Source organism: Papaver somniferum, unplaced genomic scaffold (genome assembly GCF_003573695.1).
Source record: "Papaver somniferum cultivar HN1 unplaced genomic scaffold, ASM357369v1 unplaced-scaffold_137, whole genome shotgun sequence".
Lineage (NCBI taxonomy): Eukaryota > Viridiplantae > Streptophyta > Magnoliopsida > Ranunculales > Papaveraceae > Papaver > Papaver somniferum.
In genome coordinates, this window is record NW_020622934.1 from 300,054 (window position 1) to 372,142 (window position 72,089).

The following is a 72,089-nucleotide window of genomic DNA, read 5'->3' on the forward strand; positions in this document are numbered from 1 at the left end:
GGTTGAATCTAACAAAGCATTAACCTCATTAATCATATCGTCATCATCAAAATCAATCCCAAAGTGGGCTAGTAATTTCTCTAATGGATCTTCTAACAAAGTGTTTGGTAATGACTCCTCGACTAATGTTCCTATCATGTTCACCTCTTCTATGTTTGAATCATATAGTTCAGAGGGTAGCTTACTAATATTAAAAATGTTCAGCTCAATAATCATAATACCAAAAGACAAATTCATAATACCATTTCGACAATTAATGATCGCATTGGATGTAGCTAAAAACGGGCGACCTAAAATCACTGGTATTTGGTTCTCTGGGTCAGGGACAGGTTGGGTATCTAGGATAACAAAATCTACCGGATATATAAACTTGTCGACCTCAATAAGAACATCCTCGATCACACCACGAGGAATTTTAACGGACCTATCAGCTAACTGAAGTGTCATATAGGTAGGTTTCATCTCACCAAGTCCTAGCTTAAGGTACACATGGTATGGGAGTAAGTTCACACTGGCTCCTAAGTCAAGCAAATCTTTCTCGACGCGGTTTTTACATATTGTGCAAGAAATAGTAGTGGACCCTGGGTCTTTATACTTAGGAGTAGTGGTATTCTGAATAATAGAACTCACATGACTAGCTAGGAAGGCTTTCTTCTGGACACTAAGTTTTCGCTTTCGCGTACACATATCCTTAAGAAACTTGGCATAAGCGGGAATCTGCTTAATCGCATCTAACAATGGGAGGTTGATAGTAACCTGCTTAAAAACCTCCAATATATCATTAAAGTTGGACTCCCTCTTAGTTGGAACTAGCAGCTGGGGGAACGAGGCTCTGGGAACAAAGCCGGGCACAGCAGGACCCTCATTGGTCTCTTTGGAGACTCTATCAGTCTCCTCATTTTCTGGCTCAGAAGGGTGAACTACAACATGTTCACTATCAGGCATGGCAACCCTATTATCAACTTTCTTTACACTCCTAAGGGTTGTAATAGAATTTACATGATTATACGATTTCTCTCCTTTAGGGTTAGGATCAGTTTGACTAGGGAACCTTCCATCTTCTCTTTCACTAAGAAACTTAGCTATTTGGCCGACTTGAAGTTCTAAGTTAGCAAGAGACTGGGAATTATTCTTAAAATTCTGCCTGGTTTCTTCTTGAAAACCATAGTGGTTCTTTGATAACATCTCATGGTTCTTTGCTAACATAGTAAGGGTTTCTTCTAAGGTGGAGATTTTTCTCATTCTGAAACTGGGGTTGACCTGAAGAGTTCTTAGCATAACCAAAACCTGGGGAGGCTGAGAATTACTAGACTGTCCTTGATTCTGACCCTTAGACCAAGAAAAATTAGGATGGTTTCTCCAACCAGGGTTGTAAGTCTCTGAGTATGGGTCAAACTTTGACGGTTCTCAAACCTAGCATTGTTATAGAACATGGGCTTGCTCTTCACTAACCTGACCTTCCCAAAACGAGTTATTGGGTTCTACTCCACAACTAGACACTTGAGAGGCTCTAAACCTATCATCAGGTTCAACAAGAGACCTATGTTTAGGATGATTCAATTCCAAAGCTTCTAACCTTCTAGACAAAGCAGCAAACTTAGCATGACCCGAAGCTTGTATCTACCACATTGGTGCTACTTCTATTGACCAAGAGTCTTTTGGGGGGTTCAACACAAGACTCCCACTGTTGGGATTTTTCAGCGACAGCTCCTAAGAAGGTAAAAGCATCATCAACACTTTTACTAGTGAACTCACCAGCGCACATAGACTCAACCATGGCTTTGGTTGAATAGTCTAAACCATCATAAATAATCTCTACGAGTTTCATCTTATCAAATCCATGGTGAGGACACTGGGATAGGAGATCATTGAATCTCTCTAAAAACCTATAAAGAGACTCTCCCTCTTGTTGCACACTAGCACTAATTTTCTGCCTAACAGCGCAGTTTTATGCTTAGGGTAGAATTTCATATAGAAAGCAGCAATAAGTTCCTGCCATGTTTCAATGGATTCAGATGGTAGGTTGTTCAGCCAGGTCTTGGCTTTATCTCTAAGGAAAAGGGAAACATCTTAAGTTTCACGACTTCATCAGTAAGGTCTTTTATTCTAATTGTCCCACAAATTTCCTCAAAGTCCCTAATATGAAAATAAGGGTTCTCATCATCTTTCCCTAAGAATATAGGGATCATCTGAAGAATACTAGGTTTTATCTCGAAATTAGCCGTAGTGGATGGCAATTTAATGCACGAGGCTCGGGTGGACCTAGTTGGGAACATGTAATCTTTCAAAGTTGCCATCACTGGTATATCTGAAGTATTAGGGGTATTTTCCTCACGAAGAGACAGATTCTCAAAACTGAAGTTTCCAAAAACAGGGCTCTCAAAAGAAGAGTCTTCGAGTTCCCCGCTTCCACAAGAAGAACTACTAGATTTTTCACTAATCAATCGACCTAGATTATCTCTTTTCCAAGCCCGTTCTCTAATGACCTCGGGCATACATTAGAAAAACAAATAAAAGAATCCTAAAGGAAGTGAGGTTCTAAGCAAACACAAAGCAGACTGACTCCACCAAAGAAAACCTAAAGATTTCTAGCAAACAAAAATCATGATGCTCCACTTAGATTGTTCCTAGACCAGCTTCTATTTTTTCGAAAAGAAACTCGTTACAATCTGAGCAAACCTCTCTGAAATCAATCCGAGTTAAAATAATTTGAATAGAGACGAGGGAAGTTGCGCGGAGCTTTGATACCCAAGGCCTCACAGACGTTACAAGGCGTCGTATTCAACTCACAGAAACCATCATGAACTTCAAAGTATGCTCAAAAGAGTAACCAATATTTTTCGAACGACTTTCCTATTAAGCTCGTTACCCTATAGGTCTCGTTCTAGTCAAAATTTTAGGCTTAGGTTCGCGTTTGGTTTCGTTTTCCTAAGGCGGGCAAGAAGAGAACAGTGATGAAATTCGAACCCTTATCTTGTATGGCCAGTCTTTGCCTTTTACTATGAAATTAAAGCAGCCGTTTTCAATTCCTCAACATATATGCAAACGAAGGAATACAGTAAACCCGCTGACAGAGGATTCGCGGGTGTTTCGAAAAATTTACTTCCCGTACCAGACGGGGGATGAACCGCTGAAGTCGACTCGGGCCACGACTCCTATGTCATGTACGCACCCGAGGGGCCGAGGCGATATCGTAATCGCCGTCCTTCTCTGCAAACAGTTTATATTTAAACTACCCTTCCGTAGGGTTTTAAAAAAAATAAAGTCTCAAAGTCCACAATCCACAGTCCAAAAATATAGTGCAAAAGAAAAGGAAAGTCTAAAAAAATATAAATAAATAAAAAACTCTAAAGAATAAAAACAAAATAAATTGTCTCTCTCTCTTTTTTTTAGTTAATTTTTCTTCTTCTTTTCTTTCCTTTCTTTCGCTTTGCTTTTACTCCAAATCATTAAGTATTCACCAAAAGCTTTGGCAAATTTTTCTTTCGCTCCAAATTCCAAAATCTGTAAGGAAAGACAAAAACCCAAAAACGTAAAGAAGAACAAATAAAAACTTAAATAAAAAAAAATCTAAAAAATCTAGCCTAAAGACAAGTCCCCGGCAGCGGCGCCAAAAATTGATGTGATTTTCAATTTAGTTGTAGTAAATAGGTTCATTGAGACTTGTGAAAGCAAAAGATTCTAGATTTAATTTTAAGACTAAAAATATAGCAAACTTAAATAAAAGTGATATGAAAAATATGGAGAAGACTAGGGCTATGGATTCCACTATTTACCAATATCAAAGTGATTTATATTCTCTAATTATAATCATGCATTCACATTGATTCTTAATATTGCAATAGTTGATTTTTTAGAAATAACAATTGTAGATCGAAAGTATGGGACATCAAAACCCTAGGCTAGCATGCTCCATCAATTGAAATGAAAATTGTTTAACAAAAACCATTTTATCAATTTATTTATCAAGGCAAATAATCATATAATAATTGCATAAATTAGAGATTACCACTTTTCATTGGTGAAATAGCTTCCTCCTTCACCCCAGAGGATGGGTTTAGCTCATCATTGTGTAAACACACTCAAAATATTTGTTCATTGCTTCAAAATTATTTAAAAAGATGAAATGGAGAGAAAATGATGAAAATCGGGTGTTTGCAACGTTTTTAATTGTTGCAAAACACTGTTACAGAGAACGATAAAAGGAAACTATCGATGTTACTGTAGCTTCTAAGACCCACGCCTCTGTGTCGTTAACACTGTTGATAAATGATTGTCTTTGTTGGTCAGTTCTTCGTGTTCTTCAGCTATGCAGCAGCAGAAATGGTAGCTCTGAAACTCGATTTTTCTTTGCACTGTGGTGTTCTAAACTCTCCGTAGTCTCTCACTGCTATCCCAGCATCTATTTATCACCCAACAACATCGAAATCTCACGTAATAACTGCAATCGAACAGTAATGAATATCTTCTCGGGAATATTTTCTTTCCATTCTTCTCTTCTCACGTTGTCAACGAGTGATGAATCTTCCTTATTTAACTCGCACACGCTTCTGCAGCGGCCAAGCTCATTCCAAACACGAGAAGCACACGTAAAATCACGCTCTAATCCCGTAATTATCTCATCCGCACACGTACTCCCTGCTGTGTAGAAAATCCACGTATTCATCCCACGTTTTTCGAATCTGAAGGACTTACCAGTCCTGTGTGAGTGTAACAGGCTAGAATGAGTCGATTGGAGTCATTGAATCTCGCCACAGCTCCTCCAAATTGAAAACATCAAACTCCGCAGGTGAACAATATTCAAACCTGCACTTTCCCGCCAAAACCACGTTGAAGAAGGGTGTCCCCCTAAACAAACTGGGGGTGCGAATAGCAGGTGCCCAACTGAGGTGCCCCTTATCCGAATTGGGGGTCCGTTTAGCAAATATCCTTCGGGGTCTAAAAAGCACTTTTCGAGCAACTTTTTCCACAAAATTGTATTTCTCCAAAAACACCTATAAAAAACATAAAAACACCATAATTAATACGAAATTCAAGCACTAACAATACAGACATTGAGGACAATTTAGAAACAAAAACGTGTCTATCACCAACATGGTCACACGACCGGCTAGCCTCCCACGACAATTTTATATATTAAAATACATTTATTTTAATATTTACAAAATATTGATGAATTGAGCATACATACTCATTCCAACAAAAATCAAGAATTTCAGTCAAGATGAAACTCTTCTGAAAATTCACAACATTGCTCAAACTCACATCAGGAAATGCTAAAACTCTCAGTATGGAGACGCGGACACCACGACAACGTATGCATGCCTTCATGACCGACCCTGGTCATCCCTAGGGCTTGCACAAATTCAGTCCCACATGTTTTCATAATTCTGACCTAATTTACTCAATTGCTCGTATTGGGCCCAAACTTTCTTCAACCAACCTGGGGATTGCTCAAACGGCCAACAACTGGTCACGTGACCACCAAGAGCCGGTCCCATGCTCTCTTGGTCGGTCCCCCATATTTCATACTTAGGTTTTATCACCTAATGCTGAACCCAGCAATATTTCAGTAAATGATGAAACCGACATTTAATCATCATTCTTTCACCAACTCTCGAACTGAGAACCCTGGTGCATGCTCGTTCGAGCACTGGGCACAACATGGACGCCCATCATCCCATGTGGTCGGTCCCTATATCACTCATGACCTATTTTCAGCGATCCATCAACTATGATCTGATATTAGGGTTTCGAATAAAATGCTCTACGAATCATCATTCTGAGCAAGATTCAAGAACTAATGAATTTATATTGATTCAGCAACCAACGTCTGAATTAATCATATAATATTTGGTAATCTACCAATATTTTAATATTTTATTGGGTCACGTCACCAATAAATATTTCGTCGAATTGAGCATACTTGCTCAATTGCTCAAATATTGATCCAACTATCAATATTTAGTGAATTATCAGTAATTTTTCGAATTGAACATACTTGCTCGATTGCACGATAAATTATCAACATTCAGTATTTTGTCGAATTGAGCAATACTTGCTCAGTTGCTCGTCAAGTTCTCAATATTCAGTAATTCGTCGAATCGAGCGATACTTGCTATCGCTGGTCAATAATTCATCACTGAATCTACAATACTGACACCATTTCAGAAAATTACATGTTCGATCCATGAATCGCTAAGCATACACCACTTATGATCGATTCAACAAATCCTAGACTCACTGTCTAATTAGTCAACAACTGACTATTCAATACACGCCTGACACTCAGACTCCACGATTCGTGAGACATCAATCACGTCAAATTGGGGAATAACAACTAGGGATTTGGTCTGGCGGCCTACAGCACGTGGATTCATCCACAACGAGAAATGTGAGTAAGTCGTGTCAACTGTTGGAGGAGTTAGCAAAGTAGTGGGTAAATGATCAACCCAGTCTCTGCACGACCTGGAACTGGTTGTACCACGATCTCCCACTCTTTCACTCAAGAAACTGTCACACTTACAGGGATGAAGGTGTTCACAACTCTGATAATATAAATAAGTCTCTGAATCCATGATTGAAAAAACAACAGACAACGATTGATCACTAGCTATCAGCTGTCTACGCAGAATTCCTCGAGAAAAATATTCTCAAGAATTCATCAATCCATCAGAACTTATTCGAACTCATCAGTTCACCACAAATTGCTGAAACCTTCAACACACCCACAATCCTTGATCATCACTGATCCCACACAATTATCAGCTTTCCTCCTACATATCAACCCATATCCCTCTTTGCGACCGAATTGACTTTGGAATGGCCATTGACTTAGTTTAGGCCGGAGTCATACAGATTGATCTCTCGAATCTAAGCACTCCCTTTGCAGTGCATCTGTGTGAGGATTAACATTTCGCCCGGCTAAGGAGTCTCGACAGCACGCTCGTCTCTTCACTTCCCAAAAACCCGGCGACTCGTTTTCCCCCATCTACAGCTTACGTTGATAATATTTTCATACATAAGGAGCTAACTTACTTAGATCCATATTGCATTATCTTGTTCTAATTGCGTTTGATAACTCTATTGTTCGTGTATTTGATAAATTACTTGTTGATGCATTTGATAACTCTGTTGTTGATGCATTTGGTAACTTGTTGGTTAGACGTTCAAACTGCTTGGAGTTGAGATTCTTGTTCCGCTTTGATAGCTTCCTTCCTCGATCGTGTTTCCTTAACATACTCCAAAATATTTGCACTATGTTGATAGATCTTGTCTTCTTCCATCTTAATTGAAGAACTTCCCCCATCAGCTTCCCTGAATATACCTTGCTCGTGATCCTTCTTCAGCCTAGCTTCTTTTTTGCTTTATTAGTTCCGATAGGCCTCGCCTGATACTTGTAATTCCAACGAGTCTCTCCATTAGGTATTACTTCTACCCCATCTTCGACTGGTACAAATTTATGATGGTTGTCAAACATGGCACTATTTTGTGCGACAATAAGATGATAATTAAACCCAAGGACTTTCAGTCTCAATAATTCATAACAAGCATCAATTGAATAGTTGCCCAGTTTGATTCTGAAATTGCTCCCGAGCATCTCGTGTCTGAAATATTATGTTAAAAAAATAAGTCTCTCTTCTAATATATTTCTTTGGTATCTTCTTAACCTTTTACTAGTCAAGTTTTTATATTTTAGTTTAATTCAAAAAGAAGAATATGATCTTACCGCTGCATACATGGGTTGTGATGAAGTTGTTGGTACGCAATAAAAAACCGCTTTTCTGGAAACGTATTCATGAAATTTTTGTCGATTGGAATGACAATCCTAATGAAAGGGATCCCGGTGCCTTACAAAAAAGATGAAAGTAATCAAGAAAGATTGTAGAGAATTTGTGTCAATCTTAACGTTATGTATCGGAAAACTAAAAACGGTGCTTCACATGAAGATTTCGTAAGTTCTACCATAAGTCTTTTCCGTTTGGTGATATTAGTAACTCAATTGATTGGGACAAGATTGAGTTGAGAGCTAGGTTTTCTCAAATTTTGAAAAAATAACCATTGGATCCGATGGCCAAGAAAAAATAGTCGTTGAGAATGGTTAAGATGGGGTGTGAGTGAAGTGTAAATGAAAAAAGGTCAAACAAATAAATTTTACGGAACAAAAACTCAGTTTTTCGTATAAAATGTCACGACTACTGATTATCCATTTCAATTGAAAAACAGAAACTGAGTTTTCATAAAGTAAAAAAGCACACGAGTTCCAGTGTGATTTCTCTATGCTACAAAGTCTATCAGATGTGATTAACTTTGAAATGTAGCTAAGGGATATCGCTAGATTCGCTACATTTAAGTTATGTGGAAGACCATAGTAGTTAGATTTCTCTACAATTAAGCTATAGCGAAGGGAAATCTTTCACCATAGTGCTTGGCCGAAGAATTATGCAAACTTGAACTAGGTCATAAATTTAGGGACGGGGGGAGTAATTAATATGTAAAAACGTGACTGTGTCCTAGTAATTTTGGATTTTGTCGGTCCCAGTGTATGTGTCCCGTGTCCGTGTCGGTGCTTCCTAGCTTCTGAATAAATTTTGAATTCAGTTTTTCTTTTAAAAAGCGAAAACCAGATTCAAATCATATCCGCATAGTAAAGCAAAAATGTGTATGACTCTAAAAGTCATAAATGCAAATATAACTTTTGTAGTCAGAATATAACTTTGGAAGTCATAAACGAAAATATGACTTGAAAAGGTCAGTGATAATGAAACTGTGAGAATCTGATATATGCAGATATAATAACAAGATACATATACCCGTGGAGACCCTGCACAATGTTTGTATTGGTCATTCATCAAGTGTGCATTGACCATCATAGCTCCATTTACTACGGTAAAGAATCTCAAACTAATATCTTACTTAATAGCATAATGTGACATTTCTAGATCTAAAATCTGAATTTGAAATTAGAATACTCAGGCACCTAGAGGGAAAAAATACCTAACAGTGGTCATATATTATTTCTCTAAATGGGTAGAAGCTAAAGTCTTGATAACAATCAAAGAAAAAGATGTCAGAAAATTTATCTGGGAATATGTAGTAACCCATAATTTGGAATGCCCATCACGCAAGTAAACGAAAATGACCCATAGTTAAAGTCTAATCGACTAGCAGAGTTCTGTAGAAAAATGAATATACATCAAAAATATGCTTCTTAAACTCAAAAACTCTGAATCATATTTAGATCTTTTAAAAGATCCTTCATCTTACTCGAAGTATAAAAAAAAATTGATAAGTCAAAACATTGTTTTTGTGAAAAATAATATCTACAAAAAAATACAAGAAAAGAGGTCAGAAAAACCCTCCAAAACTTGTAAACTATTTAAATCTATAATAAGTTACATAAGAAAATTCAATTTAACCATCATAGCTCAAGCCTTCTCCTTACTCAAAGTTTAAAGCTCCAAGAGCACAAGTGTGGATTAAACAATTGTTAATCACTAAAATAATAGGTTTAGCACGCCATACTTCAATAAAAAAATGACGGACAGAAATATCAAACAAGACTCTGCTACCCAACATAAATAAAAAGCTAGATTTTTCTAAAGGAATGTGGGTGAACATATTGCATAAGGTGTTATGAGTCTATAGAACAACCAAAATGTTCTCAACCCTTGTGTCTCAATCTTCTATAGCTTTTTGGAAGTTGTTTTACCTACAGAATGAAAATTTTCATTTAAAAAAAAAGGTTAAAACCCAATGGCGACATTAAATTTTTATAAACCTCAAAGAGGTCAGGTCGCTGGTATCATCACCCAACAGATTTACCAGTGGACCACATTGATATCTGTTCTACGGGATCATTTTACCAACCGCCAGAATATTGTCAACCACTTCAGGCGCAAATGATGAAGCTATCCTTAAAGCTATAGAAGAAGTTAATCTGAAAGAACAAATAACATTCATATAACCAGAAAATCATCAGAGATGCATCAGGAAAAACCAGAGAAATCTCAATCTAATTAGAGAAGTTTTACCTAGCAACTCTGAGTTAGCTGGTAAAACTCGTTGCGTCATGGCAAGGAACCTACGTCATATCTAAGGGTTCATATTAAAAAACCGATTAATGTCTGATATTATTATGTTGAGCATATTCCAATATCTCTAACGGAAGAAAATGTATCGGATTTTGGTTGCCTCACCGAGAGTGAACAAAATATAGAACCTCCCAGTTCAGCAAGCAAAACCTCTTGAAATTGGAACTCTAGCATTGCAAGTAACGACTTACGAATTACTTTTACTGTTAATTCAGTTCTTAGCAGCGTTTTAAGACCCGGACCGGACCGGCCGGTTGGACCCGAGAACCGGTGAACCAATAAAAAACGGTCTGGTTCAAACTAATCCACTAACATGTTAAAAAAACCAGTTAACCCGCTGACCCAGCTGGGTTTTTGACGTGCTTTTCCGTGAAAGAGTTTTTCCTTCCGAAGCATCCATTGAAAATTTTAGACAACTATTCAATCAGTTCCACTGAATCTATGATTTTATATGTTGTGATCTGTTTTAACGGATATGATTACAGCAATTAAAAGATGAATTTTGCTTTAAAGAACCAGATCTATAATCATCAATCATCAGATCTATAATGGCCATTCATGGAAATAAAAAAATAAAATAAAATAAAAAACTTCTCGTAGAAAAAAGATGAATCCATAAAATAATAATCATACTATTTTTTTTATTTTTTTATTTTTTTGAAAGAAGGAACATTTTTATTAACAGAGGATCTCTATGGGGTACAAGGTCCCTAGGAGTGCAAAATTATGTTTCCTTGAATTCCGTATTCCCAAGCCTCCTTGCTTTATTGGTAGATTAAGTTTCTCTTTTCCAATCATGTGAAGTTTCCTCGTATTTTTGTCGTGGATCAAAAGAAGTTTCTCGCAATCTTGTAAATCCTTTGATGCACATATGCTGGCAGCAGTTGGGTTTGCATTACATGGTTGACAGTTGGTAGGAGACTCGACTTGGTAAGTTGCCAACGTCATGCCTGATTGAGATACTTTGCCATCTATCCTTTGACCTTTCTCTACAGTCTTTGCAGTAGCTGAGCAAAAACGGTAGAAGAATTTATTCCCTGTTTGAATTCAACCCCTAAATATTTAGGCCGGTTATGGGTAGTTGGAATGTCAAAGGTGCTAGTGAGTTAATCTTTTGTGGTTTGGTTTGTATTTGGATGGTGTATGATGATCGATTTGTGTCTACTGATTTCTTGGCCTGCTGATGTTGAATAAGTGTGAAGAATTTGCTTCAGGTTGTCACATGTGTTCTGATCAGCTGAGCAGGTAATGAGTAAGTCGTCATCATACATGAGGTGCAGAATTGGTGGTGTCTTTGAAGAGATGTTTAACCCTTTAAGCTTTCCGTCATTCTCCAAAATAGCCAGATTGGTTGAGAGTATCTCAGCACACATTATGAAAATATAAGGTGACCTTGGTCACCTTGTCGTATCCCCCCTGCATGGCTTTATGTGTCCCTGCGGAGATCCATTGACATTGATAGAATACGTAACCGATGTTATACATAGCATCAGATACTCAATAAACTTTTTCGGGAACCCTAGAGAAGTGAGGGTTTGTCTAATGAATCCCCAGTCTAGACTGTCATAAGCCTTTTTGATGTCTAGCTTCAAAGCTATTTTTGGTTTTTTGTGGGTTTTGAGGATCTAATGTGATGAAAGATCTCAGTCGCAATAGTTATATTGTCATGAATGGCTCCATTGGGGATAAATGCACTTTGGTATGGACTTATCATGAATTGCAGAATCGGGCGAATTCTATCCACCAGAATTTTTGAAATGATTTTGTACACCACATTACAGAGCCCAATGGGTCTAAAGTCATTAGGGTTTGATGGGTTTTCCGTTTTAGGAATGAGCGTAATATTGGTATGATTGAACTGGCTTGCTAGTTCTACCTTATCAAAGAAATTCACCACTAGACTAGTGATTTGAGTATTAGTGGTATCCCAATAAACCTTAAAAAACTTACTTGTGTACCCATCAGGTCCCAGAGCTTTTCCGATCCGATGCTTAACAAAGTTGCACGTATTTCATCCACTGTGGGTTGTTACATTAACTCCATGCAATGGAAGTTTGAGATTCTTGGTGTAATGTGAGCGAACAATTGCATGTCCATGTCCATGTCAGTTGGATTGGCTATGTACTGGTGCTCACAGTGTTGTATCAGCATCAAAGCAATTTGTCTTCGGTTATATATCCATATATTGTTGGTATCTTGGAGCTGGTGGATATAGTTTATTCTTGTGTTGATCGTTTCTTTTGTATGGAAGAACCTTGTGTTGAGGTCACCATTCTGAAGCCATTCAACTCTAGCTCTTTGCTTCCAATAGGTGTCGTGACAGTGCAGTAACATGAGGTGATAATTTCTTGTTTCTTTTTCATGTTGAAGCCAAAACAGCAGTTCGTTTCCCATAGTTGTAGCACATTTCTCTTGTGCCAGTTGTATCTGGAATTCCACTTCTTTGAGTAATTTTGGCAGATGGCCAAAAGTCTGTTTATGTCAATGCTGCAAAGCTTTCGTTGTTTCCGTCATTCTAATGAGAAGGTTGTTCGCCACCTCCGGTGACTGATGTTGCTGCCAAGTTGTGATGACAATTTCTTTCATTTGAGGATGTAGGAACCATAGATGCTCTATGCGGAAAACCTTAGCATCTCTTCTTGTCATGGCTCATTCCATCAGCAGTATTGGAGCATGGTACGATCCAATTCTTGAAAGATGTCTGAGGAGAACATTGGGATTGTTGTCCAACCAAGATTGAGTCACAAGCCCTCTATATAGTCTTTCCATGATAAACCCTTCATCATTTTGGTTGTTTGACCATGTGCAGTCATCTCCCTGGAACCCCAAGTCAATGAGGCCATTGTTATTGATGAAGTGGTTGAAAAATCTGACCTGACTAGTCGTCACTGGTCTGCCTCCTTTCTTTTCATGTTGAGCTACAATATTACTGAAGTCACCCATGAGCAGCCATGGGACTGTAGGAGTTGTGATGAAGTCATCAAACGATTGCCAAAAGACTTTCCTTGGTGCTGGTTGTGGAGGTCCATAAATTCCAGTGAACATCCATGGTTGAGTAGTATGCAAAGATGCAGGCCTAATGTAAGCATGAATAAAATTTTGATTTGCTACTAAGATTGAGACATTAAGGTGGGATGTCCACATCAAGTAGAGGCCACCTTTATGTCCCACACTAGGTACATTACAGGAGACATCAAAACCTAGAGAAGTTTCCAAAAAATACATATGTGAAGAAGTAGCGACAGTTTCAGACAAAAAAAGTAAATTTGGTCTAAACCACAATACCTTGACAGTTCCAAGCTAAGTAACTCATTGTTTGCACGGGTGTTGGTTCAATCCAACACCTCGCAAAAAGGGGTGAGTCTCTTCCTGTTAATTTCCTTGATCCAAAGACAGCTTCCAAGCTGGTCGAGCCGGTGCTTTGGAGGGGTTGCGTCATTCCTCTGTAGGAACCGAGGTAGTGGCATGGTCCTTTGAAGCAGGCAAACCAACAATCATTGTGTGGTCTTGTGGTATTCTGGTGTAGCTTCTAGTGCTTCTCGGCTTCCTGGTCCTTGTGGTTGGTACTTCAAACGCCAGTGCTCTTGGTTTTGGGACCTGTTGTGTTTCCAACTGTGTCAATGACAGATACTTTCTTGCTTTGGGTGGTGGAGGTTACGCCGCGAAGTCCGACGTATTTGGCAGCATAAGATGTTCCGGCAGTTTCGTCGGAGTTTTGATTGTCCTTCTCTTGTAGGTGGAGATTGGCTTCATGATGTCATAATATTTGTCCAGCGTTTCATTGGTGGTAACGATCACCTCCGGCTTGCCATTAACATTATGGACAAAAAGGGTCACCTTTGCATCCTTTTTCTGTAACACATTCAACAAAGTTTTAGTCTATTCCGGTGTGAAAAGCTAGCATTATGTTGATGCCCGGCTTGGATTTTGGTTGTTGTGATGTTGATGGGTTCGGATTTGGGTTGTGGTCCATGGATCATGGATCGCTTGTCTTGGCTTCCTTAGTATGGGCCTTATCTTTACCTTTGTCATCATCCTTTTGATGGGCCTGAGAGTCAGAGTAGTTATGTTGGTTCTCCACCTGTGCAGTGTGTTGGCTAGGGTTTTGAGCTGGCATTGATGACTTGTCTACTGGTGGGACCCTCTTATCTGCTTCCTTTCCTACATTCCCTGTATCCGAAAAATTAAAGGCATGTGCTTTTGCATGGGCACATTTTTTAACGTCCTGGTTTTGCGGCTGGGATGGCTGGTTTGCTGCAGTATCTTTGTCAGGTTTCTGTCGGCTCGAAACCGGGTTCCAAGCTAAACCTCTCCGAGTCATTTCAGCCGAAAGATGAGTCGGGAACTGTGTTGAGGAGGACGATTTTGTTGGATCGTTAACCCTAACAGTGTGATGTTCTGGTTGTGGAGCATGCAACTCTGGAATGTTCTCAATTGACTGTTGTTGTGGTTGTTTATGTTCTTGGATGACTTCTTTACCTTTTACAAGACGAGTTGTTGAAGATTCCGCGACATCCATGTGTGTGTTCAATGTCCTGACTTGGTGCATGTATCATGTCTTTGGAGTTTTTGGCGCAGGAGCCCTCATCTTAGTATCGAGCATTCCATAGGGGAAGTATGGAAATTGTTTGGTGCTTCGATATTGATCAATCCCAAGAAAGTTTGTGCATTCTTTGAAAACATGCCCTGGGAATCCACAGAGAAAACATAAAACATGAATATTCTCATAAGCGAACTGAACCCCCACACCTTTTCCTATGTTGAGCATCACTCCTGGTGTGAATGGTTTTGATAGATCTATCATAACATAAACTCTTGGAGGCGAGCTAGCAAGGTCGATCTGAAGCACAGTCCCTGTTTTTCATTCTTCTATGAGGTCATAGATGGTTTTTGCCTCCGCAAAGAGTCTAGGTAGGTTAAGGACCTGAAGCCAAAACGGAGCAAATCTGAAACAATCTCTGGTGTGTTGAAGAAAAAAATTCAAGTCTTCAAACATAACAACATGTTGTCCTGCAACCCAGGGTTGATTAGCCAAGATAAACTCTTTATCAGTCTGATGTTCTAGAGACATTTGGATGATATTCAGAGAATACCTCGTTTCGATGTGATGGATCTGGATTGGGAAGAGTCTACCAGATAACGCTCTTTTCAGCTGAGCAAAGTCATTATGTCCTCTTATCACTTTAACCGCCAAACTGTGTTCATTATGAGATTTCATGAGAATCTGCATTCTTTACGCCAGTTGGAAGATTGGGGTTTGAGCTTCTTTTTTCTTTTGGAGAAAAGTTGATTTATTGATATTTTACGGAATACCTTTTGGGGTTATAGACTCGTATTCTTTTCTCTTCTTATGATGTTGTATTGAAGGCTTTTCAGAAGGTTTTGAGTGGGAGAATCCTTCTTTGTAAAAGTGTTGTTGCTACTCGAGACGGATGCGGAGGAGAAGGAATAAAAGGTTTCGTGTGAATCTTCAGTGATAGAAGGGTTTTTTATTTCCTTCATTGGGGAATCAGAAGGAGTATCTGCAGATAGAGTACCGCATGGGATTTGATGGTGTTTACGAAGTAACTTTTCAAAGGAGGTGTGTAAAGTTTGTTGAGGCTGTGAGTTTGTCGAGGATCTTCGTATTGTATTGGTGGTGGGAGGAAGTGCTTGAGATTCCATTGGTGAAGACGACAGTGGGGACAGAAGCGTGAGAAAAAAATTCCAGAAATTCAGACATAAAGTTGCCTGGAGAAGAATTTAAGCCCCAATTGTAATTCCCAAATCTTACAGAATCTTGTAAGAATCTACTAAGTGATTGGTTCAATTGGATGGTTAAGTTTTTTATTTCCTTCATTGGGGAATCAGAAGGAGTATCTGCAGATAGAGTACCGCATGGGATTTGATGGTGTTTACGAAGTAACTTTTCAAAGGAGGTGTGTAAAGTTGGTTGAGGCTGTGAGTTTGTCGAGGATCTTCGTATTGTATTGGTGGTGGGAGGAAGTGCTTGAGATTCCATTGGTGAAGACGACAGTGGGGACAGAAGCGTGAGAAAAAAATTCCAGAAATTCAGACATAAAGTTTCCTGGAGAAGAATTTAAGCCCCAATTGTAATTCCCAAATCTTACAGAATCTTGTAAGAATCTACTAAGTGATTGGTTCAATTGGATGGTTAAGTTCTTCGATTCAGAAAAGCATGAACTGTGTTGATATGCGATTTTGATATCTTGACTCTAGTCAATGCCCACGGCCATTTTCGTATATTAGTTTACTTTACATAATAATCATACCTAAGACAATAGGAAACTGTTTGAGAAATTCAGAAAAGGAAAAAAAGAATTTTATAGGTGATCTTCTCATGTGCTGGCAATGGAGAGAGAGTCGACCCAAAAAAAAAAAACTTGACCCAGTAGTTTTACTGGTTCGATGTCCGGTCCAGTTATTAAAACATTGGTTCTTAGTTACATCTCCTACTAGCCTATTTTTGTTTCTCCACTTTTTGACAGTTTTGTCATGAAGCAAGCAGCCTAGCACAAGATGGAGCAACTTTAGCTGAGAGTAAAAGCTTTCACCCATACCAAAGGCACATTGCATACAAGACGTACATACATCATCATCAATAGTCTAAGAAAAGATGGTGTGTATGTATGTGGGATAAAGAGCGGCCGAGATTGTCCGGAAATTTGGATGACATAGATTATGCCTGGGCCCCTAACATTGTTACTGCCGGTTAACCCCTAAACCTAACCTTAATTAACTTTGCCCGATCTCGGCTTTCGACTCTATAATTAATGCGTCCTCCTCATCTTTTGTGATACCTACAGTAAGGTTTTCCGATATAGTTTTGGGTAAATCTGCAGCGAAAAATTAGTTGAACAAATAAGATTAATTTTGTTGGTGTTGTGATTGAACTCGAGTTTATAAGGATGTGGAAAGATGGGTACGAATCAGTGGTATTTCAAGATTACTTTGATCCGAGAAAACAATAGTGAAGAATATTTAGTAATTGGATTTATGAAAGAATGGGGAAGATTAAGAAATCTTAATAGAAGGATATAAAGCGACAGAGTGAAAATATGTTCTATTATCCTTATCGGTAGATTGTTCAAGGCATTGTATGATATGAATGTATTTAGACTATTGATAATTAGCGTGAAACTTGAACATATGGCATGTTCCGTTGCTTGAAATGGGCCGGTGATATAGGATTCCTTTTATGGTGCAATGGTGAGTTGGTGACGGTTTAATAAAGCATCTCCGTCTGAAAAACGCGCAACAGTGAAAGACAAATATGTATGTGTTTGCATTCACCAAGCCTTCTCCTTTTTATGTTTTATGTTTTGAAAGCTAAGATTCATGTTTATAGTGCACGCCATAGGAGAATGTACATGACCTCTCTTATCGGTTTTGAGAAAAATAAACACAAAATTGGTCGAAAAGACCAAAACAAACAATTCCTGGGTGAAATATATTTCTAGCTTTTGATACTGTTTACATAGCCAAAAATCAGAAATATACTGTTCAATTAGACAATTTGGATATTTCACCTAGAATATTTTTTATTAATTAACCTGAACAGACAAATATGTCCCTATCTTCTTCAAATATTTACTGGGTTAGTAAAGGTTGGAAAAAAAAACAGAGTACTCTATAATCTCAGCAAAAAACAGAGTAATCTCCTTCAACATGTACGAGATTTTCAGGGTAATTAATAAAAAATATTCTACACAACAACTACCACAACAAAACCTACTCATAGCTTTATCATTTTACACAACAACTACCACAACATAACCTACTCAGAGCTTCTAGGTACGCATAATTACAACCATTTCAGTTGACTATCGAGTCCAAATGATGTCATCACCAGTCCACCTACTTCCACTATAAACACTGCTTCATGAATAACAGCAACACCAGCTTCTACTTGAACTCGATCTCAGCAAAAAAGAAAATATGAAGTAACATAAAACAAAGTAATCTTAGCAATATAAAACAGAGTAACATAAAAGAGGGCAATCTCATAAAACTGGGTAATCTCATAAAACATAGTAGTCTCATAAAACATAGTAATCTCAGCAAAAAACAGAGTAATCTCATAAAACAGGGTATGTGTATACGCCACACAACAATTGGAAAAAAACAGAATAATCTGCAATCTCAGCAAAAACAGAGTAATCTCCTTCATAATCTAAAAAGTGAAACAGTTACAGACAGGAAAATCAAGATTTTTCTCATACAAAATCTAGATATTTATTCTAACAAGAAACATATATTTATGCACATGTGAAAAGAATGACAACAATACCTGTAAAAGTGCTCTCAAAGACAAACTACACCTATCATTTGTATACTTACATATGTGTTTGGTCAAGGGTGGCATTTGATGTAGAATACCACAATCAGTACAACCCTTACTTTATTGAATCTACATTCTTGATCTTTTTAGCTTTCTTTCCTGTAATTTGGCATCTAAGTTATAAGAATGTGAAGAATATGCAGATAAGTGATTAACGCAACAATCAGAAGTACCGTTTTATTGAAAGAAAATCAATTCAGAGTAAAGAGTACACACACAATTAAACTGTAAGCTTTAACTTTTATTAAAACCATCACAAAAACACAAACCCAACATGTGGAAGACGTAAATCAACATCAAGGTTTTATCATTTCACCTTAAAGAACTGAATTCCAGTTTCAGAGAATACCATAAGAACAAATATAAAGTTGATGATGCATACACTTCCAAAGTCGTTGCAGTTTTAAAAAAAAATCATCCAAACCAGGAGCAACAACTTGAAGCAGAAAATATCAAAAGCATAGAAAAAATAGAACTCTTACCCTGAGGCTAAAGTGAGACTGAAAAAGTCATAGGCTGAGTTCCAACTTTTGCAATGCATATCGAGCTAGTGGAGTAGTCGAGTTGGACTAAAAAAAACAAACGTATTAGAAACTAAACCAGAAACACACTTCATGATTAAAATAATAACGATAAGGTAACCATCTTTTACAGCCTTAGTAATATCTTCTCCTCTTCTATTGAAAGTAATATCTTAAAAACGTTATATTACATTCTACAACTAGATGAAATTGGTTTCATCCTGAGTATGTTGACGAAATTAAGTTATATAAATGAGTAAACTATATTAAACTGGTTTCATCTTGAGTATTTTGACGAAAATACAATTATATATCAGTCTATAACTAGATGAAACTAGTTTCATCCTAGTATAACATGGATGAAAATAATTTCAGGTCAATCCAAAACATGATGATATTGGTTTCATCCTAGTATAACATGGATAAAAACAATTTCAGGTCAATCCAGAACTACAACTAGATGATATTCGTTTCATCCTGAGTATTTTGACGAAATTAAGTTATATGAATGAGTAAACTATATGAAACCAGAACTACAACTAGATGAAATTGGTTTCATCCTGAGTATTTTGACGAAATTAAGTTATATCAATGAGTGATATATATGAAACTAGTTTCATCCTGAGTATTTTGACGAAAATACAATTATATCACAGACTATAACTAGATGAAACCAGTTTCATCCTAGTATAACATGGATGAAAATAATTTCAGGTCAATCCAAAACAGGATGATACTGGTTTCATCCTAGTATAACATGGATGAAAGCAATTTCAGGTCAATCCAAAACTACAACTAGATGAAATTGGTTTCATCCTGAGTATTTTGACGAAATTAAGTTATATCAATGAGTGATATCTATGAAACTAGTTTCATTCTGAGTATTTTGATGAAAATACAATTATATCACAGACTATAACTAGATGAAACCAGTTTCATCCTAGTATAACATGGATGAAAATAATTTCAGGTCAATCCAAAACAGGATGATACTGGTTTCATCCTAGTATAACATGGATAAAAGCAATTTCAGGTTAATCCAGAACAGATGAAACCAATTTCATGTTACTATCAAACATTGATGAAATCAATTTCAAAACAAACTAATTCGCTAATTTCATCATCACCATCATTTTTGAATGAACTTAATCATGGACACAGCCACCACCATTACTGAATCAAGTTTTATTTCACAAGGATGGTATGAAAAGAACGCCTAGACTTGCTTCATTGTGGATCAAAAAGGTGAAAAGGGAACTAACCAGGATGTTATGATTGTTAGGAAGAATTTCTCTTAACATGTATGGGAAAACAGAAGATAAAACAGAAAATCGAGAGAATTCAGGTAGTTACCAGTGAAATTGATGGAATAGAAAACCATAACTTTGGTTTGAATGAATTTGAGAACTCTCCATTCAATTAGGGTTGGCAGTGTTTTGTGGTGGTGGTGATATCAATGTTGACGATGATGTTGATGTTTGTGATGGTGAAGGAAGGTGGTGGTGTTGGTTGTAGTTGTTGTAGATGATGATGGTGGTGGTTGTAGTTATTGTCGATGGTGGTGGTGGTATATGTGGTTATAGTTGATGATGGTGGTGGTGGAGAAAGAGAAGATCGAGAACAGTAGAAGAAAGTTATGGAAATGGTGGAGATCATGGAGAGGGAGATCGATATTATCTAGAGAGGGAGAAGAAATGTAATGATAATTTAGTTTGTTCCCATTAAAAAGATGCTCTGTCCATATGACCCAGGCCGAATTTCTACCCGTCCATTTGACCCAGAAAAAGTGCCATTTTGGCTATATAGTCCATTTTCTGAAAAATAAAATATGTTTTGTTGCTGGACTGATTACCTAACCATCTTCTTACGATCTCTTAAAACCAAATTCAAGTTGTGGCGAATGTAAATGACCTCTCTTATCGGTTTTGAGAAAAATAAAATATGTTTTGTTGCTGCCTACCCATCCTCTTACGATCTCTTAAAACCAAATTCAAGTTTCAACACTTACCTATGTGCACATAATCGGCATTTAGATATTAGTTATGTGTTCTGAGAAGCTTTCTAAATGCGATAAATAGAAAAGGTTCATCATAGCAAGAAAGTTTATTAACCAAATATATACCATTCTTAATATTATTGGGATGTTAATTATAGGTAGTGGAGAAAGTATTGAGGATCACAATGTCATTACATTAGATTGTACCATCTTGTCCTTAATAAGATGAAGCTAAAAGTCCGTGGTTACTCCACTGCTTTTGGGTTAATCGAATATCTAATCAAGCTTAAAGGGAAGAAGAACATACGACTGATCTACACAAGTCCCTACATCTAGTGATCATCGCAATGGAGGTATTGGCCATTTTTGGCTAATTTTCTTCTGTTTGCTTTACAATGCCAATCTGTAAATGTAGTAACATATGAGTGGCTCTTTCCGTGGTCCTTGCTAGAAAAATTTGGAAAAATAGTAGAAAACAAAACCCTGTTATGTTAAGGCTTCGTATACCAAGTTTATTTCTTTTACACCATATATGTTGCATGCATGCTGATCTATTATTTTCTGCCAGCCATTGCTTTTTTGGTATCAAGTTCGTATGTATGGTATTTGGGGGTGTTTTTTGCTGATTTCATATGGGTGTTAGTTGTTAAGTTGGATTTGTTATACAACTTTTAGTATGGAGATGCATTGATTTGTTTGATGATCTCAAAATGCAAAATTAGGTTGTACCAAGATATACTCTCCAAGTAAGAATCAGTTGAACCATTAACATTTATTTTAAGAAAGTTTCAGATCATTCCCTATTAATTTTGGTCATTTCTCTTGCAGTATTTCATGTCATGGCCAGAAGTAATAACTACGGAAGCAGGTGCGTGCTAAGTAGCTAACGTTTTCAATTGCCGATAGAATCCAGATAAAACTCGAAAGTGTTAATTGTTGTCATTTAAACTCGAAAATTAGGTTACAACTTTTAGTAATGTTGATATTTTGGAAATTTTAGTGTAAATATTATTCCTCATGACATGTAACTAAATACTTTTGGGCTGAAATGATAATATTTCAAGACAATACCTCTCGCGGCTAATATGATTGTGTGGATCAAATTTTTCAATGATTAAACATGCTGCAAGTAAATAACAAATATAACACAAATCAATCAAAAAAGATTCTAATTGTATTTGGATTCTTCCAGTAATCATGATATTTGTTCTACCTTTAATTCTTGGTTTGCTCAAAAAAATAGAGAGGTTTAAGACTTTAAATTATAGTTGGATTGTGTAATTAATGCCTACGGATGCTATCTAGCAAGAGCTTTACTTAACACTATGAGTGTTATTTGTTAAAGAGGTTCGGGGGAAGTAGAAAACAAAAAAATAAATGGATTAGATAATACACCCTTTGTTTTTGGAAAATAGACATTTTTACTTTTTCAATTTAATATATTTTATGTTACAAATATATATGTCATGTTCCTTATTTCGGAAAATAGTTCTCTTGAATCTACAAAGACATAGATTTAGCCTAAACGGATGACCAGAATTGGTCTCTCAAATAACCATGGTCCTTCCGAATTAATTAGTCCAAATGACGAAAATTTTCTTGGTTTCAGAAGGATTGATATAGCTACCAACAGACAAAAGAAGTGTGGAATATATAGTTCGTTCAAGAATGACGGGCCACTTGAAAATAGTCAAGTAGGTAATTTTATATGTTCAGTATGATTAGGTTCAATTGCAAATAAATTCAGGTAGGTAAATATCTTTTAATTTGGATCCAAATTTACAGGATCAACTTCTTCTTATAAGTTTATTAGGGCACATTTTTTTCAATACTATCTTCGAACATTTGGATTTTTTATTGTGACCGAAAACAAATCGTACCACAAAAATCAATCAAAGAGGTTGAATTCAAACTACGGCGATAACGTTATCATCGGTGTTTTTGATGGTGGTATCTGGCCGGAGCATCAAAGTTTCAATGACTTGGGTTTACCTTCTGTACCAACACGATGGAAAGGAAATTGCGAGACGGGGCCTGACTTCCCATCCTGTAACCGGAAGTTAATCAGTGCTCAAGCTTTCTACAAAGGAATCGAAGCAAAGATCGGTCACCGAGTTGATGTGACGGTAAACATTCAAGATCACCGAGGGATATTAGCGGCCCGGACGGCTGTGGACCATAGGTGTGACGCAAAAAGAAAAGGAAAAAACCAAAGATAGGCCCCGGTGATACCTAGTCATGATTTAAAGGGTAATGTAAGATGAATAAAAATAAAACAACATCAACAATATAACGGGGGGAAATCATGAACAACCAAAACATTTCTTTACAGTGCTCAAACAAGGTTCCAAGAATCCTGAAGGCAATGGAGATTGATCTGGCTGAGTTTTGTAACGCGGAAGCTGCTTGAAGAAGGCTTTCACAGCTCCTGTTACTCCATCCTCGGCTTGCATTGCTTCTGCCAACTCAACTGCACGCTCCTTCACCTATCATTTTGGAAATAAGTGCATTAAAAACTAGAATGAATCTAATTTTACCTAATTCCCAACTTGCTGGTTATCTCTAAGAAAAAGGGAGTTCTTTTTGACAGACCAGCACCTTGGGGTCAAGCATGAAGTTAATTGCATTGATTAACTTCTGCAGTGAAAATTGATCAACTGGAAGGGGAGCTGGACCTACTCCTCTTGCATGAACTCTCTCACCCCAGAAAGGTTGATCTCCAAAGAAGGGTACAATGGTAGTCGGGCACTGTGCATCAGCAACGAAAACACCATTTATCAGTAAACCGTAAGCAGATCCTTGCTTCATGTGTAAGGAGAAACTGGAGAAAAAATTACCGCAGCTTTAAGGCCAGCAGCTGTTGTTCCAGCACCCCCATGATGAACCTGAGAACGATACTGGCTCTAAGTTATAAGATCAAAGCACTAAAGAGTATAATCCTATTTAGTTTGTGTTCAAAATTCAAAGTATCAGAATTTTCAAATATCATATATCATTCAGAAGGCACAAGCTTAAGAGAAGAATACATATTCAAATACATGTACTAACGGATCTCTTTCTGTTTTGAGTTTAAATAATACGTAGTAGGTTGTTTTGCGTAACTCTGAAAGTTAAATTCCCAAAATAAATAAATAAATAAATAGATAAAAAAAACAATGGTTGTTCTTAACTTCTCCAGCAATCTAGAAAGTTTTACATGCAGCATTACAATGAAAACACCCACAGACAGGAGTCTAGGATTAAAACCCAAGAAATAAACAATGGGAGACACAAATACAGATGCCTAGATAGTTCATGATGCTCATCCAAATTTCAACATTTAGGTTGCGGTAAAGAAATCCTTGACAGAGTCTTACCACAGCCATGCATCGTAAAAACAACCAGTCATGAGGGCAGTTATCCAGTAGATATACGAAGTCCTTGGGTTCCGCCACTGAAACAAAAAAATCGCAGGTTTGGACCAGAAACATGTGTGAAGAGGCATAACAAGGATTCAATTGAAAGAAGAGGTGGTAGGTTGAAATATGAGACATAGCACTTACTGTTCCCAAGACCACCCCACCCTTTGTTAATGATGCCTCTGTTACCAGTGGTTTCCAGTGCCTCCACAATGATCTGAGTCATTTTCTCTGGTTCTTGCACAGGCTGGTATTGATGACATACAGATTAAGAACGCTCGAGATCCACAAAGAGACAATAAGCAAGAAACTGAGAAGAATAAAGTAAAACAATAACGATACTCCTCAAGTCAACTTGAATCATTAAGTATCGCCAACAACCTTTTTCAGAAGGATGCACAAACCAAAAACAGATCAGGAAACTCACGAGGCTGCCAAATCCGATGTAGATAGGCTTTTTACCAGCTTCAAGCCAATCCTGAAGTGGCTTTGGAGGCACATAATTTGATGCAAGGTCGAGGAAGCAGAAACCAACAACATCAACTCTAGGTCCCCAATCTGCAAATAATACATTAAACTCAGTACAACAGATAAGGCTTTCAACTGTGAGACCCTTTTGGCAAGAGATGCTACAGCAACCGCAACACAGATGAAAGTTCAAACACAAGTGACCTTTTGGCTTTGGAACAAGGTGAGGACTCCAAATATATCCATAAGGCACATCACATGCCAACCCTTGAGCACCACTCAAGTATGTCACAGGACGTAACTTTAGTTTCTTCTTCCTAAAATCATTTATCATATCTCGGATTCCCAGCCAAATCATTGAATCCACAATTTGGTATGATAGCTGCCAATGTTTTAGGTATCAGCACTGAAGTGAACATAATAAGTAAAAGTAAAATATTAATGTGACCATACTAAAGCTAATATACGCAAGTAGTGGAAAAGTGGGCTTACTCTATATCCTGCCTGTTGCTTTACACGGGATAGCGGATGTGGAAATTCACTAGTTGGCCTGCACAACAAGATTAAAGCATAACTGAGAGATGCAACACAAACAGATACCAATTCAGCAGGTAATGCACAAATTACTTCTATCAATTTTTAACAAACTAGAATCTGTTCCGACAACTGAATTTGTAGAAGTGACACCATCTGGAAGATGAGGGTGCTTGTCTTTGATAGATATGTACCATTCTGGGGAAGATGCTTATAGTTATCAAAACGCAAGAACAAGTACTATGAACACAGTCTCTCCATCAGTAAGAAAGACTTACGTCCACGGCATTGTGAAAAATATGTGAACCGGCACATTTAGAGCTTCTGCCACGTGCGTATGCCCTGAGAAATATATGAACAGTGTTGAAAGATGCACTAGATGTTAATCCATAATTAACATCACATAAGATAATGGTGTTCGAACCTCACCATATGCAGGTGGATTGGCAATTATAGCCTCAGCTTTGAAAGGAATACCAGAATCGACATCAGGATCTCTGCATGCTGGCAGTAATGAGAATATAATTTCCTTTATTTGCTTCCGTTGGATGGGTATTTCAGATGGACCAGATGGTAAGAAGCCTTTGTTCTTGACCATATCTGGAAGGTAAAAAGGAAAAAAGAACACACAAGAAACCATTGAAAATTCATGAAAAAGTACCAACCTATACATTAATTAACAAAAAAAATATTGTTCAGATAATCCTTTAACATATGGTATCACATACATCAAAATAACCTATACACAATTGTGCTATTGCAATCTCAGGATGAGAAAGGAAAAATAAACGGTACTGTCAAACTCTTCAAGTAAGAAATCATAATAATATCAAGGCTCGAGATGGGAAAGATTAATAGTGCTCAAGAATTTAAAAATCGAGATTCAAAGACACACAATGAAAACAAGATCATCAAACACAATGATATTGATAGACTGTTTAGTTACTAATAGTATGCATGAAGATACGTACATTCAGCAAGAACTTTTGGATCCCCGCCTAAAGGAAAAAATTCGAGCCCAGCTGTTAGAACAAATTCCTTGAAGTTTGCATGAGTTGCTAGTCTAACTCGATGCCCGTAGTCCTGCAAGTGCATATCCATGTCAACTACGGATATTGTGAAAACAGATTCAGCTACTAATGCTCTTTGAATCACAGTTTAGATTTAAGAAAAAAGAAGTACTTGAACCTAGTAAAGAAATTCAGAGTTAACTTAGGCTTGGATAGGAAACTGAACATTCCACTGGAAAGTACGAGGACTTACTCCCCAAGTCATTTTTTATTTTTGAAGAATACCTATGTTAGTAGTTTTATACCCTAATATGTTAACTTTTCAATAAGATATCTAGATCTGCAAAATGCAACGACATCAAGAAATACAATGCAGAGCAAGATCATAACAAGGAGAATAGAAGCCCAACCTGTAGGCGTTTTCCAATGGCAATAAATGGCTGTACATCTCCTCGTGTACCAACAATAAGCATTACTATTTGTAGTGGTGGTATATATTGAAGGTCTGAGTCAACTGGTTCTTCCTCAACAACTTCACTGTAAACATCATCTGTTCCAAAATCAAAACCTCCAGGTTTCACATCCACGGGGACTTCAAATTCTATAGTTCCGTCATCTTTCACAGTCGCTATTCGGTTCAACATTTTGAGCTGCAGAGTCTTAACATATTCAACATTAATGAAATCAAGCAAACAAAAATAGGACAAAGAACAAACTATGCAAAAGTAGGTATCTTCGTTATCTTAGACTGCTGCACTTGTAGTCAGTGAAAAATGTAAGTACCTCTTGCGGTGTTGCAAAATAATAACTAACACACAGAAAGGAACTACAGCAATGTCCAACAGAGACTTTAGTTCATTCAGTTTTCTGCTTGTTCAACTAGAACCCTTCACCTCTTTCAAAAAAAAATTAAAAAAATGGAACCCCTCACCTATACTGCTTTGCTGGATAGTAAACCTATCTAATTCAGCTTTTGGTATGATACATTAAAACCCACTATATTTTAACAAAACCATATATAAGATTATGAAGTACAATAACACAATAAATGGAGTCACACCTTCTTGCGTGGAGAAATCTTGGCATCGAATATTTGTGCTGCTTGTTCACCAAATTTATTACTCAGTCTGCGCTTCTCTGATTTTGATCTTTCCAACTTGAGTTTATCCAAAGTCAAGTCTATTTTGTCAGAATTTGATGTTTCCCCAGGCAAAGTGCTCGATCTAGACAAGCCTTTGTCAGCAGCCCCTGAAAAAAGTAGATTCAGAAATAAATATCCATGAATCTAAGGTTACCACGAGGTAACCTCCACCATGCTAATGCATCTAAAATCACCCACACACTCAGTAACTCAAATGTAAGCAACCATGCCTAGTAAAATCCAATTGAAAGAAATTTCCAGCAACGCTTTTCAATGTCTGATGAACCAGTGGCACTGGTATACCCAGTTCTCTTTGGCCACACCCTCCAGGAACCAGGGTATCCACATCATTTGACCATGTATATATAGGCCATGCACAGATTCCTGCTAATTTCAAGGTCATTCACTTCAAAAATCGCTTTGTTCAGGAGTGCCTAACGCCCCTTATTCCATCAAAGGGTACTCTCTACCTGGCAACATCAGGGCGTAGCCTTGGCTTTCCTGCAGGCAGGGTGCTACTGCTTACCAATCCAATTTCCGCATACATATGGTATGTACTACTGCACCTCTTAATAATCCTTCTAAAAAAACCTTCAACTTTAAACTGTAATCTAGTCTGTCGCTACAATCTCCCAGGAAGTGTTTAACTGCCATCACATTCTTTCTTTCCCTTCCCACTAGTCCCACAAAAATAAGCATTTTCAAACAATTGCTAAACTCCTTCTTATGTTTATTCTCTTTGTAATGGTAATTGCAGTACGTTTGTTCAGGGACCAATGCAATTACGTTTGTTCATTATCTATGTTTAAACTGATAGTGCATGCCAGACAGTAATACCCTATTTATGAATATCTATTAAAAATTAACTACTAAAAAAAGGAAAAACTGAAACAAACTAACCTGAAGAAGTACCAAATTCACTCGAGTTCTTCGAAACATACATCTTATTTTCACCTTTACACCCTAACAATTCACCAACAATTTCACTTCCTTCGAATGCAACATCGTCAACACTTTTATGATCACCATCAACATTTGAAGAGGAAATTTCGAGAGAAGAATTAGATGAAAAAGACTGAATTCTAAGATTCACCGCCACTACTGATTCCGGAGAAGAGCTCTCTGCTTCTCTTTGTTTCCCTTTATTATTATATAAATCAGAACTTTCTTCTTTATTCTTCTCAATCTCCATCACAAACAGTTCCGAGAAGTATCAAATTCTATACCACCAACTTCCGAAAACCCAAAATTGAAACCCTAATTATAATTACAGTGTTTAAAGCACTAAACAACAAGAAGAATCCGTCTCCAAAACAAAACAAAACAAAAGAAGAAGAAGAATCGATTTGTGTCATTTTCCTTTAGCTTGAGAGAGGAAGAGACCTAAAAATATGCGTCTCTCTTTTACTTACTTTAGGGTTAAAGGACAAAATGCCCTAAAATCGCCCCCCAGGTTTGAAAATGCCCCGGACGTTAGGCAAGAAATCAAAATGCCCCAAAACCATATCAAAATGCCTCATTCTGTTATGTTTTCCGCTTCAGAGCGTTAAGTGGTCAAATGCGTAAGCATGTGGCCCGCACGTGGAAATCGCTTGACATTTATACCCTTCTGTTCACCAAGATGAAAATCTAGGGTCCTATTTTCGTCATTTACTGAGATTGCGACACGTGTCGATTACGAAAATGGACGACGATAGATTTTGGGTTTTACATTTACCGATTTTTTTTAAAATGACCACGGTATCCTATTAGCTAGGATCGTGACACGTGGAACATCCTAGCTAATCAACGGCTAGATTTTCCGACCGTTGTGAGATTCCGACCGTTGTAATAACAGTCATTTTTTTTGTCTCCCCTGACTTATAAATTGTGAAGATGATCCAACCAAAAATCAGTAAAAAAAAAAAAAATTCTTCATAATGGCTGCTACATCAAGCCGGGAATGTGAGATGTGCAACGAAAGAAATCATCAATCAATTGATTGTCATTGGATCTACACAAGGTGTAAATTAGTTCCTTGTAATGGTATTCGTAAACTTTTAAAGGTCAAAGATGGTGCTAATTCAGGGAAGAAATTCTTCTCTTGCTCTAATCCCATGTGTTCATACTTCGAATGGTTTGATGATGCAATTAAATCCATTGCACCTCAGTATAATGGAGGTTGTAAAGCTTGTGTTGGTGATCACAAATTTTCTGATTGTCCTTGGTCACAGACTAGATGTATCAACCCCAAATGCAATTCAACAAAGGTGGGGATTTTAAACATAGCTCAAACATCATGGAATTATGGTATTGGCTACCTAAAATGCCTAGAATGTGAAGATTTCCAATGGGTTTCTGATGCAATCTTTATGAAGAAACAAAAGCAATTAGATAATATTGAAGATCAAATTTGTGCACAACTAAAGATAAAGTGCACAATTAGAAGATAAAGCACAACCAAAACTCATGTCAGAAAAGGTTAATGTAATGTTATCATATTGGAAGTATTCCTCAATGTAATGAGCTGAATTAAGAAATAAAATCATGATTGTGTCCATACTTTTTAAACCCATAGATTCATAAATAAAAGTCTGCTAAAACTTTCAACATAAACTAACTAGTAGTATGTCTGCCATTAAAAGACATAGGTTTATAAATGCTAAAAGACATAAAAAGACATAAAATAGGAACCCTGCATTTATATTGTTGATACTTGGAGTTAGGCTTTCTAACCCTTTTTGATGATGGTTCAGTAATGTTGATTGTTTGGCTAGAAATGTTAACAGTACCATTAAAAATCTGGTTAAAATAGGCACTAGAAGGTGTAGAAGAAGATGGTACCTTCTTTTTAGATCCAACATCAACTGCAGTGGAGGAGGATGGTGCAGTTGTCTTACACTTTTTCTGGGAACCAGCTGTAGAAGAAGATGGTGTAGTAGCAGCTGCCTTGCCCTTTGAAAATGGTGGTACATCAGCAGTAGCAGTCTTTGATGCAGATGTTGTTGCAGTAGTTGGTGCAGACAAGGCCTTACTCATCTTCTTTGTTGGTGCAGCAGTAATACAAAACTCATCTCCATTAACAGAACATTTCATTCTAATTCCTTTCTTCTTTGGATTAGAACCAACTGGAGGACCTTGACAGGTAAGGATGTTATGATCAAGACCTTTACATACACTGCACTTTGTTACTCTTTTGGGCTGCTTGTTCTTCTCATACCAAGACTTCTTTCTCTTGACACAAGGTCTTCCATTATCTCTCAATCTGTGTGGATGTATAATGTTGATACCAGTCTGCAAACAAAATAGAAGTTAGGGTTAGTAAACTTTAAATGCACAGATCTAGAGAATAAAAAAAATCCATAATAATAATACACTAAAGTAAAAGTAAAAAATTAGATAATATTATTCAATGAAAAGATTCTTAAAAATCAGTAAAAAATTTCGAAATCAGACAATGGAAAAAGTAAAGACTTTTGAAAAAGTTAAGGGCTAAAAGTTAAAGTAGGCTGTCCTTTTGATTATCAAACCTTATTCTGATACTCATCAATGTCTCCTAAAGGTGTTATTGACCATTGGTAGGCTGTCCTATAGTAATCTACAGTGTAGTACTTACTGCAATACCTGCACAAATAATTGATAAAATCAGTCATCATTCATTTATTGCATAACCACATTCAACTATGTAGGTGTAGTAGATTTACTCACTTGGACCAATTAGGATTCAATTTAAACAATGCAACTACACCATGCAAGCAAGGGAACTGCCTCAATTGCCACTGTCTACATGTACATTTTTTTTCTTCTACTTTTACGACAAAAACTTTGCCAGTAGCTTTGTTGGTCACCTCATACACTTTGTGCTCCACAGAAGGATCACATTCATAGTTACCTCTAAGATCACACATCACCTTAATGAGATCTTTCCCAGCAGGAACAAGGTCACCAGCTTGCCAAGTTGCAGCAAGCTTTCTTCTATTTGAAAACAACACCATCACCAAGTGTGTGTACATATCAACCAACTGAGTGAGAGGCTTGCCTCTGAATTTCAGGGCCATGTTGTTAAAACTTTCTGAAAAGTTGGAGTAGATGTGCTCACAAGCAACATCATGAGGAAACCATGACCTTGCCCAAGACTTCGGTTCTGCATCAATCAGGTATTTGTATGCATCTGGAGATATCTCTGCTATTTCTTGCATGGCCTCCTATAAATAGGTGTCTAAGTTAAATAATCTGATGTAATAAGGCTTGACTAAAAAAATGAACATTCAATATAATCAAACATTTCTTACCTCCCAATGATGATATTTGTATGCCTTTGCAGCCTGCCAAAGAAGCTGTACAAGTCTTGGATTTCTGAATCTTTGGTCAAGAAATTCTTGTATAAGTGCCTGAAAAAAAATAGATAATAAACAAGGACAAATGTTAATAAATTTCACTGTTAAAAAAATTTGTTATCTTTAAAAATTATTAAACAAAATTACCAGTCAAAACCAAATGTACCTTAGGCAGTATCTATGATTTGACAAAGGATACAATCTTTTTACTGATTCAAGAATTCCCTTCATTCTATCAGAAATAAAGGTCAGTCCAGCCATATCTGGTATCCTTTTTCTCAATTCTTTTAACATCATAAACCAATTTTCTTCAGTTTCACCCATACAAATCATCATACATAAAGGAAATACCCCATTCTGAGCATCTATACCTGTTGCTGAAAGCATCACACCACCAAATTTTGCATTGCATTTTCTGCTGTAGTCTTCATTGGGATTTTTACAAGTGTGTTCTATGTTGCATTCTCTGACTGTGACTGTCATATCATCTTTCTCTGGTACCTTTCTTGCATTCACCATCCAAGCACAGTTTTGGGCATCCCTGTAAGCACAGTAAGAACAGTGTCTGATTTTATGTCCTTTCTTCACCTTAAAATCCCTATGTTTCAACACTCCATATTCTCTTAAATGATCCTTATAAGATTTCATACTTCCAAAAGCCATACCAGTACTTATTTCACCAGGTGTGACCTCAGGAGTATCTTCATTTATTATTTCTAGACGTTGTGGTTCATTTAAATGCTGACCAAAATCTTCTTCCCACTTAGTTTCTTCCTCTTGAGTGACTTTTTGGCTGGGAATATCTTCATCTGAAGATGCATTCACTGGTGCACTCTGCTCTTCATAAAAGCCACCTACATTGAAATCTTCATTACAATCATCAGGGTCATTACCAACATCTATACCCCTAGCACACATAGAAACCCAATCTTCATAATTCATCTGTTCTTGTGTTTCTTCTTCACTATCATCTCCACTCTCATACTCACTTTCCTCTTCCTCATCATAGTCCTTAAAGAGAAAGTCAGGCTTGTCATCAGGATGACACTCATCTTGATGTACATTAGGCAAATTCACCTGGTCATCTTCATACCCCTGTACATGGTTGGCTGCAACAGATGACTGTGTAGGAATACTTTGAGATTCATGAACATGGTTGTCAGCAACAGATGCTTCTGTCAATTCCACTTGCTCTTCATGCTCAAAATCAAGTCTTGTTGGTCTCATATCTTTAAGCCCACTAACAATAGCAGTCTTATTAAGTCTTTGACTCCTCCTAACCTCTACCCTTTTTCTAACAGTTTTCTTCCTCACTGGGATGATATAATTAGTCACACCACTTACCCCACTAACACTGGAAGCATCATAAACATAACCATATTATCTCACTGAAGGAGTAGGAATAATTGGAGTGAACCACAGTCTGACCAAATTATCTTTATTTACTTTACCTTTGTTCCAAAATGAAATAAACATTTCTTCTGATTCACACTTATCACATGCATTCCCTTCTTCATCATTAAATAAAAACAGTTCAAGTGTAAAATTCATACCTTGTTCATTCACCAACCTAGTCTTTACCATAGCTATAAAAGCATCTCCATTGGTACCATCTTTACAACCAAGAATATGCAAGTCTCTAAACCGACCACCTATATCAGTTAACCAGAAATTCCTATCCTTGCTACCCATTCTGTAACAGATCCCCAATAAAAAAACAATAATTATTACAGTAGTGAAACAAATTTTACAGTAATGATCCAAAAATTATTACCAAAAACAGAAATGTTTACAGTAATCATACTAATGTTTACACTAATTTCATTTTCCCTGAATCAAATTACAACACAATTTTCATTTGTATTGGCTACACAAACAAACCCTAATTTGTACTTTCTGAAATCTACCCACTAGGTTTGCATATCCACAATTTATCAACAACCCTTTCACCCTGCAGCCATCACCAACTCATTTTAAATCTCAAATCGTCACAAACCCTAACTTCAGATTATAACAACATCATCTCAAACCAATTTCATAATCACATTACCTGAATCGAAAAATCAAAAAACATAATCACATATCCTAAATCGCAAACCAATTTCACAAACCCTAACCCCAAATCGTAAAGCATATACCAAATCAAACAAATCAAATGTAGAAAGATACTCGTCACATGGTTAATCACAAACCCTAAAACATCAAATTTCTGAACAAAAAACTTACCTGTTCGTCACCGGGAAGAGAAAACCTGCCTCTTATCTACTCCGTCTCATTTATCTTATCGATCTGCAGTTCCCTTTGTCCTTCCGGTATATCAATCTCTCAATCTCTCGATCTCTCTCGCCTGTAACCCTATCGCTCTCTGAACTATCTGTGAAAATTTTCGATTCCTTTCTGTGGATGAAAATCGACACAGATGAAGATAATACCTATAACACACGTACGAAACACATGTTTCCTACAGGTGTCGGTCCTTGACCACGTGTCCTTGAAATAGATGCCCACGTGTTAAGAGAACCATATCAGTACGTGTCGGGTATTTTTTCTTGCGAAGGGCAAAAATGAAAAAATCACACTATAGTTGACTGGTCAAAGGTAGTGAAAATGCCCCAATTTTGACCAAAATTTGAAAACTAACGGAATGGGGCATTTTGATTTCTTACCTAACGTCCGGGGCATTTTCAAACCTGGGGGGTCGATTTTGGGGCATTTTGTCCTTTAACCCTTTACTTTACTACTCTTTTACTTTTTACTAAAGTAGAGTACACTCGCTATCATATGCCCATTTTGTGGCTTTCGTTTTCCATGAGACATGACCGGCAGGGCTGCACAAACGACTATACGGTAGGGGAAAAAATGGTTAGTCCAAAAACGCCTCTAAAAGAACGGTTTAGTCCACCGGATCCGACTAGGTAGTTTAGGATTAATTTGAAAATGTATAAAGAGTTTCTTCACCTTCGTACGCTTTTCATAATACATACGTGGGGCGAATGAAAAATTGTATGTAACTGACGCAATGAATGTAGGAGTGCCACGTTCACCACTTCCACAAATATAATAATGGAAAAACATTTTCCTTTTCCTTAACGAGAGAAAAAGAAAAACTGTGAAAAAAAAAATCAAAAACAGAAGAAACATACCCTAAAATCTCTAACTTAACTGTGAAAACACAAAAACAAAACCTAAAATCTTCATAATCAAACATTTAGATGATTGCAGTACCAGTAACATCATTTTGAGTGGAAAACGATAGTTATAAAGAGAAAAGCAGAAGAAATAGGGGAAGATTCAACATCAACTGAAGAAGAAACTTTATCAGTTGCAGTAGAAGAAATTCGAAAATCAACAGGGCCAAGGACAAGATCAAAATCAGCAGTAAAAGATTCAACATCAATTTCAGTACCAGAAACTTCAAAAACATCACCACCTAAGAATAAATCAAAGAAAATGAATCCTTCAAAGACAACAACAGCTTCAACATCTGTTAAAAGAGCAAAAGGTAACAATTCATGTTCAGTTTTGTCTGTTTTTAAGCAATTTTTATGATTAAGAGATTTATTGTTGGTGCGTACAGATTTGTACACCAACTTGTTGTTGTAATGATTCATGTTCGGTTTTGTCTTTTTTTAAGCAATTTTTTTTTCCAGATTTGTTGTTGGTGTGTACAGACTAGTACACCAACATGTTGTTGTAGTGATTCATGTCCAGTTTTGTCTGTTTTTTAGCAATTTTTTTCAGATTTGTTGTTGGTGTGTAGTGTACATACTAGTACACCAACATGCTGTTGCAGTGATTCATGTACAGTTTTGTCCGTTTTTTAAGTTTTTTTCAGATTTGTTATTGGTGTGTACATGCTAGTACACCAACATGTTGTTGCAATGATTCATGTCATGTTCTGTCTGTTTTTTAGCAATTTGTTTTTCAGATTTGTTGTTGGTGTGTACAGATTCGTACACCAATATGATGCTCCAATGATTCATGTCCTGTTATATGAGTTTGTGAGTGGTTTTTATGATATTTGTTGTTGGTTCGTACATATATGTAACACAAAGGATAACATGTTGTTGTTTTATCAGATTCATGGCCTATTGTTGTGTGTTAATAGCAAGACCTGCCAGATTTTCATTAAGTCATTTCATTTCATTTGGTAATTCTATTTTTTTACTTAGTGTACATACTCTCAGTACTAAGTCATTCAGTTTAGAGGACCACTTAAGCATTATCTCTTAAAGAATGCATATGAGCAAGTAACATATTCATTTTCAGTTGGAAATGTTTCGTTTATCTCTTAAAGAATGCAGATGAGTAATGATCTATTTAGAGGACCACTTAAGCATGTTGTTGACCACTTAAGCATGTTGTTGCAGTGATTCTATTGCAGTGATTCATGGCATGTTGTGTGTGTTTTAAAGATGTTTATGTAGGAGTGTACATGTTTTTACACCATCATGGTGTTACAGTGATATATGGCATGTTGTATGAGAATTAATGTTGTTCTTGTTATATTTCTGTAGCAGTGTACTGGTTTGTACGCCATCATTTTTGTATGAGTATTATGTGTTATGCTTCTCTTTTCTTATTCCCATTTGTTTATTTCCGTAGATACAAACAAACCTTATAGATCGGGTTTTCATGCAATCAATGATTTTGTGAACAAGCACCTTGAGAAGGATGAAGAAGTAAGAAAGAAGAATCCTGATAAAGTTTGGTTCACTGACTTTCAGTTAGAGAAACAAAAGGATATCGCTTTTTGGCCTATGGTAGATGTATTTGTTCACAAGAAAGCTGAAAAGAAAGGGGAGAAAAGGTCAGAAAAGAAAGGGGATAAAAAGAGAGATGTGTGGTTCAAGAATCCAGACTCAATCTTGAAGATTGTGAACAAGTTCCGCCAAGATAATTCAGGGGAGAATGTTTTCGTTTTCAATTCTGCCAAGAAAAAAAGATGATGGAAATAAAGAGTGTGCCAGAAGATTTATTTTTAATTTTTGGACTAGATATGGTGGCATCAGAACCTAGTGAAGGAGAAACTACCAAAACTATAGCTGAGATGACATTTGTTGCACTGATAACCCGAATAACTCTGAAGGAACCAACTAAGTTGGGGAAACTAAATGTGGAGAATGAAATCTTGCGTATAATGAAGGAAAGACCAATGTTGGAAAAAGAGATTGAAAGAAATGCTGAGGATTTGGTAGTGTTGTTTGGGATGCACCTGTGCATCACTGGGTTTTTTTACCCAAGCAAATGGAAGCATGCTTACCAAGAGCAATTTTGCTCACTACTTTAAGTCATTGGATAGAATGAAAAAAACTAACTGGCCCGTTCATATACATAAATATCTAATGGATAGCATTAGGAAACATATCCACTCACCACTTAAAATTAATGGTTGTATGGTAGACCTGTTGGTGAGTTTACATGTGTATAATGTTTTACATTTGTGTTAAGTTGTACTAATTTAAATGCTTTGGTTTATTGTATTTGTTGGGTCTTATCACATTTCTAACTCTTTACTTGTTTGTTAATGCAGTATTGGTTTGTTGAACATAACAAAAGCATGACACCAAGCAGTAAACAAGGTTTCCCAAGGTTTCTAAGGTGGGTAATAAGTGACATCAGTACAACAATCGAGAAAGACCTTAATGAAGCTATGGAAAAGGTAACTCGATAACTTTCTGATAGTGATTTCTTCCTACATGTGTACATTAATATACAACTTGATAAGGTGTAAAAAATGGTGATAAATTTTGAATTTTGTCATGTGTACAACAATATACACCTGTAACACAGGTGTAAAAAGATGTACACTTGTGATCCATATTGATACTTTGGCATGTTTTCAGATGCAACCAGGATGGGTAAAAGCTTTTAGTGATGAAGAGCAACAGGTTTTGGATGAGTACAAAAGAATAGGCAAGAAAATAACACCGATATACTAAAGGAAAAGCTTCACATAGCACTAATGCAAAGAGATGAAGTATATGAAGAGCTTTCTGACTTGCAGGTTAAACATGAAAAGCTTGTTACTTTCATTGAAGAAAAAAGCCTAAAAATTCATGCAGCTGATCTGAAGAATTTTCCAAATGATAAGGATCTTGTGGATTTATGTGTGGAAACCTTGCAAGAAATCATTTCATTTACAAAAGCATTAAAACTTGAGGATGAACGTGAACCTTGGGAGGAGGATGAGGAAGGTGAGAGAAAGGTGGAAAATTTGGTGATGTGGATGATAGTGATGATGATGATGAGAAGGAAGGTGACAAAGGTGAGAAAGGTAGCAAAGGTGGTGATGTGGATGATAGTGATGATGAGGAGGAGAAGGGTGGTGGTAAAGGTGGTTATGTGCCGGATGAAGACGATGACAAAGATGGTAGCAAAGGTGGTGATGAGGAGGATGGAACTTAATCCGAAAAGAATGAAGTTCCGTCTGAAACTCCTGAAAAGCCGAGGTATGACATCACTTTTATTAAACATGGAAGTCATTTCTTTTTATATTGTTTGTTATGTGTGGACATAGTTGTACACCAGTGTGTTATACCTTTTCTCAAAACTTGCATCTTTTAGCACTCCTTTATCAAAGACCAATGAGGAAAATGAAGAAAAGGATATGGAGGATGGAAGCGAATATGACAAAGGAGCTGAGTCTGAAACTGCTAACAAGCCGAGGTATGATGATCTCAGCTCGCATTTCTTTTTCATTTTCTGCATATGTACATACTTGTACACTACTGCTATATTTCATAATTGTATTTTTCAGTACTCCTCTGTCAAATAAAAATGAATAAGAGGATGGCAAGGATGGAACAAGCCGAGGAGCTGAGTCTGAAACTGCTAACAAGCCGGGGTATGAAGAAAATGATCTTAGCTCGCATTTCTTTTCATTTTTTATATATGTGTACCAAGATGTACACCTTAGTGATTTCTTCTGTGTATGTGTATAATAGTTTACAACTTTTATAACCTAACAAAATTGCATCTTTTCAGCAGTTCTCTGCCAAAGACAAATGAAATCCCCGAAGATCAACAAGACCAAATGAACCTTGATAACCAGGATGTGATGTATACCACTCAAATTGTTGAAATTGATGAAGCTATGATAATCGTAGTTGAAGCCATATCTCAGCTGGACCCTAAAGGTATGTTGCAGGTTGAAGAAGATTTTATTTTACTCACACAGGGAGAAGATCCAGAAAAGGATCCTTATACAACAATTGATGACCTTCTAGATAACTTGTCTGAAACTATATTTATAAATCTTGAAAAAGGTTGTTACAAAACGGCACCAACTGAAGTGAAGGAAAGGATAGCAACCTTGATCCGCAACGACTATCCAAGCTTTTTATTATTGAGCCAAGAAGATCCAAAAGAAGAGTCGTCGCAAAAATCATTATCCAATGAAGATGTACGAGAAAGGATCATTGCTGAAGCAGTACAGTTCATCTAATAACATGAAAGTGAATTTTTTAGCACTCAAGAAGTAGAAGAACAGAATATACGAGTGAGGACAAGAGCATGGAAGATGAGGGAATCAGAGATGTTGAGGACACAAGCGTCTGTCAAGTTGTCCAAGACACCACAAAAGAGAGCTGCAAAGAAAAAGCTAGATCCTGAGTTCACTGCCGAGGGTAAAACTAGACCAGCTAGGATAAAATCGGATCCAAAAGACAAGGGGTTCAAAGCTGGACAAGAACCAGTCTATCCTGCGCCACTAAAAAGAAAAGCATATGAGTATCATCCTTCTATTTATTGTCATATGTTCGTCAATCCCAACTATACCAAGACATGAATCCAGGAGAGGAAAAAAAAATGATACATAAGCTCTTTGACTATGCAAGCCTGTGGTAAGTTCACAAAACACTGCCTCGCACTCTCCACATTTTTGAATCTTATAAAAAAATGTTATGTGCACCACTATGTACACCATGTTAACATTTCATTTATGAATCTACAATATTGTAGCTTGGGAACTAACAAGACTGGAAGATTTTGGAAGTGAGGGAAGATATCCTGATTGTGGGACGAGTACTACGTGAACTGATGTTCAACAAATATCTGGATCAAGAGGTACTGCAGTTCTGCATCCATCGACGTAAAAGAGGAATTGTCAGAGATAGCATTCGTAATCCAGATGATAAAAAGTACTTGAGATGTGAAATAATAGGTCATGTTGCTCCGTAAGTTTCTCAAAAACAAATCAAAATGTCATCTATAATTCAGTTTACTTAGATACTTTAATGTTGTGTACATAGTTTTACACCTAATTAACATAGCATGTTCTATGTGTTGGTAGATTTCTTTAGGTGTGCATATAGACGTACACCGGTACGATATATGATTGATACATTGTTTGTTAAGTGTTGTCACAGATGATTGATTGTTAGATTTATTTAGGTTTGTACACAATTGTACGCATATATCATACGTCATGGATATACGGTCTGTTTTCAGGCCCATAATGTTTGATTTGTTGGTTTTCTGTAGGAGTGTACGTGCTAGTACACCAATAATATATCGCATACATATATGTTCTGATTTAACCTAATTCATTTTATTTTCCAACAAATTATTGATTGCAGTACTATGTGAAGCATAATATCATCAACGCGGTACAAGACCTTATGGTTAAATTCGTAAGGGAGATTCCTGAAAATATAGAAGTTCTAGTAGTCCCCGTGAATCACTTTACAAAGAAAAAGATAGTAGGAAATCACTGGACGTTGTTGAATTTGATTTCGAAGCTGTTGAATAGAAGTGGTATAACTCCCTACACTCAGAAAATAAGGAGGACTATAAAAAAGAAGCACAACGAATGGCAGATGTGATACAATTGGAACTCAACAAGAAGAGAGCGTTAAAGGGTGATGCACCTATAGATTCGCACGATATAAACGTCATTCCATGCCATGCACAAGGAATCAACCCGTACTGCCTCCTATACACTTATTACTTTATGAAATAAAGTCTGAAGAAAAGAAAGAGTATCGAAAGAGATCAACAGAAGGTCGAAGACATTTGTCAAAAAATGAGATCAAAATTGGTGGTCAAGATGCTGAAAGAAATCGGATTTTATGAAAAAATGTGGGATATAGCAAAGGATGAGAAGCACAAGGAGTGGCGTGAGAGTAAAGGAAAGCAACCATTGAAAAGGAAGAGGAGTTTTTAGTCTTTAATCTTCATACAAGATGACTTTCTGAATTGCTTCTAAACATTTTTAATCTTCATACAACTTTTTAAATTTCAGTTTTCAACTTTCTGTTTAAGACTTATCACTATTATAAAGACCCGGAATTAATCTTTTCATTAGTTTCAATATTGATGTTTGAAAATAGACTTGTGACAGTACTAAGGTGCATATTACAGGTTAGGAAATATTAAGGTATACATGATTGTGCACAATTACTGACAGAGTAGAAAATATAAATAATGGTACATGAAGGTGTACAATGGTACACATGTACTGGCAGATTTTTCTATTATCCAGGCCAGCAAAACTGAAAACATAGAATTGAAACACTACACGTAGAATAGAATATGCATTAGCAAAAGTAATAACCTATAATCTTTCCAAACAAAATAACCTAGTATCATCCATTGTACAACAAAATAAACCTAATTAATGGCATTAGAACTGAAAACATAGAATCTTTCTAAACAATATAACCTAGTATCATCCATTGTGCAACAAGGTGTACATAATGGTACAATGTAAAAAGACAGGTAAGAAAACTGAAGTGCACAGGAAGGTGTACATAATGGTACACATTTCCTGACACTAATTGTCCACACCTAGAAAAATGAAAAGACATTACCAAAAGTAAAAACCAAAAACATAGAATCTTTTGAACAAATCAAACATAGTAAAAAGCATCAAGGAAGGGGGCAGGTAGCTCTGTTGTGGTGACCAAGGGTGAATCACTTTATGCACATCATAGGCCTCTTTGTCTTCTCTCAAGCATTCTTTATATGCTGTGTTCTTCGTCTACCAGGTGGAGGAACAGTAATATGAACAATAACCATATCACTAGGATAATAAGCCTACGGCTTGTAAAAATTGGGGATGGGCAAGATGATCTCATGGTATGCCAAGTTGTAACACTCAGCGGTGAAGTATGGATCAAAAAATGAATAGATGTCCTCCCTCGTAGCTTGAATGGCAGTACAAGCATGTGCACAAGGAAAACCATTAACTCGCCACCTGTGACACGTACAAGTTTTATGGAATAGATCTACAGAATGAGACCTTGGAGAATGTACTTCACACAATCTTTCCATGGATTCAATAACACTCCAAGTACGACCAATTTCGATGTTTTCCTTTAGTAAAGCCTCATATATGGGAGTGAGCCTAGTGTTGAAAGTTTTTAGACCTTCTACCCTTCTCGTAGAATTCTTCTTCATAATCTTCAAATTAAAATAATAAAAACACAAAACATAAATCAAAAAATGATATAGAAGAACTACAGATAAAACATGTGTACAACAATGTACACATTAAGGAAATCCATGTGTACAAAAATGTACACATAGTTGCAGAATCATAGATAAAACATGTGTACAAGCATGTACACATCAAGCAAATCCATGTGTAGAACAATGTATACAGATAAACATGGGTACAAGGGAATATGTACACATAAAAAAATGAATAAAACAATAAACATCAAACTCACCGTGTCGCATTGAGAAGAGCAAAAGAAGGCAATTTTTTGAGATCAACAATCCAGTTGTTAAATGACTCGGAAAGAGTTGAAGAGTGAGTATTATATCTGCATACAGGGAAGAATGCATTTGCCTATTTCTCCTTTGGAATAGTCATGATATAATTAGAAACATGTCCACGTCCAATTGCATGCATTCCCCGCAAAGCTTCTTCAAATTTAGCTGTTGTGTAAGAGTAAGCAGCTTTGTAAAACAAATCAATAACGGCTTTGGAATTCCCATCACCTGATATGATAGGAAGATTGCACTTGATGTGATAAAAATAATAGCTGTGATATATGAATCAGGAAATACTTTTGGAATTCCCTGCAAAAGTCCTTCTCCACGATCACTAAGGAAAACAATCGGACGACCATCGACCACTTGTTTAAGATTGTCCAGAAACCAAAACCAATTTTCTTTGTTTTCAGCAGAAACAAAAGCAAAAGCATATGGGTAACAACCACTGTTTCCATTGACACATGTTGCAGCCATCAAAGCACCCCTGAATCTACTAGTAAGAAAAGTAGCGTCCAAGTAAATCATGGGCCTAAGATACCTATAGCTATGCTTGCAAGCACCGAAACAAATGAAAATCCTCTGACATCTTCCGGTTGCATGATCAACTTCAAACTTCACATAGCTATAAGTATTAGTTCCTCAATGACTTTGACATACCAAGCTAAATCGTTATACGACTTCTCGTCATCACCAAACTGTTGTTTAAATATGTCTTCTTCCCTCTACGTGCATGGTGATACTTAATATTGGACACATAAGTCTTCTTAAAAAGTGACACGATTTGGGTTTTTTTTAAATTAGGATCCCCCTGTATAATGTTAGCGATCTCAAAACCAACACCACATATGCAAAAAGAAGACACAGACCAAGCCTACAACAAGTAATGTGCACCACAATGTACACCTAAAACAACTCTACATGTATAAGGTGCACATAAAAAGCCTAAAAATAAGTAGCATGGATCATAAAAAAAATAGTTATTTGTACTATTACTAATATGAACACCACTAACCTGTGAAGAACATTAGCATCTTTCAGCAAGAACCGAGAAATGTCACCATTCGCAGGCCCAAAGTGAATCCTCCTACAATAACCATCTTCTTGGAACTTTGCAGTAAAACGAGTCTTATCATTTTTAAGAATATTAATCTTGTAACCATTAGACATCTTGTACTTATCAACAACAAGTCTAACAGCTTCAGAATCACCCATAAATTCTCTACCAATCTTGTCAAAAATATATAACCATTCATCGGAAATCAGAGGCTTGGCCTTGTCTGCATCATGATTTACCACCATTACAATCTTAGAACTTTCAGTTACACAAAAATTTGCAGTACTAGAACTAGTGCTACAACCAGACTTAGAACGAGAAGTATGCTTCGGAATCACGTCAACAGTCAAATAGAAATCTTCATTGTTAATAACAATAACAAGAGAAATTAAACCTTGCAGTTGTATATCACCTTGTACAGAAACTATTGGATCATTATCCATATAGTTCAAACATATACTCCCCGGAGACAAATACCTCCACTGCTTACATGCAAAATGCTTCAATTCATCTATGATGGTCGAAGTATTAACACGAAAAGCAGTAGAATGCTCACCATGATTCAAAATAGCATGAATAACCTTCTCAGACATATTTGATACTCCTACATATTACAAAAGATATAATAATAAACATTTTAAGCTTCAAATTACAATTTCATATTTGAATAACCTAAAAGGTAAACGGTGAACAGGAAAGCACACATCTAATCGAAGCCAAACATCAAATGATAGTAAACCTAAATCAAATAATCCATCGATTAATCGAATATATAAGCTTCAAAAACTTACTAGAACACATAGTTGAATAAATCAGAATCCTACGATCAAATATCAGTTCGATTTCATATCATGCAACATAAAACAAAAATCATCATCAAACAACAGTACAAAAAATCGTTTCACGAGAATCAAAAGCTACGATATAACAAAAATCAAATCAAGATCATACAAAAAATAAGATGTAACATATCGTATTCATATCATAAACTCAGAAAAACTAAAAATTTAGAAACAAATTTGAACGATGAACCAAAAGAAAACTAAAAATAAAAAGAGACCAAATTAACCTGAAGTTGAATTCTGCTGCAGAAACGATCAAATCCACCCTAACCTCTATGAATCTGTTAAATTGATCACCTCCGAAATTTATATCTGGATCGATCTATCTCTCAATCTGTCGTAAATTCAAATCTAAGATCAAAAAAATCAATTTCAGAACATTTTCAAAATAACCCAAAGATGAATTCTATTAAACGATTGAAATCTGATTCATCACTCTCTCTCTCTGTCTCGCTCTCTCTCAATATCAATCTCAGATAAAAAAAAACAAATTCAAAAGGCACTGTTTAAATACTAAATCGATGGAAGGCCAGTTCTGGTATAATAAAAAATCAGAAATCGCTGGATCGTTCCAAATTCGGACTAACTCGTCAAAATTTGGACGAAACTATAAAACACGGGTGATTTTTGGATTAGAGTGTCTTGGGCTTTGGGTAGATGGACTAGAGCATCCAAAGCCCACTAAAAATGGGATTGAACGTTAATTTCTATTGTACGGTCTGGTTTTCTTCAAAACCAAGTACATGTACTTCGTAGTGGCCGGCAGGGTGGTCTTAAGGGGTAAGCGAGCTAGGCTATCACCTAGGGCCCCAAATTGTTGGGATCCCAAAAATATTTTGCTTATAAGTCAACTGTTAACAATCATAAGTGTCACTAAATGATTTTGTCACAATTTACTGATATAATAGATGCTTGCTATAATTATGATTGTTACATATTGTTCTGTAACAACTATAACAATCTCTAAGTATCTGTTAGATGTCGATTTTTGGGATATATTAAGATTTAAAGAGTTTGGAACCCAGAATCTAACTTGGAAACTGAAAAAAAAAAAAATAGACGGCCTTCAGTCGCCAAGCTAAATCCAAATTATCGTTTTTAATAGTATATAAACTTATCTCCCGAACTAAAAATTTTTATTTATTCTTGACTTAATATCAAAAAATAAAAAAACCTAAAAATTTAAGTTCTCCTAGGACACTCATAAACTGTAAAACGGCTCTGGTGGCCGGTTCCAATTTTGGGTACCAGTTCATGCACCTGTGCCTATGATCAGTCTGATTCTAGTCCAATTTCGAGTTTTTACCTAATGTAAACGAAATTAAATAACCCCCAATTTTTATAAGTCTAGGGTTTCGTTTTCATAAATATCCATAAATTTTATTTATGTGCTATTCAGAAAGGTGTCGGTGCCAAACTTGTTGCTAGGTTACCAACCAAAACATTGTATGAATCCATAATTTAATTTATATTAAAAAAGAAATTAAAATTAAAAATAAGAGACTCTGAAAAGACTAGGGTACCCAAATACACCACAATCTCTTTGTTTCAACCTATAAGTCCTCTACCGAAAGTGATCGTCTATGGACAGAGTCGAGACAATACAACTCATCAGTTCATACATCGTGTGGTTGTCTATGGATATGAGATCGAAACAATGTTGTATTACTACAACAAATTAACAAGCAGAAACGGATAAAATGGTGTAAACATCTTCTGAATCGATGATTCAGGCCAGTATCTGGCTTAAAGAAGCGCAGCCAACAAAAACACTATTTCATTTATTTCTAATGAAGAAGATAACTCTTCTCTTACACAGTTATAACGAATGATTAACCCTAATGTTTACTCAATGGATGGCTAGACGACACGTGGCACTTAATCAATGGATAATAATAAAGTACTGAGGCACTCTACTCCTATAGCTTAAGGCAGCCAACGTATCTCTCATAATAGAAAGTGAGCTAAAGAGTATGTTGTTGCGCATCAGAATGCAACATTGCCTTCCCCTGAAAAGAATCCTTGTCCTCAAGCATAAATATAGGATAATGGGCTTTGATGTTGGAGATTACTTCCCAAGTAGCATGCTCCGGTGAAGAATGTGTCCATTGAATCATAACCTGTCGCACCAACTGTTTGCCTATGAGTATAGTTCTTGTCTGTAACACTTTTTCAGGCAACATAATGACACTTCCAGTGGGATCGACAACTGGTAATATAGAAGAAGGTGTATGTTTGAGACCAATGTGCTTCTTCAACTGCGAGACATGGAAGACAGGGTGGATACGAGAACTAGATGGAAATTCCAACCTGTAAGCTACGTTGTCAATCTTATGCAGAACTTTGAAAGGGTCGTAAAACTTTACTGAAAGTTGGAAGTTTTTCCTGAGAGACACGTATGCCTGTCTGTATGGTTGAAACTTCAGATGTACTAGATCTCCTACCTCAAATGATCTCTTAACTCTTAAATTGTAAGCATAGATTTTCATATGTTCCTGAGCCTTGCTGAGTGATTCTTTGAGTATGTCAAGCATATTGGTTCTGTCCTTGAGGTATGACTCCACTGCAGCTACAGAGGTTGTTGCTGTAGTAGGAAAAGCCATGTGTGGAGGAACATACCCATATAATGCCTTAAAGGGAGACATTTTCAAGCCTCTATGGTAGCTAGTATTGTACCACCATTCTTCCAGTGCCAGTCATTGACTCCAGCTACTTGGTTTGTGGCCACAGCCGTGAAAAGGGGGGGGGGTGGTACAACAAACACACCCAATATTTCGATTAGCAATCTGTATGGACTAACTCCAATATACTTTTTAAGAGAATCAACTAGACAGTCAGACTCAATCTTAATAAGAGTATATCAAAGAGTTATATCTCATTTTCTCGATTCAATACTTACTCAAGCAAATAGAAATCTGCGAGTCTAATTGAATATAAGAGAAAACACTTGAACGGTACCAAAGATCAATGTTCAAGGATTAATCAATTTCAGTCAACAACCAAAGGTTTGATTCCCTAATTGATCGATTCAAACGCACAACCTGTGATATTTCAATTATATAACAAAATATAGTGCGGAAAAGAAATAACACAGACATGAGAAGTTTTGTGAACGAGGAAACCGTAAATGCAGAAAAACCCCGGGACCTAGTACAGATTGAACACACATTGTATTAAGCCGCTACAGACATTAGCCTAATACAAACTAACTTCGGTCTAGACTATAGTTGAACCCCAATCGATCTCACACTGATCCAAGGTATAGTTGCGCTCCTTACGTCTCTGATCCCAGCAGGATACTACACACTTGATTCCCTTAGCTGATCTCACCCACAACTAAGAGTTGCTGCGACCCAAAGTCGAAGACTTTAATAAAAAAAATCTGTACCACACAAAAAAGTCTACGGTAATAGATAAATTTGTCTCCCACCTACGAGTTTGTGTTATGTCTTTTGATAAATCAAGGTGAACAGGAACCAATTGATAACCCGCACTTATATTCCCGAAGAACAACCTAGAATTATCAATCACCTCACAATAATCTTAATCGACTAGCGAAAGAAGATATTGCAGAATCAAAAACAATGAGACGAAGATGTTTGTGATTTCTTTTAATCTTTCATATCGGAGAAATCAATCTCAAGTCAATCTTACGATTGTACTTAGTACGATAGAAACAGCACGATCAGATCATACAACTACAAAGAAAATAGTTGGTCTGGATTCACAATCCCAATGAAGTCTTCTTAAGTCGTTAATCTACAGGGTCTCGGTAGAAACCTAAGGTTAAAGGAGAATCGACTCTAGCTTATACAACTAGTATCACACAGGAGGTGTGGGGATTAGGTTTCCCTGTTGCTAGAGTTCTCCTTTATATAGCCTTTAAAATCGGGGTTTGCAATCTAAGTTACCTTGGTAACAAAGCATTCAATATTCACCGTTAGATGAAAACCTGATTACATTCAAGCTAATATCTTTCAACCGTTAGATCGAAACTTAGCTTGTTACACACAAATAAAATGCACGTTTTAGGTTTGTAAAACCGTACCCAAACATGTACATTTAGTTGGTTCAACAACAGTTAACCAAATGGTTAGCCATATGAGCACTTTCATATCAACCATATTCTTCTTTACCATAACTAGTTCAAATGACTCAAATGAACTAGTTAGAGAGTTTTTCAATTGCTTAGATCTTATAGAAGTATACAAGACACAATTGAAGCAAAAACGATTTGATTCACTCGAATCGATTCATGAACTTGATAGCCACGGTTTGCAAATATGCATTCCTTAGTTTATATAAGTTTAAGTTCACGAATAATCGTTTTCAGAAAATAACCAACCTAAGTACGCGGACTTAAGTACCCGGAATAAATTTTTTTCAATTCACAAAATCCAGCAGATTTTTACGAAACGTGAACTTCCGATGGTGCTTGTACTGGTACGCGGACTTTAGTTCCGGTTTTCCTGATCAACAAAGTACGCATACTTTAGTTCAAGGAATAAGGACTTACACATGTATGAGTTATCACACAATGTTTATATCCAACAATGGTTATATATTCTAAACTCTTATTTCAATCATTCAAACATTCTTAGAGGACGTTATATAGTTTTTATTCACAAACCATTTTTTGTCAAAGCAATTTTCAAGTAATTGAAACTTAATATGACTTTCGTCACTAGTAAAGATGAACTTGGCCAAAGCGAAAGCTTACCAACACATATTTCGAGAAATAGATAAGCGAGATAAACTCGGCTCGAAATAGCAAATGTGTATAATTATAGTCTATATAGCAGTACGACTTTTGTCTCAAGATAGGAGATAGAGTAGATAGAATTTTGAGTGATAGATAAGTTCAAGTCTCCACATACCTTTTAGTCGATAAAGTTCCACCAGTTCCTTGAGTAGTTCTTCGTCTTTGTATGATGAATGCCATGGAGTCTAGAGCTCAACTACACTTTGTATCCTAGTCTGAGACTTAGCTATAAGTAGACTAGAAATCAAGACTTATAGTTTTGATCACTAACATTGACAAACATGATTGAGATAGCAACGCATGCGAGTTTGACCGAGCAATGCTCTAACAATCTCCCCCTTTGTCAATTTTAGTGACAAAACTATCAATACATATGAAATACAAAAATAAATATAAACTTTTGTAGCTTCTCTCCCACATGCCTGATCTTTTTGGTTCTTCAACATTACTCGAAATCTTCGTCACTTCCAAGTACTCCAATGATCCCAAAGGTTGTAAGTTTAGTATCATCGTTGTTGAAAATCAGCAGCCGTAACAATGAGAAAATAAGAATTCTCAATCATTGTTACACAGTGTCATAGTATTATTATACAACATCAAAGTTCTATCGTATCACAACTTCGACAACAATACTATGGTGATATGTATCACTCCCCCTTAGTCAATACTCCATCTTACATGGAAACCACTCCCCCTTACATAATGATCCAAAAACCATATGTATTTGTAGTGTGAACTACACATTAATTCTCCCCCTTTTTGTCAATAAAATTGGCAAATGTACAAAAACTAGTGGGATCCTAACGAAATTTCCATAGAGACATTTCATGACCAAAAGCAAGCACATATCAACTTTTTAGATGCAATCATATAGCCGAAGCTAAATGCTTTCATCAAGGAGTTTATAAAGATACAAGATAACTCCTATAATATTCCACAGTCGCACTCCTCACAAAGATTTGGCAATTAAGCATAAGTTCAATTAAGAACTCTCCCCCATAAAATATCATTCCCGAAAGAACAATAAGAGCGACCTTACTTTCACAAGAAAAGAAGGATTTCTTTGGACATAACAAATTACATAAGAATATGAATTTGAATCCAGAAAATACTCAATCAAATTAACCACAAGAAAACCCGTGATTAATCTAATCGGAAATGCTCAACATAAGAGAACTTACGGAGCCGCACAATATATACAGAAAAATATGGATCAGGGAAGATCAATACTGCGGAATAGACAAGGATTCATTCTATTTTCCATCACTATTTGCACAATGACATATAATAGACATAATCCTCGTGAACAAAAGTTCATCCTATCTTCCATCAATATTTGCATAATGACATACAATAGGCTTAAAACTTTTGTAATGTCAAAAGTTCATTCATTCTTTTATCAATACATGCATATCGACATATGAAAGACTTAACTTTTGACAAGGTATGGGACAATCATAGTTCACGGACGCAAACACACATATCCCGTAAAAAATTGTAATATATAAAACATATAGATTAATACTGCAAAAATCATCTCCCAAACAACTTTAGAATTTATAAAAATAAACCTAAAAACAATGAATATGAAAACGTTGGACATAGCTATGTGTAATCATAATAATGGTTATTCCAAACTCTAGTTATTCTTTTTAAAAAACACAAGAAATAAATTCTCATAAGAAGTTTTCTAGGCATCAAGACAAACTCGTAATGCATATATAAGATGATTTGTCCTTAGAGGGTAGAATCAATCTTTTTCGCCCGGATTTATACCAAGAATAACTACCAAAGGCGTATAAAATGATTTTCTTAACAAAGAAGAACATACAAAGTCATTAACGACCATGCACCGTAGTTCACATAAAATGATTGTGAACATTCAAGAATCCCATAGTAATGCGTACTAATGCCCATTCTTGAATTTACTTCTTTGTGATTCACCAACAACATTCTTGTAAAAGCTACAAATTCTCTTAGAAGAGTAGTACTCCATGATTCCAAGTGCCCAAGTCCAAAACAAGTGGAACAAGTGCGACAAAACGGAGCAAAACACTCAAAAACAAGAGACAAGACAAATACCAATCTTAACTCATCCAAATTCAGGACTTCTCATCTCCGTTTTTAAGAGAATTCAAATAAGAAGAGAATTCAAAAATAATGAGGTCATTCCGAGTTCGGACGAAGAAGTTACGGCCAAAACAAATTTACCGAATATCGACGTCAAGTATGCATACGGGTTTGCAAACGAATTTTCATATCCTGGAGCAGTATGCAAACGGGTATGCGTACTTAAACTCCTGGATTTTGATTTTAGATAATTTTATGCATACCTGGTATGTGTACCATATAGTCCAAACATCCCGAACTATTATTTTCAAACCTAAACATTTAAGAACCTTAAACACAGATCAAGTTAAGCAGAAATGAACGATAAGAAAGGTACGTGGATCATTATAAGTTCTCTAAGCAAATAAAAACACAAATCTTGATGAAGTTTATAGACATACCTTTTTAGAAGAATCCAGTTGAATTATACAGCCTTACCGAACATAATCTGTGCGCCCCAATCTTCGTGCTTCCCTCACCGTATACATAACAGGGCATTCCTTGGTGAGGATGCACTTACAACACACTCAAGTTGTGTTGAGGTGAACAATGTCTTGCTCACCACAATTGAATTTTGGATTATCATGAAAGAGATCGCTTTTAGAACCTTTCACATCCAAATCCATCTTTCCAAAGAACTGTTTGAGTTCCAACAGTTCCGGACTTTGGCCTTGTCCAGCCGTTCGCAAACCAGGTATGCAAACAGCTGTCCTGGACCCAACTCAGGTGAAACCGTTCGCATACTGGGTACACAAACAAGGTTCCCGGACCTGAATCATAATAATACAGTTCGCAAACTAGGTATGCATACCGTGTTGTATCTAGACATGGTTAATTGTTTTAAACTTTCATTTCAATCATTGAAACATCCTTAGAAGATGACAATAATTGTCTCACACATACCATTAGCTTCAAGTAATTTTCAAGTGATCGAATGTTCAATACGAAATTTTCCAAGTCGATATCAAATGATTGTCTCACACAAATCATGTAAGATGTTTCATGGCAATTTTCACATGATCATCTTTTGACTGAATATTTAGTTTCCAACAAATACATTTTTTCCAACTAAACTCGTCAAGAATAATGATGAACATAGTTAAAGCAAAAATCTTCCAACACATATTTCGAGAAATGGATAAGCGAGATAAACTCAGCTCGAAATATCATATGTGTATAATATAAAAGTCTATATAGCTATACGACTTAATCTCATTAGAATATAGAATAGAATAGACTTCTGAGTGATAGATAAGTTTTAGTCTCCACATACCTTTTGTTGATGAAGTTCCTTCAAGCTCTCCTCAGTATATCTTCGTCTTCAATCGATGAACGTCGTGAAGTTTAAAGCTCAACTACACATTCTATCCTAATCCGAGACATATCTATAAGTAGACTAGAAATCAAGACTATAGTTTTGATCAACTAAACTTGACAAACAAGATGAGATAGCAATGCTTGCGAGTTCGACCGAGCAGTGCTCTAACATACTTGACAATAGTTACCGTATAAAATTGATTGGTTATTAGGATTAATGACAAGTAATTCGGATTAATGTACAAGTGTATTTATTTTATTATATTATAAAACAATTATAATACAGAAGTAAAGTAAATAACACAGAACAAGATTTTGTTAACGAGGAAACCGCAAATGCAGAAAAACCCCGGGACCTAGTCTAGTTTTGAATACTCTCAGAATTAAGCCGCAATACAAAATCTAATGCCAAGTTCGTATAGTTGAGACCAAGTAGACTACCCTTAGCTACTTAGTTTCTTCAGTATCCCTGCGCTTTCAACTTCTAAAGTGACGCACGTGAATCACAACTCCTTTTAATCGTATTCCAAACAGCAAAGGAATGAATCTATTTGGTAACCACTCTAATCAAACTTTGGTAAAAGATATTTTTGAGTTGTTGACAAAGGCTCTTCCTTTTAAGCTAATAAACTCCTTTATCTGGTTAGATCAATCTAAAACTTGATTAACGAAATAACCAATTTCCAGATTTGCAATCAATCAATATAAAACTCAAAGAGTAACTATAAAATGATGATCTGATAAACTAGATACTCACAAGTCTATCAAAGATAAACATGATATAGTCTTATCCCATTCGATTAAGGTGTGTGCACAAATTCACAAGATACGAAAACTAATAAGAAAATCTCTCGCGTCTTCAAATCTTCAATAACCTGCACAACACAAACTTGAATCCTCTTGTGATCAATCATACACAAAACAAAGTCTGTTAACAATGGATTATCACAAGATGTCTTTAGATCCGCATACGGTTCTAAAGATCCCGTCGATACTTTGATCTAGTTTGAGTGACCCTTATGTCATAAGAGAAGGCTCTCAAGAATAATCAAACTAGGTACAAAAAGTTTCAACAATCGTTAGTCAATAAAATCAATAATCAAAAACTAAAATAACAATGCAATTATCTAGTTCCCCACCAACGGTAGTCGTGGAGTTTATTGATCCCACATAAGTCTTTAAACGAGCGGTCGTAAGAGATTTCGCCTAATTAGGGTACTTTCCTCTCCGGATAGACGGCTCCACCAGAAACAACACGAATGAAGTTTTCCTGGATCTTAGAATAGTTTGGAAGAAATGAAAACTCAAGTATTTATATACCAAGGTTGTTTGGACAACAAAGAAATTCCAAAACCGAAAATATTCTCAAAATATTTATTAAAGTACCTAATTTCGGTTTTCCAACTTCCAATTAAATGCCAAACCATATATCCGAAATCTCTCTTAGAAAACTTCTATTTTTAGCTTAGCACATTAACTAAGAACCTTTTCCAGAGGATATGCTTTAATTGCTGGTAATTAAAACACATATATTTGAAAATCATAATTAAATGCCTTTCAATATTTCGGTTTGGGATCAACTTAAGCATCAAAGAATAACTTTGAGCAATTAATGATAAGAGTTATATACATGTTGTTAGAAAATTGCTCGGTCGAACTCGCATGCGTTGTTATCTCAAGCATGTTTGTCAATGTTAGTGATCAAAACTATAAGTCTTGATTTCTAGTCTACTATAACTAAGGTCTCGGACTAGGATAGAAAGTGTAGTTGAGCTCAAGAACTCCATGGCAATCATCATACAAGACGAAGGACTACTCAAGGAACTAGTGGATCTTCATCGACTAAAAGATATGTGGAGACTTGAACTTATCTATCACTCAAAAGTCTATTTATCTCCTATCTTGAGACAAAAGTCGTTTTGCTATATAGACTTAGATTATGCACATTTGGTATTTCGAGCCGAGTTTATCTCGCCTATCTATTTCTCGAAATATGTGTTGGTAAGATTTTGTTTTACCCAAGTTCATCTTTACCTAGTGACGAAAGTCATGTTATGTTTCAATCACTTTGAAAATTTCTCTGACGAAAAATGGTTAGTGAATACCAACTATATAACATCCTCTGAGAATTTTTCAATGATTGAAATGAGAGTTTAGATTATATAACCATTGGAGGATATAAGCATTGTTGTGGAAACACATATATGTATAAGTCCTTATTTATTCCTTGAACAGAAGTTTGCGAACTTTGTTGATCAAGTGAACCGGAGTATTGCGTGAGCTAAATCCGCGAACTCAGTCCGCGAACTGGCGAAGTTCTCAAATCCGAGAATTTCTGCTGGAGTTTGTAAACTCCATCCGGAAAGTTAAGTCCGCGAACCCAGTCTGCGAACTTGACTAGGTTATATCTAAAAGTGATGTTTGTGAACTTATTCATATTAACTAATGAATGCAATTGCAAACCGTGGCTATATAGTTCATGAACCGATTCAAGTGATTCGCATCATTTTTGCTTCAATTGTGTCTTGTGTAGTACATAAGATTTCCTTGCAATTGAACAACTCTCTAACTAGTTCATTTGAGTCATTTGAACTAGTTATGGTGAAAAAGAATATGGTTGATATGAAAGTAATCATATGGCTAACCATTTGGTTAACTATTGTTGAACCAACTAATGTCTAAGTTTGGGTACGGTTACACAAGCCTAGAAACGTGCATTTCATTTGTGTATAACAAGTTATGTTTTCGATCTAACGGTTGATAAATATTATCTTGAATCTAATCAGGTTTTCATCTAACGGTGAATATTAAATGCACCAAGCTAACATTGATTGCAAACCCTGATTTGAGAGACTATATAAGGGAGAACTCTAGCAACTGGGAAACCTAATCCCCACAAATTCTGTGTGATACTAGTTGTGCTAAGCTAGAGTCGATTCTCCTTTAACCTTTGGTTTCTTCTTCTAAACCAGGTTAACGACTTAAAGACTTTATTGAGATTGTGAAGCCAGACCGATACTACTTTCTTGTGGTTGTGTGATCTGATCTTGCTGTTTCTATCGTACGAGCACAATTTTAATAATTAGCTTGAGATTTCTATCTCCGATAGGCAAGATAAAAAGTAATCACAAACATCTTCGTCTCATCGTTTGTGATTCCACGATATCTTTTTTCACTGCGTCGATTAAGACTATTGTGAGGTGATAGATAATACTAGGTTGTTCTTCGGGAATATAAGTCCGGATTATCAATTGGTCCCTGTTCACCTTGACTTATCAAAAGACGGAACAAAACTAATAGGTATATCCGTGGCAGACGGATTTATCTATTACTGTAGACTTTTTTGTGTGATACAGATTTGTTTATTAAAGTCTTCGACTTTGGGTCGTAGCAACTCTTGGTTGTGGGTGAGATCAGCTAAGGGAATCAAGTACGTAGTATCCTGTTGGGATCAGAGACGTATGAGCATAACTGTACGTTGGATCAGTGTGAGATTGGTTGGGGTTCAACTACAGTCCATACCGAAGTTAGTTTGGAGTAGGCTAGTGTCTATAGCGGCTTAATACAGTGTGTGTTCAATCTGGACTAGGTCCCGAGGTTTTTCTGCATTTGCGGTTTCCTCGTTAACAAAATTCTGGTGTCTGTGTTATTTCTTTTCCGCATTATATTTTGTTATATAATTGAAATATCACAGGTTGTGCGTTGTTCAATCAATTAGAATATTCGACCTTTTGGTTTGTGATTTAAATTGATTAACACTTGGATATTGATCTTTGGTACCATCCAAGTTATCTCTCTTTGATAAAGACTCGCAGATTTCTATTTGCTTGAGTATAGATCAAATCGAGAGATTGAGATACAAAACTCTTTGATGTACTTTTATCTAGATTGAGTCTGATTGTCTAGTTGATTCTCTAGAAAGTATATTGGAGTTTGTCCATACAGATTGCTAAGCGAAAGATTGGGTGTGGTTGTTAGACCCTCGCTTTTTCACATGTTCAAATAATGTCGACATCTAGAAGCTTCTCATCTTAGTAAACCCTAATTTATAATTAACACACAACCATGAAGAAAAGTGTGAACTTTGGAAACTCGGTTTTTCTCTTGGAACCGGTTATATCATGACTCAAAATATAAGTTGTGACCGGTTATACCATGCTTCCATAGATAGGTTATGATCGGCTACACCATGCTTCCCAATGTAGCTTGTGACCGATTACAACTTGCTTCCAAATATAGGTTGTGATCGGTTACACCATGCTTCCCAATGTAGCTTGTGACCCGATACACCTTGCTTCCCAATGTGGATTGTGACCGGTTACACCTTGCTTCCCAAAAATAGTTAGGATCGGTTACACCTTGTCACACAATATAGGCAATTACCGGTTATACCTTGATTCTCAACATAAGTCAAGAAAGGTTTTACCTTGTCATCTTGTATTGGTCATCCAAAATAAAGAACCAGACCAACACACTTATGATTTCTCTTTCGATTGTGAAATAAGTTCATACGTCTAATTCCTTAAACCAACGTAATAATACATAGTTTCCTTGGATAAAATCTCACATATATCCCACACATAATCAAGTAACTAAATACATAGATTATGTTGATGTCATATTACGAAGTTCAAAAGATAATCGTTATACTTCGTAATTCAATATCAGTTCTTAACACTTTGATCATAATGATATGACCAAGTATAAACACTAGAGTATTATAAATATATAATTTCAAACGTTATATTTTCAATATAATACGACTTGAAAGATACATTAGGAATGGAAACAAGTCAAGTCAAGTCAATATTACTAACCTCAATTGGAAGGATGATGTCTTCGTTATAGTCGTTACTTCTTTACATTATGGATGTGTAACTTCCAAGTACACATGTCATATGCATGGGCATACGGATATGTAACTTCTGGGTACACATGCCATATGCATGTGTAACGTTTAATTACACATTCCATATATGTAACTGATTCATGTTATATGGATGTGTAACTATTGGGTAGACATGTTATATAGAAGCGTAACTTCTCGTTACATTTCCCATACGGATGTGCAACTTATGGTTACACATACCATATGGATGTGTTGGGAGGTGGTGGTGGTGGGAGGTAGTGGTGGTGGTGGGTGGTGGTGTTCGACGGTGGTGGTTGGTGGTCGAAGGTGGTGGTGGGCGGTGGCGGTGGTGGTGGGGACATCATTTTATTATATTTTAATAATTTGAAATTAAATTTAAATTTTATTTAATTAGGGGATTGACAATATTATGAGCAACCCATGGGTGGGGCTGTAGCCTAAATTCTCATTTTCTTTTCTCGGCCAACTTTTAAATTAGGTCAGCCCAATACCAAAATCAGTTTCAGGCCCAAAAACATGATATGCCCATCAGTGTCACAGAACTGAGAAGCCAGCGGTCTTTTCTAGTACCATACACGTCCGTATTTGTCTTATCTCTCCATCCCTGCACAGGTTTAGCTCCTAGCATACATCTATTCATTCATTTAATCAATAGCAGCAACTCTTATTCACTCACAGCTCCATAATATCCTTTATTTCACAGCCAAAAGAATTGCACTCGATCACCAAGACCACATCAGACTTGAGCTATCACCTATAACATGGCTAGCTGACTGAACACCAAAATAGCACCCTTGTTCTGCACCACCTCAGCCATCACAGCTACAACATCAGTTCTTCCTTGTAAACTGTATTCTTTCAAAACCCTTTAATCATCTCATGAAATGGACACGAACAACATTTTCTTCTCTATTTCAGGTTCCAATCTTCATCGGCTGACAAACACCATTCTTGAGTTTCAACTCCACATAACAGCACCATTAGCAACCCGTTTCCTGCAGCATGCACAATCAGCATCTCCAGCTTCTCATATCAATCTCAGCAATGCCATCACTTATAAAAGTTATCAAGCATACAACCACAATAACCATCTCGAGCCTACATCTTCATCTCAAACCTTCTTAACATCTCGGAACCTCCAGACCTTCAGAATCCATCTTCACTAATATCACCAACACAGCCTATTGCAAGTTACATGCTTGTCATCTACCCATCTACAATATATCATCTCATTCATTTGTTCAGTTCTCAACTGCTGCAAATTCCATCACTGCAGTCTCAGCTCGTCAATCTAACTGCAACCACTTCTATTAAAGCTGAACCTCTCACTTTTCTTTGAACCACCGTGTTCTCAAACTCAGAAATTTGTAGCTATAACCTCATTTCATGACCACAAAAACCTCTTGTTCAATTGCAATTGTAGCTGCAAAACTCATAATGCAATTCCCGTTATTCACAGCCATTGTGCAGCTTCAATCGCCAACACACCCATTCTGCAATACAGTCCCAACTCCAACATGTACCCCTTCTTATCACTCTCTCGTTGCTTTTCCAATTGATGTTGAGAACACCACTTAGCCGCTACCATACAACCACCAACCACAACAACAACATCATTGTTTGTATAGTAAAAGAATTTTACCTCAAACACGAACCTGATTTTGATTAAGTTGTTGATCGAACTGTTGCCTTCCTCTCCACGTGAACATTGATTAGGAGGGTACCTGCAAAAAAAACCTATGATGCTTAAGTTATCTAGAGTTTTTCACAGGAGTTGTGTAGAGAAGATTGCATACTTGCTAGGGTTGTGAACCCACGTATTTATATGGTTGAAATTCGGGTTTCACCCCAATTTCGAGATAAGCACAACTTGTATTATCTTGCGCTGTAAGTCTTTAGGAACATTCCAGAACCTTTACCGAGTGACTTGGCTGTCAAGTACTACAAACACTTCCATAACATTCCTCTAGGGTTGTGGAATTGGGCAACCAAATGTGAATAAACAGTCAAGCCCAAGCAAATAGGTGTAATTGGATAAGCCCACTAAGTGAAGTGGAGAAATCAGCAAGCCAAATGAAGATGAGCTGAAATATCAAGAAAATCAAGGCTCAACTCAGCTGGAAACTCAGTGAGCCAGCTCAGTTCAACCAGGTGGGCGTAAACATCCGCAAGCGTAAAATCTCCGGGCGGAAATATCTGGGAAGTATGGAAATAGGGTGCACCGCAAAGCACTGGAATTACCCGGCCGGAATGTTGACGGACGGAGTTGGACGGCGCTGGACATGACCACCGGTAAACTGCTACTGTCGTCGTCGCCGGAGATGGTGACTGCGCCGGAAAATATGACGGCAACGCCATGGTGACGTTTTCAGATGACGTCATGCTGATGTGCTTAGCGGTGCAGCTAACGACGTTATGACGGCGTCACAACGGATGATCCAGGTTTGCTAGTTCTTTAATGGCGTGATATGAAACTGACGACGTTGGGAATATGCTCACGGTGTTAGGAATCTGTTAACAGCGCTGGTAATATGCTGATTCCATTATGGAATATGTTGATCCTGACGGTAACACAGTATTTCTATCTGAGACATAATTGCTGATCGTAGATGCTTATTGGACAGCTTGATGACTTGGCAAGCTGATATGGCGTTGTTACTGCTGACGTGGAGCTGTCACTGCTGGCGCGGCTGTGATGATGTGGTACCTCCTTAACTTGACTTGGATTTCTGCTCATGGGCTTCTATGTATAATGCTTGTGAGGCCTAGTTAGCCATACTTATCTAATAAGAGGAGCACATTAGGCCCAAGTAAGCCTATTTCTAGTGTAAAATATTAGGTACAAATATCTCCCCATATTAATCCATAACTCTTTATGGATTAAGAAGTTCGGGTTTCCTAATTCTGTCGGAGACTGAACTTTGCACTGTTCTGGAGTGTTGTATAACTCACCCCCCTACGTGTTATGGAGTGTTATACAACTCGCCCCCAGGTATATTGTTATGTTTGTGTGCTGAGGTGTTACATATATCACCCCCAATTGATTGAGGTGATATGTAACTCGCCCCCAGTATGTAGTTTGTGTCATACTACTCAATGCTCGTGTAAGGGTGCACTTCCTTACTGCATTTTGCTCGCGCATGGAATGAGAATGAGTTTTTCTGCTATCTTGAATTCATGCAGAGGGCCAATCCCACTATTCAAGATGCGCGCAGAGTTGAGATGTGTACATTTTTCCCATGCCTAAATGGGTGAAAAATGTTCACCACATTTGTTGTCGTTCCAGAGATGGAGATACGCTTGAAATAAGGTAAAAATGCTAGAACTGTGCATTTACCCTATCTGCAAGGTATTGGAGATGTTGTTAACAACAGAATCGAAATGTGCTGCTTTTCCATTTAGGATAGACTGTGGATTCGAACCATTCGCAGTAACTTATAACTAAACATGAACAATGCTGATATAGTATGGAGTACCAAAATAATATTGAATTAAATATCTGAATAAAAATAACAAGATAAGTACCCACTACCTGACAACAACTGCCTCGTTAAAAACTTTGCGTGGAAAACCTAGTGGGATAAAACCATCATAAAGGAAATATAGTGCAGCACAGCAGGATTTGAATGAAACTAATCCTATGCGAATCTAGCTAATGATAAAACTTCTTCAAGTGGAACGAATTCCATGGCTTCCATAGTTTTGAATCTTGAGTACCATCGAGGTTCTTAGGTAATAAGAGCCATGAGATGCGGGCCTGTCTACTATGTAAGGACCTTCCCAATTTGCTCCGAGCTTTCCGCAGTTTGGTTCCATTGTGGATGCTCAAGTTTTCTTCAAAACATACTCCCCTGGCTTAAACGCTCGTTCTTTGACTTTTTCGTTGTAACTTGACTGCCTGCTGATATCGGACCAATTGCTGCAAGGCTTTTTCTCTTTGATCTTCCAGCAACTCTTTATCTAAAGCCAATATGCTTTCATTGTCTCCATATTCGACAACATGAGTCTTGGTAGTATTCAAGTGTACCTCAGTGGGTATGACTGTCTCTATTCCATAAGCCAGTCTGAATGGGGGATAATCCAGTGGATCGTTTTGGGGTCGTTCGGTAAGACTCCTGAGAACTATTCTGTCTATTTTACCTTTTCCTTTTCCAGCATTTTCTTGAGGTTGTCCATAATAACACGATTCGTTGATTCTGCTTGCCCATTGCTTTGAGCATAATACGGAGCAGAGAAGTTGTGGCGAATGCTCAGATTCTTGCAGAATTCTTTGACCACTCCGGAATCGAACTGTTTCCATTGTCTGACACCAACTCGTGTGGGATTCCAAATCTGCAGATGATATTCTCCTATATGAACCTTTTTACATTTCACTCCTCCAGGAGCTCGGAGGAGTGGTCCGACGATATCCAGTCGCCACTTAGCGAACGACCAGGGACTTAAAACTGGATACAACTCATTGGAGGGTCTTTTCGGAATTGGAGCGTGCTCTTAGCAAGGCACACACTTCTGCACGTACTCTTTAGCATCTTTTTGCATGTATGGCCAGAAGTATCCCTGGGTAAGTATCCTGTGAGCAAGTCTGTGCCCCCCAGAATGGTTGCCACATATTCCTTCATGAGCCTCCTCCAATGTCTGTTGTCCTTCCTCGGCTGATATGCATCAAAAAAATGGCTCCAAAGCTACAGGTTTGCGGTATAACTGTCCCTCGATCATTGAATATCTCCATGCATTCTTTTTCACTTTTGAAGCAAGATGCTCATCTTCTTGGAGTTCAATGGTTATCAAATACCGAATATAAGGTTGACACCAGTCTGAAGCGTTTTCAGCAGGATCGCCTGAATCGTCTATCATTGGACTATTGACATCCATATTACTGTCAATGTTGCCGATATATTTATGTGCTGATGTAGTTACCATATCACCCCCATTAGCGTGTTCGAGAGCCAAAACAAAGTAGCTGTCGGAGATGCTAGGTAACTCTTGGAAATCCACTACAACGAAACGAGTGGTGTCAGTATAGACTGCGGAAGACAGATATGCTAAAGCATCCGTGTGCCTATTTTTAAACTGAGGTCGCTGCCCAATAAAAAACCGGTTGAACCCGTTTACCAGCTCTCTCATACAATCCAAATATAAGGCCATCCTCTCTTCCTTGGCTCTGTAGGTGCCCAGAAACTGATTAACTACTAGCATGGAATCAGTGACCAGTTTCACGTTTTTTGCCTCTAACTGTCACACAGATTTTAAATCGACAATTTCTGCTTCATATTCAGATTCATTGTTTGATCCATGAAAGCCCAATCCGGTTGCTTTCTCGATCTTCGAACCTTCGGGAGTAAGGATGACACATCAAACACCAGCTCCACCAAAATTTGAGGACCCATCAGTAAATACAGTCCAAAGTGGCTTAAGCGGATCGACCTCCATTGCGGACTCGCCCCCAGTTTGGTTAGTGGTTGACTCAATAGGTTTGTTTAACAATTATTCTTCTTCGATAACTGTTTCTATGTCATCCACAGGAAAATATGCTAATAGCATGGCCAAAGCATGTCCTTTCTCTGCAGTTCTGGTTTCATACTTGATTTCATACGCCCCCAGAAAATTTGACCATATGGCCAGTCGGCTGGAATCATCAGTACATTCCAGGATTCTCTTCAGCGGATATCCAGAGTAGACCATGATCTGTCTCCCTTGGAAATAAGGCTTGTGGCGACGAGATGCGTGCAATAGTGCAAGTGCTATGTTTTTCAATTTTTGTGTACCGTGTTTCCGCCCCCGTCAAGGATTTACTGACGAAGTAATCAGGCTTTTCATGTGTATCAATAACGAACAACATTGCACTTACAGCCACTCCGTTGCATCCAGGTAAACTCCGATGGGTTGTCCAGTTTTTGGACTCACCAACACTGGGGGAGTATACAAATATTGTTTGATTTCATTCAAATCTCCTTCGCACTCATCTGTCCACCCAAAGTTCACTGCTTTATTCATAACATCAAAAAAAGGTTTGAATCTATCCGACGAGCGTGATATGAAATGGTTCAAAGCTGCCAACCGCCCTGCTAGCTTCTGGACATCCTTTTTCGTCTTTGAGGATGGAATATCTCTGATAGATCTGATTTATTCCGAAATCGCCTCGATTACTCTGTGGGTCATTAAATATCCGAGGAACTTTCCTGAAGATAACCCAAACGAACATTTTGCTGGATTGAGCTTCATCCGATATCGCCTCAAAATATTGAATGTCTTATGTGGATCAAGCAAGTGAGACTCCTTTTTCTCAGATTTTACCACTACATCGTCGATATACACCTCCGTCATCTTCCCAGTCAGGTCTTTTAGCATGTCGTCTACCAAATGCTGGTAGGTTGCTCTTGCGTTCTTTAGCCCGAACAACATTACAGTATAGCAGTAAACCCCCTTGTCAGTCACAAAAGCAGTATGCTCTTGGTCCCTTTCAAACAAATGTATCTGGTTATACCCTGAAAAAAAATTCCATGAATGACAGTCTCCCGTATCCCAAAGTTGCATCCACCAAATCTCTTATCCGCGGAAGCGACTACGGATCACTCGGGCATGCCTTATTCAAATCAGTAAAATCGATACAGACACGAATTTTATCATTCTTCTTCGGAAAAGGCACAACATTAGACAACCGGTGAGGATACTGTACTGTTCGAATAAAGCCTGCCTCCAAAAACTTCTCGACTTCTGCAGCCACTTCATCTTTCTTGGGTTGCCATATTACTAACTTTCTGACGAACTGGATGGAATTTCTCATCAATGTTTAGCAAGTGACAGGCTACGCTTGGATCTATTCCAGGCATTTCAGCGAAACTCCATGCGAAAACGTCAATGTTTACCCTTAATAGCATAATCAAGCCACCAAGTTCGTACGCGGGAAGATCTACCCCTACAAACGTGGTTTTGTGTTTCTTATCCCCAATCTGGACCTCGACCAGCTTGCCGACTGTTGGAGGTTCAGCTGCATCCTCTCCTGCATATGATTCTGGAACGAGAGGATTCTGTAATTGCTATTTTTGTTCGACTCGCAAGATATGGTTCCCGCTAACTTTTGATTTTTGGTATTCATCCATGACATTCTTGTGACACTTGTGGGCTGCCATCTGGTCAGTCCTCACTTTCACGACCACTTCAGGTGTAATAAACTTTAGGCATTGGTGATACGAGGATGTGACTGCACCGATCCCATGCAGCCAGTCTCGCCCTACGATCGCATTATAGGGAGCTCGACAATCCAGTAACAAGAAATTTCCCAGAACGGACTTGTTAGCTACTGTTATAGGCATCTTTACTTTAATAATCGCCTTTGTCACTTCGCCACTGAAGTCGATAAATGGATTCCCATCCTCCTCGATCAAGTTGTGTGAGAGGTTCATAGAGGAATACACTCCTGAAAATAGCACGCTCACGGAGCTTCCCGTATCCACGAGAATACGGTGTACACGGAACATACCAATCCAAGCTGTTATAATGATAACATCATTATGGGAGCGTATACACCTCTCATATCTGCTTCAATGAACTCTATATTTGTGCATCCAAGATCCAAAATTTCTGATCCGTTTCCACTTGCAAAATTGATGTGATTTGTCACGTACCACTCCTTTAATTGCCTGAGCTTTCTCTTGGTATCGTCTTCCGATGCTCTCCTGTTCATGAAATAGATCCTGGCGTGACTGACGTTAATCACATGTGATGTGCCTAGCTGTCCCGATCATTTCCCAAAATCCTTCTTCACCTACTCTTGCAGCTTCCCAGCGTCGATCATCCGCTGGACTTCAATCTGTAAGGATCGACAATTATCGGTTTTGTGACCAATGTCTTTATGATAATTGCAGTATTTGCTTTTGTCATGTTTATCACGTGTCTCTGCTGGCAAAGGTCGAGGAGGACTCAAGTCCTTGCTTATTCTCTCATACAACTCTGTTAGCCGTACGTTCAATGGTGTCAGCTTCATATCGTGATGTTTCTGATAACCAGTTTCCACACGTCCTCCATGATTTTTCTTTCGAACTTCACCACGATCATTCTGTTGTGCACTCGAGCGGTTCTTTGATTTGTGTTTCTTCCAATATTTGGATGATTTGATGGTCTTTCAACATCTCTCGTGTCCCGAGCTTCCGAATCATCCTCAACTCGAGCGTATTCTTTCGCTCGATCATACAGTTCTTATAAGGTATTTGGCGGTCTCTTGACTAAGAACCATATATACCCCTTTGATTATATTGGTACGCCTGTTTGTAAGCCGCGATAGTGACTTGATCGTTGGCACCATCCACTTCTGCCAATTCTTGCTTGAAACGTCGAGTAAACTATCTGATGGTTTCTGTTTTCTGAATACTCAAAAGGAACAATGAGTGGCATTGATAGACCCATTCATGTGTGATCACTCTTTTGAGAGTATCAAAGATAAGGAAGTGTAGTATAATCGTGTTCGAACCATAAAGATTATTGGTGCTCAGAAGAATTGTTTAGCAAAGCAATAATATAATTTTGATTTGTAATAGAGAATAAAACATAATATAATTGTAAAAGATAGGAAAATGTTGTGAATCTACCAAGACCCAAGGTTCCACCTAATAACACTCAAGTTCTTATATGTGATCAAATGATAACTCAAATAAAGACAGATAGTAATCCGCTCTACCCAGAAAATATGGTTTATGTAATTCTAACTGAAATCAAAAGCACCATTTCATAAAGTCTGATTATATAACTAAAGTAAAACCCAATTGAGAAATGTCACAGGGATTTCATAGCATTAAATGTATCCGTAAATCACACTAAATCTAAGAAGTTTGTAGACATACTCAACACAAAATTGCAATCAAACAAGATGAAATGGATTAAACATGAAATTTCATTTATGACCAAAGAACATTGAACCCATTAATCTTCCCCTCTTGCCCTGGCAAAGAGGAGTTTAGCTTCTCATTGTTTAACTGGAATCCATTAAATATTTCTAATGAAAAACAACAAATAAGAAAACTAACAGCAAGACCTAGCTAGAAAACCAAAGAAAAGAAACTAGGGAAAGTGGTAATCCGGCCCTTCTTGGTTGATTATTGTTCTCCTTTATACACAACTGCCATGACTTGTTCTCTGATTTCTAGTCCAGATTCAACCCATCTCTCTAACGATTCCTTCAAACCCTTCCCGGACTGGGGCAAAAATCACTCCACATAGTTGAAATATCTTGTTAGACTACTTGTATTTGACTCATAAAACAGCTCTTGGTGACGGCTTTGACTTCAACTGATTGTTCTCTCCCTAAAATTTCTCACAACTCAGTCAATGTAAACATCAACCAAAATTCCCTAATTCTGCTGCCTGCAACGGACCCATGAATCAACAACAACAACCATAGCAGCAACATCACTTCTTCATTCAAACCAAACACCCACATCTCAAGAACTCTACCCATTCCATTTAATTTCAAAACCCCAAATTCTGTTGCCTTGGTGTTGCTGCTGCTGTGCTTGTTCCGCAACTGAAAAATTCCATTCAAACCCACACGAACAATAGAAATCAATCCATGTTACTGTTATCCACCACCCCAGCAACAACTTCTCTTCAACACCAATTTCAGGTCAAAACCCCTAAAATTCAGATGATGATGATATTGACCTCAAACCAGCCAGCCATTAAACCATTACTCCAGCAAGCATTTCACACAAAACCCATCATTTTCAGCCATGAATCATTGGACGCCATCTCATCCAAATCAGGTCTTGGGTCTGATTTACCGATATCAAATTCAGCTCAAATATGCACCTAATTGACCACCGAACATCATCTTAATCAAACCTCCAAATATGATTAACATTCACCACTAGATTACTTTTCTTAGCCATTAACTCAGCCGCTTCCAACCCTTGTTACCCAGATGAGAATCCCATATTCAATTGCTGCTGTTGAGAAAATGGCTTGAATCTTAACATTAAAGCACCACAGATCGAGCTCACAAAAGATGCCCAATTTCAGTCCTAGTACGGACCCCTGCAATCCATTGATGTTGTAAACCACCACTGCCACCATATCGACCCATCCATTCTTCCATCTACTGTTTGTTTAGGGAGACAGTTTTGCAAACATCAAACCCTCAAAAATCTAAGCTAAGATCACGGAACCAACTATTCTCAAAACCCATCTTAATCCATCGATTATAGCCCTGGATCTGAAGGTATCATCATGAACTGATGTTGTAAGAAACATGGCTTGGATTTCCGATTTCAGGCGCCTGGTCGAGATGTGGGTGATAAGAAGAAAAGGGATAAATGTACTTTGCGTATGCCCAGGTAGTTTGTCCTCCCTTTGGTCAAGTATCACATAAATGTTCTAAGGACTACCAACACCTTGCGTGTACCCTTTTAAACTCTTGGTGAACTTACATGTATCTTCTGGCCTGAACTGGTTATTGTACCGCAACATCAGCTAGGTAACCCCGCAGTTAACTCTTTCTTCAGTGCAAAGATATGTAGCACAGGTGGTCCTAGCAGCAGATACCATTTAGACTTCCCATTTAGCCATTTATCCTCCAGGTGATCGAATTCACTTGTAATTCCTGTAAACGATTTAAAACAATATTATTAGTCAAATATCGAGACCTAGCTAGTATAAATGTGGGTATAAAAATGTCACACTTACGTGCTTATCAAACTCCCCCACACTTACATTTTGCTAGTCCCGAGCAAAACAAGAAAAAATTATATCCGCTACACAGCTGGATATGGAAAGACGTCTGCTAAACAGCTAGACGGAACCACTAAACAGTGATTGGGAAATATCCGCTAAACAGATGGATTAAGGGTTTCTTCTAAACAGCTAGAGGAATCCGCTAAACAGCTAGATTAAAAACGTCCGCTAAACAGCTAGACAAAACCACTAAACAGTGGTGTAGAAAGACCGCTAAACAGCTGAACTTATCATGTAATTTTTTATTTATTTTTGCATTAAAAAGTACAAGCAAACAAAGAAATAATGAAACCTGAATATGCAGACAAAGAATCATAAAAGCATGGATTTAATTTAGCCCACCCCCAACCTAATTTCTACATTGTCCCCAATGTGGCAGTGGTTAAAAACAGTTCAAAGGTGAAAAGGGGTAATCATTCAAGCACAAACATATTATTCATGATAAAGATAAGAAAGAAAATAAAATAAAACTACATTATTTTACCACTGTCGTGGGTCAGTTCGATTGCATTTATCCCATGCAACAAGCCTTTAAACCTCAAGCTCGCACAAGAGGACGAGTTTTTTCTCGTGAAGGCTTCCAGTTGTGATACCCACAACCACATCAGAAGAGGGTTGTCTCCCTAAAGCACTGAATTTTATGTGTCCATCCAGACATCTGCAAAACACAACCAATCAACCATAAGAAGGATCCTCCAGAGTCGTGGTATCGACTTCTGGATTCACAAGTTCCAAAAATGGCTTCAACCTCTGTCCATTAACCTTGAAGATGTTACTTTCATTAGGATTTTGAATGCCAATAGTACAATCACGAAATTCATTTTTAAAATTAAACGAGTCTTTCCATCGTGACTTGAGCTTATCATGAAATTGGTGCAAATGAGAATCATAGCAATAAACCGGTTCAACTATTTCCCTAATAACATGCTTATCAAGAAACAATTTCATTTTACATTTGCAGTTTGTATCATCCCTATTCCTGATCTCATGAAGCTCATTGAGCTGTGACTTCCTATGTGCGCAAGTACTAGGATCAATTCCTTTCATGTCTGTAATACTCCATTCTGTTGCACTTATCTGCTTCTTAAAAACATGTGAATGCATTGTTTTCAGTTCCTCATTAAGTTCAGATCGTATGAAAACCTGAACATCTTCATTTTGACCTAAAACGTCATAATTCAGTTCACTAGGAAGAGGATTAAGGTTAGGTTTTGGGAATTTTACGGATGGAGACAATGGCTCAGTCTCACTGATTTGAAGTGACTCCAATTTAGACTGCCACCTACCCGTTTCCAGCAACAGGGATGAATTCAGTAAAGAATTAAGTTCTTCAATGTATCCATCCTCATCGAAATCCAACAGATTAGGAAGACAAGCTTCTAAAGGAACCTTAGCTTCCAGATGAGATGTTTTTTCCTGCACACATGTTTCAATCATATTAACTTCATGAATATCATCTCTACCACCTAGATCTTTATATGCATCAAATATATTCAACTCAACGGTCATATTTCCAAATGAAAGATTCATTATTCCAGTTCGACAATTAATGAAGGCATTTGCAGTTGCAAGAAAAGGACGACCTAAGATTACAGGTATTTATTTACTAGCATTAGCTACAGGTTGGGTATCCAAAACGATAAAATCAATACGATAGTAAAATTTATCGATTTGAATCAACACGTTCTCAACTACCCCTCTCGGTACTTTAACGGATCTGTCAGCAAGTTGTAGAGTGACCGAGGTGGGTTTTAATTCACCTAAGCCCAACTGCTCATAAACCGAGAAAGGTAGGAGGTTTACACTAGCTCCTAAATCTTGAAGTGCTTATTTGATCATGAAATCCCCTATTATACAAAAAATAGTAGGGCATCCCGGATCTTTATATTTGGGAGGAGTGTTATGTTGAAGAATAGAACTTACATGTTCCGTGAGAAATGCCTTTTTCTGCACACCGTGCTTCCTCTTGACCGTGCAGAGATCCTTCAAGAACTTGGCGTAAGCTGGAACTTGCTTAATCACACTCAAGAGAGGTATGTTGATCTTCACCTGCTGAAAAACATCAAGGATATCCTTATTATCAGCCAACTGTTTAGTAGACAATAACGATGAGGAAATGGAATATACAATTTCTTATCAATTTCAGATTGTTCATTTTGAGTATCAATATGACTGTCACTACTCTTAAGCTTCAGAGACTTCTCAGGTTCGCTCACCTTCATCAGAGTCCCAATCACCTTACCACTTCTAAGAGTGGTGACAACATTAGCTTGCTCCAAGTTAGAATTTTTAAATTCAAATGTGCCTTTGGGGTTAGGTTGAGTTTGGGCAGGCAATGTCCCTTTCTCCCTAACATTAAGACGCGATTCAATTCTAACTATGCTAGTTTTCAGCTTATCTAAAGTCTTCATAACATTCTGATTTATATGTGTCTGTCCCCGTATAAAAGTTTGTAAAGTTTCCTCAAGAGAATTCTTATGAGGTGGCACATAAGGGTTACTAGATGAAGACCCTAGGGGAACATTACACCATTCATTGTAAGACCATTCCTCCAAGTGAAATTAGGATGGTTTCACCAATTTGGATTATATGTTTCTGAATATGGGGAGCTAAATGGTCTTTTATAAGTATCCATGGAATTTTCTTGGTCATGTAACACTTCTTGAAATGATGGGATCGTAGGACAATCCTTAGTGTAGTGTTCCAGACTTTCGTAAATACCACAAGCATGTTCTACCGAGTCAGCTACGTTAACTACATTTGGTTTCTGAATAGCATCAACTTTCCTATGCAAGCTAGCAATTTTAGCATTCAAGTCATGTTCTTCATTCAATACATACATTTCAGGCCTAGAACTAGCTAAAGCTTTGGACTTATTTCTATCCGCCGTGCCTGAAGTATCCCAATTCTGAGCGTTTTCTGCCAGCAAATCGAAGTAAGTCCAAGCATCATCAGGTGACTTATTCAGAAATTGCCCATTACACATCATTATAACAAACTGACGCATACAAGAATTCAGACCATCATAAAAGAAGTTAACTACTCTCCAAATTTCATAACCATGATGAGGACAGCTAGAAAGTAAGTCTTTATATCTCTCCCAACACTCGAAGAAAGACTCATGTTCATTTTGAGAAAAATTCATTATACTTTTTCTAAGAGTGATTGTTTTATGAATTGGAAAAAACTTTTTCAGAAACTCTCTAGTCATTTCATTCCATGTCCTAATGGTATTTGGTCGCAAAGAATGCAGCCAAGTCTTAGCTTTATCCTTTAGAGAAAATGGAAATAATTTCAGTTTCACGACATCTTGAGTCGCAGCAACAAAAGGCATAGTTGCACAGACTTCGTCAAATTCTTTCAAATGTATATATGGACTCTCTGAGTCTAAACTATGAAACTTAGGCAGTGCTTGTATCTGCCCATATTTAATTGACACATTGCCAGCATTAGTCGAAATAACTATACAAGAAGGCGTAGAAGCCCTTTCCGGCTGCAAGTAATCATACGAAAATTCTCTCTCATCGTACCGATCTCGAATTTCATCTTCGTCATTCCTTGGGCGTTTTGAGCCGGTGCGGGTTCTTGCTGTACTCTGTTGAGTTACAGCTGTCCGCACTCAGGCGCCTGCTCGCCAGGCTCGTACACGCCTTCGTCTAGGTAGATCTCCAGTGACCACCTGGTCATTCCTTGATGGAGTTTTTTCTGGTGTATCCAGATTGATCACTTCTCTGGGTTGGTTAGAACCTTGCGGGTTAACACGGATTCCAAGGCACTCCCAAACAGACCGACCTTTCCGGTTTCGATCAAAATCCGCCAATCGATCTTGACTATGTAGATTAGTCCTTGATCGAGACTGGATCACATGTTCT

The 72,089-nt window shown here is 37.3% G+C and overlaps 1 protein-coding gene and 1 non-coding gene across 4 annotated transcripts; one reads left to right on the top strand and one right to left on the bottom strand.

Moving 5' to 3' along the window:
- Positions 1-22,786: 22,786 nt before the first annotated feature.
- Positions 22,787-28,934, bottom strand: LOC113334821 (sterol 3-beta-glucosyltransferase UGT80A2-like). Of its 3 annotated transcripts, none has more exons than XM_026581040.1 (15): positions 28,404-28,934; positions 27,423-27,610; positions 26,773-27,012; positions 26,324-26,435; positions 25,782-25,856; positions 25,631-25,694; positions 25,311-25,368; positions 25,023-25,200; positions 24,778-24,908; positions 24,495-24,597; positions 24,309-24,385; positions 23,790-23,837; positions 23,551-23,700; positions 23,283-23,438; positions 22,787-23,184 (listed from the first exon to the last, which is right to left on the bottom strand). In XM_026581040.1, the coding sequence occupies exons 1-15, from the start codon at positions 28,693-28,695 to the stop codon at positions 23,017-23,019; spliced, it is 2,040 nt and encodes a 679-aa protein (XP_026436825.1). In that variant the 5' UTR covers positions 28,696-28,934; the 3' UTR covers positions 22,787-23,016. The 3 variants fall into 3 exon arrangements, with proteins under 3 accessions (XP_026436825.1, XP_026436824.1, XP_026436823.1); XM_026581039.1 differs by having other exon boundaries at positions 23,632-23,700; positions 25,782-25,952; positions 28,404-28,930; XM_026581038.1 differs by having other exon boundaries at positions 25,782-25,952; positions 28,404-28,921.
- Positions 28,935-71,273: 42,339 nt separating this feature from the next.
- LOC113335086 lies at positions 71,274-71,380 on the top strand. Its single transcript, XR_003353149.1, has one exon. It is a non-coding gene; the product is annotated as a small nucleolar RNA R71 (small nucleolar RNA).
- Positions 71,381-72,089: the final 709 nt, after the last annotated feature.

Coding starts and splice junctions, on each gene's coding strand:
- LOC113334821 (XM_026581038.1), bottom strand. CDS start 28,695: ATGGAGATTGAGAAGAATAAAGAAGAAAGTTCTGATTTATATAATAAT. Junction 26,436..26,772: donor CCATTGGAAAACGCCTACAG/GTTGGGCTTCTA, acceptor ATGCACTTGCAG/GACTACGGGCATCGAGTTAG. Junction 23,701..23,789: donor CTGCTGGCCTTAAAGCTGCG/GTAATTTTTTCT, acceptor GCTGATGCACAG/TGCCCGACTACCATTGTACC.